The following is a 72,089-nucleotide window of genomic DNA, read 5'->3' as shown; positions in this document are numbered from 1 at the left end:
CGTAGCCTATAGCTGCTTCTGCAGGACCAATTATGTTTCCGGGCAGATTAGAGTTTCTTTCCTCAATATAATGAGTCAACGGAGAACCCCCATCCCCCTTCACCCCACCCACCTCCCCCATTCATCACTGTATTACTTGAAGCAAATAACATAATTGCAGACAGAGGACATGATAGGTTTGGGATCAGTGTTGCCAACTCTGAAACGTAAAACAAGCAACTGATGACCAAAAAACAAGCCCAAAACAAGCCCAATCTAATCCTAAAAAGCCCAAAAACAAGCCCAACTTACATTTGACTATAGATAGGTAGATATTTTACGTATTATTTTTACAATCTACATGTAATGTCTTTACAATGATATTTTATCAGCACAAAACTGGCTTTTAAAGAATACTATAACACTTCCTGCTTCGCCCCATTGATGAGGCAAAGCAGGAAGGGACATCGACAAGATGTATTAACATCTTGTCTGCCGAAGCGGGCGAACACAAACATGCGCGCTGACTCCTTTCCCATGGCCGGCTGTACTGGGCATGCGTGAGATCTCGCTACTCACGTGAGAATTTGGGTATAGGGCTTCGTCACCCTGCAGCTGTTGCAGCGGATAGCGGCAGGGGATGGAACAGTCAGCGCTGTGGACCGTTCATACATTTACCTTACATAGCGACCTGTGCACACCAGCTCCTTCTTACATGGGGGAGAAGCGGTATCAGTGCACATAACATGCGCTGATACCCCCTTCTTCCCCATAGCGCGCCTTCATACATCTGCCCCAATATGAGATATTTTACATTCATTTTTTTCTCTAAAGAAAAATCTCAAGTGAACATTGTCCTTTGTACGCACTGACCATACACGGTGCGACAGGCGTTGTACGTTTTGTACTAGATCGCATGCGTTTTGAATGCGCTGCAATGCAATCTAGTGAGCACACACTTTTGTGCTGTGCGATGTGAGCGGGATAAATTGTACCATGCGTGGACATCTTAAGAAAAGATAGAACAATCTTACTACAAGCATCATTGCTAAAATCAGATTAGCCCTACTGCATACACACAAGCCGCAACATAGATAATGGGAGTCATTACCTCTATAAGCCTAGTTCTCACCTGTGTTTGTCCCTTATCTCTGTGCTGAATAACTGAATTACAGAGAAGCCCAAAATAAAACAAGCCCAAAATAAGCTACTAAAAAAAATTATAAGCCCAAAAACAAGCAACAAGCAACCATCAAAAAAAATAAGCAACTCACGAAAAAAACAAGCCCAAATCCGCTTGTTTCAAGCTGACTTGGCAACTATGTTTGGGATCTTACATCTGTAAGGTCAGGTGAGATAAATTGGTGTCTACGTTTCCTTTGCAGGCGTATAGACATTATGCAAATGACACAGATGGGGTGATTCAGGTTGGTTTGCAAAAGCAAACTCCTTCTTTAATGGACAAAACCATGCTGCAGTGCAGGTAGGGGCAGATGTAACATGTGAAAAGAGAGAGTTACATTTGGATGGGGTGTGTTCAAACTGAAATCTAAATTGCAGTGTAAGAATAAAGCAGCCAGTATTTAATCTGCACAGAAACAATATAACTCACACAAATGTAACTCTCTCTCTCTCTCTGCACATGTTACATCAGCCCCATCTGCAGTGCAGCATGGTTTTGTCCATTAAAGAAGCTTTTGAAAACCAACCTGAATCACCCCACAGTGCACAGTGACAATAGATACATATAAGCAAATTAAACAATGTACACGCTGAATGAGGCTCAATATGACATGACAACTGGACATGAATGAAGCCCAGTGATATTATATTTTATTCACACTTTCTCTGTTCATTAGTTACAGAGAAATAGGAGAAATCCGGAACGGACCAGCTACCTGTAGTGACCTCACCGCGCGGTGCAGCTCTTTGTGCACGTCTCCTTGCACCATGTGACAGCTGTCACATACATGGGTTGGGCACACAGTGCTCCACAGTGACAAAAGTCACGGCATGGAAAGTGAATATGAATACAAATTTATTGTCATCAGCAAAAAACTGTTTTTTTTACCAACGAAATTGCAGGTCCAGTTCTGTACCCCGGAGAACGTACCGTTCCGGCTGCTCCCATTCGCTGGAGGTCAAGAGGGGGCTGCAACATCTCCTTGCACCATTTTCTGTGTGTTGCAAATGGACACACACACAGAAAGCTCCACAGTGGCACAGCTCACTGCAAGGAACCGGTCTGATTCGATATTGTGGAGTGCTGACTGTTCAAGTATTCACCCAATCCCTTAGTTGCATTGTTAGTACCCTCTGCAAGCTCCAAATACTTTCAGTGTTCAGCGCTTGATGGATAAGCCGTCTATACATTTATTTGGCTTGAACCTTAACATACACTTTAAGCTAGCTTAACTAAAGAATAACTGACGCTTACACAATAAAGACACGGACACCATAACAATTAGATTTAAAGGTCATATAGTATTTATTATGTGGCATGACCCTTCTTCGTAAAGGGCTGGCAATAAGGCGCCACGGATGACCAGCTCTAGTCACATCAAAAAATGGCGGCGACTTAAACGCCCCAACTGACTGATATTAACATGGGGACGACTGAGACGGCCCCATCCGACTAAGGCACAACCTAACGCTGGGAAGTCTCACCACCCCTTCTCTGGCTGGTGTGGACACTCCGCTGACGAAGTGCCCACAGCGCCCCCCCGCAAAGGCAGGACACCCCGCCGTCTTTCCCGGGGGTAGTGCCTCCCAGCGCCCTCTCATGCCACAAGTGACCGCTGGACCGTGACGCCCTACCGCCCCAGTTCTGGAAATGGTAAATGTACCAAAGAATGGACTATAAATTGAGATGCCGAAGGCAAGGGAGGGTGGGTGGGGCTGAAATATTTCTGCAAGAGGAAGTACTTCCTGAAAGGACCTGCCTATATACCCCTCTCCTAAGCTCACGCCCCTAAGCTCTCCCATGGGCTAACCACAAAACTGAAACTAACTTAGTCAACTAGCAGTCATTAACTCTTTCCTGCCAACCCAAAAAATGTAAGCCTCTTAAGTACGCTCTGGCTTAGGCAGCCCTCGCTTAATCTAAGCCGTCTATACATTTATTTGGCTTGAACCTTAACATACACTTTAAGCTAGCTTAACTAAAGAATAACTGACGCTTACACAATAAAGACACGGACACCATAACAATTAGATTTAAAGGTCATATAGTATTTATTATGTGGCATGACCCTTCTTCGTAAAGGGCTGGCAATAAGGCGCCACGGATGACCAGCTCTAGTCACATCAAAAAATGGCGGCGACTTAAACGCCCCAACTGACTGATATTAACATGGGGACGACTGAGACGGCCCCATCCGACTAAGGCACAACCTAACGCTGGGAAGTCTCACCACCCCTTCTCTGGCTGGTGTGGACACTCCGCTGACGAAGTGCCCACAGCGCCCCCCCGCAAAGGCAGGACACCCCGCCGTCTTTCCCGGGGGTAGTGCCTCCCAGCGCCCTCTCATGCCACAAGTGACCGCTGGACCGTGACGCCCTACCGCCACCGCCAGGCTCTAAGAGCCGCTATATAGGCTCCAAGAGCCGCCGCATGCCACCCACGAAGAACTACCTAAGTGTCCGCCTCCCTAAACTAACCCGAAAACTATCCCTCAACAATAACCTCAAACCAATAAAGGGGGATCTGAAAGAAAAGGTTCCTAACCGTCAGAAATTATACATTGCATTGATTAGTACGGCAAGGTAAGTTAGTACAATGGACCCAAGTGAAGTCGAAAACTTGATAAAAAACCTCTCATGTGTCCCGGAAGGGGGAGGTGGGCCGAATTGAAATTAATAAGGACCCACGGAGGTAAAAAATGCAAGAAAGTCCTTCACACCCCTGATTCCGGAACACTAGCTGTTCCAAAACCAGCGAGTAAACAGCGTTTTTGGGTCAGCGCCACAGGCGCACTACAACTAAATCTTATATACCTTATATAATACCTAAATGCAGCGGACTTCCATCGTCCCCATTGCCTGAATGGAAAAGTCAGGAAGCCTGCCGGCCGCTGCGCAGGTAGCTGCCCCAACAGGCAATTTCAGCACTAAATATTGCAGCAGCCGCAAGGCCTGCGGTGATGACGCCAACAGAGGATCAGCACCGAAACCCAGGATTATATCCGGGGCCTTACTGAAAAGCTGGTAATGGATGTGAATCCCTCGAGGAGGAATTGCGCATCCCGCTTATTCGCGCATCGCCAGCCAAAGCGCCTTATAGGGGAATGGGCCTTTACTTAGAGCCGGCAGAGGGCTCACTGTAGATAGCGGGGGCCGCGGCAGCCTTACAATCCTCGGCGAGGTGATATGCATCACCCACTCAGCGTGCATGTCGGAACCGACAACTAGCGCCTCGTGTGCAATCGGAGTCCATGTACGCGAAGCACTTTTCTTTTGCCGGAGGGGGCGTGGCCCCCTCCTTACCTGGAAAGGGCTTAACTAGCGACTCGGCTGTGGTAATCTGGCTGGTGACTTTGTCGCTGCTAGCGGAGCGGTCAGTAAAGGAAGGCCCTGAGGCGGAGGCAAGTGCATTATCCAGCTCACCTGTTCCTGAAGAAGGCCCCACAGTCACAGCAGAGTGGAAGTCCCTGCTTTGGCTGCAGCAGTGGCCCCCGATGCACCCGGAACGGGAACGGCAGGAGCACCCGGAGTCGAAATGTGAGCCGATGGGTCGTCCGACCCTACTGCATTCCCAGCCGCACCGTGGAGATTCGGTGGCCCCGGGCGATTCGAAAACAAAATAAATAAATAAATAATTGGGTCTGTAATCATATATTAAACTTATATAGGATAATGTCTGCCATCAAAAAATATATGTACATTAGTAGAATAAAGCAGAAAAAATACTAAAGAGGCAGTACATGTTAGCTACGACAGGTGGCAGTGCTGAGCTCAGACCTGGTCTGCACTCTGCGGATCTAGTGTTCTGATGACTCATGAGTCCTGCAAATACTTAAATAGTTCATTTAGTTAACAGAGTCATACAGATCTCTGAACGAATCACTGACTCTACAGCCATAATGAGTCTGTGTCTGTACAGTATCTCTGAGCTACCATGTGTGGCACTATGTATTGTGTGTATGGAGCAGAACTATGCACTGCCCTGCTCTCTTCTCCCAGTATATTAGGTCACAAGCTGCACTCCCAATAAGCCACAGACACAGTGCTGGCTGCTGCATGTTATATACTGTATGCTGCATGTTATATACTGTATGCTACATACTGCACACTGCATGTTACATACTGTACACTGCATGTTATATACTGTATACTGCATGTCACATACCGTACACTGCATGCCACACACTGTACACTGCCATGCTCTCTTCTCCCAGTATATTAGGTCACAAGCTGCACTCCCAATAAGCCACAGACACAGTGCTGGCTGCTGCATGTTATATACTGTATGCAGCATGTTATATGCTGTATGCTGCATGTTATATACTGTATACTGCCATGCTCTCTTCTCCCAGTATATTAGGTCACAAGCTGCACTCCCAATAAGCCACAGACACACTAGTGCTGGCTGCTGCATGTTATATACTGTATGCAGCATGTTATATGCTGTATGCTGCATGTTATATACTGTATGCAGCATGTTATATGCTGTATGCTGCATGTTATATACTGTATGCAGCATGTTATATGCTGTATGCTGCATGTTATATACTGTATGCAGCATGTTATATGCTGTATGCTGCATGTTACATACTGCATGCAGCATGTTACATGCTGCATGCTGCATGCTATATACTGCATGCAGCATGTCACATGCTGCACGCTGCACGCTACATACTGTATACTGCCATGCTCTCTTCTCCCAGTATATTAGGTCACAAGCTGCACTCCCAATAAGCCACAGACACAGTGCTGGCTGCTGCATGTTATATACTGTGGCTCTGTTTACTCCACAAAACTAAGATGTATGAAACTCATTATACATAAAGTGGAGCAGTTGCCCCTAGCAACCAATCAGCCTATGTCACATCCCAGACTGTGCAAGATAAATTACAGGAGCAGACCTGATACCCCTCAAATTCTACACCCCATCTCTCTCTCTAAGGTCAGTTACATTGGGGCACAGGGACATGTTTTCCTTCTAATTACTGTATTTGAAAAGCAGAAGAAAAAAAAAATTGAATTTGGGTATTTTACTTGCATATTATGGGAGTAAAAATAGTAACCACAATGGGATTAATAGTGCAGAGCTGAACAGGTCACTATCAGGGTGCTGTATATACTTTTGCATTTCTAAAATAGAAAATAATCTGATTTATTAAACCTGTCTGATCATTCTAACAAGGCTGTAACTGCTGCCATGAGCTGGTATTATAAATGCCTGCTCTGTGTGTAATAATCTAGTCTAGTTCATACGCTTCCATGTGCTCCTCTCAGTCTCTAAACCAGTGATGGAATAATGAACCAAATGAACTAGACAAACTAATCTTCTGAACTTATCCTTTGGTTGAACTGGTCACCAACATGAACTAGATTTCCCAACAACAACAGACAGTGCACTTAGCTACAGTAAGGCTGGTCTGGAGACTGGAGCTGCTGTACTTCTGCCAGGGAGCTGAAATATTTCTGCAAGAGGAAGTACTTCCTGAAAGGACCTGCCTATATACCCCTCTCCTAAGCTCACGCCCCTAAGCTCTCCCATGGGCTAACCACAAAACTGAAACTAACTTAGTCAACTAGCAGTCATTAACTCTTTCCTGCCAACCCAAAAAATGTAAGCCTCTTAAGTACGCTCTGGCTTAGGCAGCCCTCGCTTAATCTAATCTTCCCCATACAGTATATGAAGACTGCGCTGTATATGGGAGATACCCATGATATTTCCTGTATTGCATCATTGAAGAATAGATCCAGTACATAAAGCCAATGGGAGCTACTGTTTCTGCACTTATAACGGACCACTGGTCAGATATAAAAAGAAAAAGATAGAAACCAAGCGCTGATCCTATTTCACTGGTCAGGCTTCTGAAAATGGCCAATTCTAGAGGATATAGTATCTGTGCTATTAATAATAGGGCACCATGTTAGATATCAGAAATATTTACTGCTCTCACTCATAGCTTTCTATAGAGACTGCATACCTCCCAACTTTGAGGAGAGATGCTAGTGCGCACCCAAAAATGTTGTGGGCAGAGAAGCCCCAGCTGCCAGCTCTCTACTCCTGATGCACAGATGTGTATGAACAGCGATGATGTGAAATCCCTGGCCTGGAAATTGATCAGGGCATACACACTGAGCGATTTTCCCCCTGGCCAGCGATTTTCACAGAGAGTGAATGACTTTCCATAGCAGGAGGCTATGGAATGCCGTTCAGTCTGCTGGTAAAATCAGCAGACGAACGGCATCCGCCGGTGTTGATGCCGGAGTGCGCATCAGCGCTCACTGCTCATCACCCGGCCCTATACAATGGGAGTTATTCACTCGCAAAGGCACAATTACTCTCTAATGGACAAAAACATGTGCACTGCAGGTGGGGCAGATGTAACATTTGCAGAGAGAATTAGATTTGGGTGTTTTATTGTTTTTGTGCAGGGTAAATACTGTCTGCTTTATTTTTACACTGCAATACACTTCAAGTACAATCCCTACCCAATACACTTGAAGTACAAACCCCACCCAAATCTAACTCTCTGCCCCACCTGCAGTGCATATGGTTTTGTCCATTAGAGAGTGATTGTGCCTTTGCGAGTGAACTAGAATAACCCCCAATGGGTGGCTTTTGAGCTGAAAGCATCACAAACGGCAAAACTGAGCTGCTTTCAGCTCATAAACGCCCAGTGTGTATGGCATAGTTGCCTACCCTCCTGCATTCTGCAGGAGACTCCCTGAAATAGCAGCAATCTCCCTCTCTCCCTCATTAGTCTACCAATCTCCCTCATTTCACCTAGCCTACATTACACTATTACATTTTTGGGGTAAAAAACGTAATTAGAGACAGATATTTACATTGAATAATCAGCACCATTTCCCAGTAGCTCGTAGTAACTGCTTTGGGGCTCATCTACATTTGGATATAAGTCATTTTAAAAGATTCCTCTCAGATGTAACAGTACACAATGCTTCTAGGTGCCACATTCACAGTCTCTTTTCACAATCTCTCCTTATATGGAACTAGACACACCCTTTGGGTGGAGCAATGACACGACCCCTCAATGGGGTGCTGTGCAAAATTCTCCTGCCAACTATAATCTCCCTGAAATTAGTTTTCAAAAGTAGGAAAGTATGGTGTATGGGCCCATTACACAGTACAGTATTAAGAAAACAACAATAGACAATAACAACTACATAACATTTTTTTAAACAGATTAGTGTGACATTGTTAGAAAAAACATTTACGTTACTAAAGGGACAATTGCACAGGTAGAGCTTTAAAACTTGGGCCTGTCTTTAAAAATCAGGGACAGTTGTCAACCCACATGATAATAACGTTACAACTTAAGGAACCGAACAATGTTGGAATGTCTATTCCAGTAAACCTCTTGTGTCAACTGTTGTAGGTGTCAACTTTTCAATTCCAGCAAATTAATTTAATTATTATATTGAACAGATTTAAGAATAATTTAATGAATGGCTGTGCCAATCTGACATCTGGTCCATCCCCTCGCTAGTCACAACTGTATTCTTTTCTGTCACTCGTACTACTCATGAGGTATAATAACAGGTATAAAATACATCATTAACAATTTTCATGGTTCCGAGGTCAACACAAAATGTGCCACTGGTGAAAAAGAAAAAATATGAATGGACACCTGGGGCCTTATCTTATCATCGGTACTTTGGAATTTAATCAGCAAGGAATATATGGAACAATTAATTTGACTGTGAACTATTTTTAAATATAAAATCCCAATAAATGATTACCCATTGGTAATGCATCGCTGGGATTCCGAGATGCAACACAACGTATAGACACATTGCGATAAGCTACCTTACTGTACACATACTCACTCAGACACTTATGGGTATGTTACTTGTATTATGTACTTGTACATATAGTTTCCATTTATGTTTTTACAATTACCAATATTACCATATAAAAAAATGAAAACCTTTATGCGCTATTTTAATATTGTTTCAATCATGATATCTTCTCATACAATATGAATTTATGTACACATCTCTGAATCAGGGCCTCCACTAGAAATGTTGGGGCCCGGGACTGACCTACAGTCTGGGCCCCCAGCGGCACAGCGCTATATCCCTGTCCGCACCCAAACCCCCCCATGTACATGCACACCGGGTCTGCCAGCAGCCCTCCTCCCCCTACCCCCTCCCCATTACCATTACTTACCATCACCCGCATTGCGTCATCGCCCTCCGGCTCCTTGAGCCTCCACAGTCAGGTCCAGAGCGCACACTGCACAGTGCAGCCTGCAGAGCCCAGAGCACCTCTGCTAGGCTTTTAGCATGCACAAATATCAAATCTGTAGCAGGGCATGCTGGGATGTGTAGTTCAAAAACAGCTGGAGTGACAAAGGTTCCCTATCACGGCTATATAAATTATCTCCTCACTTCCCACTCTTCAGGTTTTTCCCAGAAGGCTCCCATCATCGGGAACCCTCACTCCTTTAGACTTTCATCCAGCCTCAATTATTGCCTAGTTTAATTATGGCCTAGTTCTAGTTTGCTGCACCTCCTCCTGTCTCTGCCCTTTCTCTACACTGTGTCACCCATAACCACATGCACCAGTGGGATCTCCGTAGGAGAGCCTGCAGTAGAGTCCAAAACTCAAATGGGGAGCCGCACCAACTGCCAGTGAGTCCCGAACGACAGGGCCGGATTAACAATGGGCCTGACGGAGCTACAGCTCCAGGCCCACTCTCCAAATAGGCCCAATGTGTAGCTGAGGGCCAGAGCTTTCAAACGAGCCCAGCCCCGCGTCGCTAGCCCCCCGGGAACCGGAGATACCGCCAGGCAAAGCTGGAGCATAGGATAACATGGGACCCACTAATTCCGACCACCACCTGGTTCCAACGGCTGCCAGTTCCCCATCCGGCATCACAGAAGCTCGAGGTTGATCTCAGTCGAACCCAAATCGCTGGGCCTTCAATCTGATACCTGGTATGGGTTCATTGGTACTAGAGATATTGCGGGTAAACTTTTTTTTTTTTTCATTTCTGAAATGTAATTTCATGGCTGTTCATGTTGTTTGAGGACAGATTTCTCTGGAACCAAACGGCCCAGTTTCACGGGTTGAAAATCATTCAAAGCAGGGGCATAACTAGAACTTGGTGGGCCCCATAGCAAAATTTTGAAAGGCCCACCCCACACACACCTGAAGAGAGTGTGTCAGGGAGAGAGAGACTGATAGAGAGAGGAAGAGTACAGGAATGAAAGAAGAAGAGAGCCGGAGAGAGTGTGAGAGCGTGTCAGGGAGAGATAGAGATTGTCACAGAGAGAGCAACATAGTCTGGGATAGAGAATGTCAGAGAGAGGAAGTGTCAGGGAGAGAGAAGGAGAGAGAGAAAGAGAAAGTGTCGGGGATATAGCAGGAAAGAAAAAGAGAGAGAGGAGTCAGAGAGAGACACACACTGTCAGAGAGATAAGCCCTGTACACACGGCAGCGATAAGGGCTGATATCGCTGGGAACATGGTCGCTGGCGACCATATTGCCAGTGATGGGAGTGTGCCCCGGTGATAAATCGCTCCCGCTTTCAGCCCCGTTCTAATCGACCAGATGATTACCTCTGTGGCACCACCGGCAGAGGTTTCTTTTACTCAGCGACCATCTCTGGTCGCAGATGAAAAGGGGGCATTGAGCGATATATCGCTTGCTGATATATCGCCCGGCAATATATCGCCGGGCAATATATCGCCCCGTGTGTACGCACCTATAGAGTGGAGCAAGAGAGCATGTTAGGGAGACAGAGGATAGAGACAATGGAGAAAGGCTGTCACTTACAGGGTAGTGTGTGTGTGTGTGTGTGGGGGGGGGTCAATAGGGCACATACATGAGAGAGCAAAGGGGAGGCAGGCATACACCGTAAAACAAAGGGGTGGCGGTCAGGCTCTAGGGGGCATCAGCAAGAAACCAAGGGGGGTCAGGCTCTGCAGGCACACGCTGGAGAGCAGGGGGCAGGCTGTGACATGCAGAGGGGGGGCAACAGCAAAACAGCACCGGGGGGGGGTCACGCTCTGCAGGCACAAGCTGGAGAGCAGGGGGGAAGGCTGGGACATGTGTGTGTGGGTGGGGGGGGGGGAATTAGCAGGGTTGGGGGGTCAGGCTCTGCAGACACATGCAGGAGACCAGGGGGCAGGCTGTGACATGCAGGGGGAGACATCAGCAAGGCAGCCAGGGGATTAGACTCTGCAGGCACACGCTGGAGACCAGGGGGGGCAGTCTGTGAAGTGCAGGGGGGGGGCATCAGTAAATCAGCAGGCACACACTGGAGAGCAGGGGAGGGGGAAGACTGTGACATGACATGCGGGAGGGGTGGAGGGGAATCAGCAAAACAGCAAGGAGGGGTCGGGCTCTGCAGATACATGCTGGAGAGCAGGGGTGGGGGCAGCCTGTGACGAGTGGGGGCCGAGGGAGACATCAGCTGAGCAGGGTAGGGTGGGAGAGTCAGGCTCTGCATACACACACAATGCAGAGTGGGGCCATCAGCAGGGCAATATGCGTGTGCCCCAACCCCCGCTCTACCCACCGCCCGCCTGCCTCTACCTGTTCGGGTGGCTGTCCCGATGCCAGGGGTCGCTTGACCTTCAGTGTCTGCCTGCTGGATGGGCCTGACACCCCCTTCTTCTCAGCCTCAGGCTGTGGCGGCTCTGCGTCTGCGGCGCCATGCTTGGAGGAGGAGGAGACTGCCAGGACTGTGTGTGCATGTGCACTGCAGGGCTGACTGTCAGAATGCCCCTGCGGCGGCTAAAAGAAAACAGAGAAGGCACCTGCAGGATTGCTTGCCGAGTGCCGATCTTCTCTCTCTCTGTATTCCAGCACCTTCCCTGCCAGCCACGAACTCGGAGTCGGCACCGCAAAGTCAGTTGGTTCCGAAGATATAGCTGGTTGTTTAAAGGGGGGCGGGGGTGGTTTTCTCTCCCCCTCACCCCAGAAAATGCAGAGACTAGGCTGGTGTAAAAGGGAATGTTCCTGCATGATCCTGGGACCATATTCCCGGGTAAGTCCCTGCATTTTCTGGTGTGAAAGGGGTATTATTTCAAATAGCCGTGCTCTGAATACAGACGGGCAGCCCCCTGCTCTCTGCCTGGTTGTCAATGGCTGTCATTTCTGCCCGGCGGTAGCTGTCCCCCAGTTACCGTGAGCATGTATTCCCCCTTGGCAATGAGCATGTAATCCCACATGGCAACGAGCATGGAACCCCTGGCAATGAGCATGGAACCCCTGGTAATAAACATGGAACCCCTGACAATGAACATGTAGGTAAGCAACACTTATGTAGCATAAATTTTAATAGGCATTATGGTGTTTGGTATAATCCGAATGGAGATTATGGTGTGTGGCTTAACATGTTATGGGCATTATGGTGTAAATTTTTAATGTGCGCCGTTGCCCCTATTTATGAAGCATATTGTGCATTATTGCTCAATCTGTTTGGTATAGTGCAGGCATGTCCAAACTATGGCCCTCCAGCTGTTGTGAAACTACAAGTCCCATCATGCATTTACACAGTTTTGCTATTAGAGAATGCTAAAACTATGTCAAGGCATGCTGGGACGTGTAGATTCACAACAGCTGGAGGGCCACTGTTTGGACATGCCTGGTATAGTGTGTATTATGGCTCAATCCATGTGGCAAAATGTGAATGTTGCCTTAATCTGTGTGGCATAACGTGAATTTTGACTCAATCTGTGTGCCATAGTGTGAAGTTTGGCTCAATCGGTGTGAATTTTGGCTCAATCAGTGTGAATTTTGGCTCATTCCATGTGGCATAATGTGCAAGAGGCAAGTACAGTATAAGGGGGTTACTATTGTGTTGCATGATTTGTACAAGGGGTATATTGTGTGGTAAATTTAGGTGACCACATAAAAGGTGCTAAAATGTTGTCTACAAAGTTTCGGCTTTCAGTATTTTTTTTATGACTGGAGTGCCGCCTCACCCCGCAAGTATGTTAGGACATCGGGGTACTGCGGTTGCACCTTTGGAGTGCACCTGCCAATATATCCCCCTGCCTTTTCCAGGCATAAATAATTAGTTGAAAGTATTTACACAAATAGAGACACACCAATGAGCAGACCACCCATACAGAACACTGGTCATGCCCCCACATTATTAGGTGCTGGCTGCAGCCCCTATTATTGCGCATAATAGGCCCTTGATCATTTTCAGCTCCAGGCCCATTTAGACCTTAATCTGGCTCTGCCGAACGACAACGTTTGGGATGGTAGTTTGTGTGTTATCCCTATTTGAATTTTGCACTATGCTGCAGTCCCATCCATAAGGAATACTGGCAGTTAGGATGCCAGCGGTAACAATACTGATACCGGGATGCCAACTGCCATAATCCCAACAAAAACAAGCATAACCCTCCCTTCCCGCAGCCTAACCCTAACCCTTCCACTTGCAGCCTGACCATAACCCTCCCTTACATACCGACGTTTGGGATGTTGGCTGTCAAGATTCGAGGGCCGGCATTATCACAAGTGTCAGGATTCTGGTGCCAGTCTTCTGACCGCTGGCATCCATTCTGTCGGAATATCAAGTACACCCCCACCTCTGAAGCCGCCACTTATATGCACTTTAGATTGTAAACTTTTGCGCACACAGGGCCCTCCCCTTTGTCATCTCTACATATTTATGATACTTAAGCATTGTAATTATGTTTTTATGTGAAACTGTTTAATTTGTTAGCTATTACTCCTGCACAGAGATCATGTATTATGAGTATATATTATTATGAGTATATACAGCCTTCTGGACTACTTAGATTTGCACTTCAAAAATGAACACCAATAAATGAGAATTAAATTATATGACCACATAATTGTAGAATAAAATTGTTTATGTAAGTAGAAGTTACAGTGCAAATAATCCACTGCAAGTGTCACAAAGCAGGCATTAATAATTACTATTTACTTAATATACAAGGAAGACCTGGTATCCCATATAACCAGGTGCCTGGTATCCAACATAACCAGCTGTTCCCATTTTATTTTATTTTTTAGCAACTACCCCTATATATAAAGGCCCTTATTCAGATCTGATCGCAGTACAAATTCTGCAGGTGGGACAGATGTAACATGGGATTCAGTATGAAATCCCAGCGGTCGGGATCCCGGCGTTAAAAATCCCGACGCCGGAATCCCGACCGCCGAAATCCCGACAAGGGGGGGACGTGGATCGCCCCCCCCTTGCGGGCTTGCTGCGCTCGCCACGCAGCAGGCCCGGTGCCTCGCTACACTCGGCGCGGTAATTTATTCTCCCTCCAGGGGTGTCGTGGACACCCACGGAGGGAGAAAGTGTCAGGATTTCGGCGGTCGGGATTCCGGCGTCGGGATTCTGAACGCCGGAACTGTGTCGACATTCGGGTAAAAAAAAGTGAAAAAAAACCCCATGTCGACCTCGCACCAGTCGACTGAAAGTCATGTAGACTGTTTCACCTGTACACACTATATGTCGGGATTTTAACCCTGTCAGGATTTTAAATGTCGTGATTTTGACCCTGTCGGAATTTTAAATGTCTGGATTTTGTCTATGTCTGGATTTTGTCCATGTCGGTATTTTGACCCATTCGGGATTTTGACCCTGTCGGGATTTTGACCGTCGGGATTTTGACTGCATCCCCTATAAATGTTACATCTGCCCCACCTGCAGTGCACATGGTTTTGCCCATTTTGAGAACAAATTTGTACTGCGATCAGATCTGAATAAGGGCCCTAGTCTGTTAAAAAACATTATTTCAAAACACCTTGATTGTTTTTTAATTCCTTCTGAGAAAGATTTCTATGTCTGTAATGTCTTTATTTAATAATATCTAGTTCACTATATATATATCCAGCTGCTCCAAACCTCGTTGTACAGTTCCCACGCGTCCATGTATTTGCAAGTATATATTAAGCATTAGTTAAAAAGGGTCCATTGGCATCTTACAGGCTAAGTAGCCATGAATACATATGAAGGAGGTCAGCCTCAAACAGTCGGCTAGGTGCCGGAGGTATAATGTCAGCAGCTGCTGCAGGCTCTCCAGAGACATCCAGACTGGAGGCTCCTCTATCACTACGAATCTACTCATCGTATTTTACATGTCTGATGGAATTAGACGGAACAAGCTTGATCATGTGCAACTGGATAGCAATTATGTAGCTAATAGGTGAATTAATTTAGTGCAATCCGAATAACATATAGGGCATGATGCTATCTGCAGGGCATATCTTGGGTGGTTTGCCCTGAGACCGTATGTAGACAAGTATATGTGATCCAGGTTTTAGGATAGTCATACTTAAGAGAAGGTGGCTTAATATGTTCCTCAGTAACCATCTGTGCTCAAGCATGGATATCATTCAAACCTGGGCTTTAAGTGTGCCTTGAGGACCGAGGTTGGGAAGGTCTGAAGTATAGACTGGCCCTGTGTGCCCTGTGGATGATGATGATGACTAGTTGTAAGCTATATGGGCAGGACATACATACCTACTCTCCCGGAACGTAGTAAGGAAAGATAGCAAGTATTCCTGATGCCCCCCTCTGTCACATAGTGCCACTCACTAAGGGTGATGCCCAGGCCACTTAATAGTGAGATTCCAGGTGAAACATATAACAACCAACCAACCTAACACACCCACACCACCAAGCTGTCCCTCTTGCCTCCAATAAGTTAAGTTTTGATAAGTTTGGAAGCAAAAAATTAAATGAAATTAACTTAAAAATCAGTTCTTCCCTCTGATCTAGCTCTTGATTAATGAAAACATTCTTTATTATTTTTTACAGGGTCATATGGCTTATAGACAAATTAATATTAATGAGGTTAATAATACAGTAGGAACATAAATAGGCCCAAATTATGTACTTTAGCTGTTTTTATAAAAACATTTATTTTTTAAGATACAGATCCAAAACCAAAACACTCAGTTAATTCAGATCCAAACACAAAACACGGGGTCAGAGCACATCTTTCATTTTAACATGAACTCAGCCATTGGAAAGAATCTATTCTATAACCATTATGCATTGAGTACATAGCAATTCAGTGCCAGTCACTGCGGTCCTAACTGTCTGAATTACTGCTCCTTGTTCAACAACAGTTACCATACCATACAATACTCCATGATACAGTGATAAAGGTGAAACAGTGACAAAAGTGAAACCCCCTAGATCCCCAAATCACACACCCTTTTTTATCAAAAGAGTGTATTTCAAAGACCATGACAGAGTATTAGAAATGAGGATCCCCCAAAATTTTTGCTCAATAAATTTTTCATCTAACAATACCGGTGACTGGAGAGCAACTATTTTCCATTCTAAAATCAATTCTCTTTATCTTCATGTTTAAAAGTAAACAATTCCTCCTACTCCACTTCAGCAGTCTAACAACCTTTTTCCTATATGCTGCCTAATCCTTATTACTTATCAACCCCACAATGTCAGTGTATCTGCAAATCTGCACTGATTGTGGCAAGACAGCAAAGCCCCGTACACACGGGGCGAATGAGCATCTGTGCTTAGAAATTCAGTTGAGCACAGATCGCTCAGCACACAGCGATGCACCAGCGATGTGTGCTGAGCGCTCTGTCATGGCCAGCATTCTATGGGTAGAGAACACGGGCGATGATTAGATTTATACCGCATGCAGTATATAACTAGTCAGGCGATCGCGATGTGCGGGACTGCACATCACCGTTGCTGGGGAGCAAACCGTACTTTTCGCAGTTCGACAGTTAGGAGCTGATTGGTTGGCACTTTATCTCTCTCCACTTTATCTCTCTCCAAGGCATAGCCCGTATGCTATGGGCTATCTCCTAATGATGTTTTTTCAAAAATAATGAATGACTCTTTATTCAAACTGTGCCGATATGTCCCGACAGGGGAACTACCGGCACTCATCTACTGTATTCAATGCTGCCGTTAATGACAGCATTGAAGGGTGTCAGATCTGACTTTTTTAAAGTCGGATCTGGTTTGTCAGAAACGGACGCGGATTGTAGTATTCACGGACGTTTTTCAACAATCCGCTGCCGTTTTAGCTGATCCATGGACATTCTGACACTTGTCAGTCAGAACATTGAGTTACTGTCGGATCGGATGAAAATGTTGGAATTCCGGATTGAATACCCCTCATAGGTCCTAATTGTGGTTGACTCGGTAAGCTGAGGGCCTGCCTTGCAGTCCGCCGCCCCTGCCCACCGCCGCTGCCCGCCACAGCTGCCGTGTCCCCTTGCAACTATGCAAGGGGATGTGTCATGAAGACATATCCCCTTGCATGTCCCGCTGGTGGAGAAATCATAGATGGTCATCGACCATTGAATGATTTCTTCAGGCCACACAAATACAAGTCAGGGGAGACTGACTTATATTTGCGGCCATTCCACAGAAGACAGGACAGGAGGATGACGTCATGTGACGTCATCCGCCCATCCCATGGGCGACACCCCCTGCCGCACTGCACCGTGCATATGGTCTGGTGACTATGTAAGTCACCGAGTCCGTTCGGCCAGTGATCCTGCACATGCTCATAAAGAAAATGTCGGTCCCCTGTGCGAACATGCGGGGGATTGTGTCAACTAGAATGACCCCCCCTAGTCTGTTAATGCAAAAATGAGTGGGTAGATAATTGTCTATAATGATGTCTCTTTTATTGGTGCAATGTACAGATCATGCATTGGCTATACAGTACATTCGAGGACTTTACTTTTTCAAGGGTAGTGTCTGAATCACGTCAATTAGCAAAGGACCTAGGACATCCCTTCTGCCCACTCCATCTGTGTTTTTTATTGCAACAAAAGCTTAAGACTGATCTCCAGATGGAAAAAACTGGATCCAAGGTTTTCCAGGAATTTGGCCAAATCATTGCAAAGCTGAAGTAAATCTTCGCTTTGATTTCTGTCTATAAAAAAAGGAAAAGATTTTTGCACACATCGACTAAAATAACTGGTGTTCGCTAAGGGCCGGCAGATCCAGCAGTTCTGGGGTTTACATTATATCTTCTTAGTTTTGAAGGCTTTAATAAAGACTTCTCTAAACTGCATTTTTTAATTGCAGTCTACAGTTCAAGCTGGAATAGCTTCTGGTCACTTCATTGGGGTTTTTATCCTTCCTATATAGGCCATTAGACCATGGCAGTGAACCACAAGCCATACTAATTGCTGTAGACCACATGCTGTATAAAGTAAGAAGACATGTGCAGTATATATTTACTAATGCCATTAGAGACACAATTACCGTAAGCTGTTGTAATGCAGATTTTCACAGTACATTGTGTATTTTATTGTGTGATTAACAACCTTTTACCCAGTAACAGGATATACGGTAAATTAGAAAAGTCTCAATCAATTCGATTACATTATTTGACATTTATTATAATAATAGAAACAGTTGTCCTGAAGTACCTTTCTTACATTGTTTGATCCGGGAAGTGTGTCCCTCCTCCTCGGCCGGCACCATGTTCCCAGTGATATTCTGGAAGCATATGACACATGCACTAGAGAGCAAAGGAACTGGTACATTGGCAGAGTCTTTGCTTTTATGAGCTGTAAACATTTTCCATCTTGATTTGGTTTACCTGAATTGTAACTCGATGGCAGTGCATAAACGCCTCCCCACCCCACCACCGCACCACCCCCACCATCCCCCCACCGCACCACCAATTTTTTTGATCCTATTCAGTTCAAATCTGACCTAAGATCCGTTCATTTGGCCACTTACCGCCCCAGCAGTGCTGGCATTGGCATCAATCACAGCCTCGTTGCTCTTACAGGATGTCCTCTTCCCAGCCTCCCTGCCTCATGATGGCAGCAATCCCAGCAGGCACTGCTGCTCCCACAGTTCCCAGAGGAGATCTTATGAGACCTTGCATGGCCCCAACTCAGCTGCACCAGGAAGCGCTCCCATCCCAGCGCAATTTTTTGTGCTGACTCTCTGAAACACCCCCTAGCGCTCCAGGCTGCAGCCTAATCAGCCTATTGTAACATCGGGCCCTGTGGATAAAACTCCTACACTAGTCATCACTGTGAAAAATGCGCTTTCCTGTTGCATTTAGTAATTGTCTCTGCCAAACTGGTGGAGGAGTGTCTGCTGTCAGTCGCAATTGCAAGTCTCTGGTCATCATTACTGTCTCATACTGTGTGCACAGCAATCTACAGCTTAGTATTTAGTGAAGGACAACACAGAGTTGATACAGCTGCAGCACAGCTGTGGAACAGCTGCAATTCATACAATTGAACATGATTCATTGTATCACAAAAACTATTACTAGTTATTACTTATTCTCACCCATCCGATTACCGTTTTCCTGCTTCCTCCCCCCCCCCACCCCCCCCACCCCCAGTACGGTGCTGCTTGATGTGTGGTTGATATTATTAGTGTTTTTTAATTTCCTGACACCGTTATGAACAATGAATGACTTCCGTAGAATAGTTTTTGCAGCCTCTGAGCGATTGCTGCAGGTGCCCAGCGATGACCGATATTAAAAACACATTACTGTGAACACCGATGCCAATATCTCGGATTAGGAGGCTCCCTAGCTGCATCCCAAAATTCAAAATGTGAAATGGTGGCATGTGCCAGGACGCAGTGTTAATATTAGCAGCATATCAGTCATATTATCAGTGGCGTATTTATAATGTGCTGCTGTTCGCGTAGTACACACGGGCTCCTTGAGTCTCAAGGTGGCCCACACCACACACACTGCACCCATTTTTCTAATATCCTGTGGAGTCCACCTTGTTGCGGCGGACATTTTTCAGACGATCGATCTGCACATGTGCACTGGAGTCTAATCACTCTAGTGCTCATACTCCACAACAATGCGGTGCTGCTGGTAGCAGTATTGATACGAAAATCACCGTAAACATGTCTGCTGCGCCATTTTTCCAGAGATTCCTGCATGTGCAGTAAGGTCTAAGCACACTAGTGCTCGGCCCCAACTACACAGTACTGCTCTTGGTAGAGAGGAGGGTTCCCAGCTAGAGGAGGCTGCACACGGACCTCCTCCTCTCTTAAAACATCCCTGCATATTAAGGTGTCCTAGCCGTCCATCCGTGATAGACAGACACAGGGTATTATTTGCAAACGTGTTTAGGACTGAAATTTTAGGTGCATAATTTTACTAGCTGCCTTTTAAGATTTTTTGTCCCGAAGGTTGATACATTCAACATGGACACCCTCTAAGTGTATCATGTCGCCTTACATGGCTCGGGCAGTACGGATGGTGTAATGGTTAGCATTACTGCCTCACAGCACTGAGATCATGGGTTCAATACCCACCATGGCCCTAACTGTGCGGAGTTTGTATATTCTCCCCGTACTTGCGTGGGGTTTCCTCCGGGTACTCCGGTTTCCTCCCACAATCCAAAAATATACTGGTAGGTTAATTGGCTCCCCCCCAAAAAAAATTAACCCTAGAATGTCTGTGTGTGCATGTACATGTGGTAGGGAATATAGATTGTAAACTCCACTGGGGCAGGGACTGATGTGAATGGTCAAAATATTCTCTGTAAAGCGCTGCGGAATCTGTGTGCGCTATATAAGAAACTGCTAATAAATAAATGGCTCGCTGCGCTCGGAACAGTATTTTATTCTCCTACCATGCCGTAGTGGATGATCGGGCATGAAATACCGCCTGTCGGCACATGTTGACTCAAATAACATGAAAAACTCATGTCAGCCTTTTGACTGCATTGGGTCGACCACTGTACCATAAACAGAAAAACATACATAGTAGTAGAATGTTATAATATTTTCATTCATTTTTTACTCCATGCAGCGGCACCTCACCCTAGGCCTTTGCTACCCTAATAATTACTTCAGTGTTCTGTCCTTTGATGCATCTGTCTTTATTTATCATGTACTGGTCTTAGTAGCCTTGTATTGTAAGTCAGTGTATTGTCAGGCGCTGCAGAACCCTTGTGCCACCATAAAAGTAAACAACAATAATATAAATAATAATAATAATATCAAAATGTTAAATTTCCAGCATTAGAATGTCTTATTATCATGCTCTAAAAATCTAGTAATTAACATTAATGACAGCTAAACATCCTGTTGTCCTTAACTGATACTATGATCCAAACATAGGAAAGATATGTTGCTCAGGAAATACTTGATAGGAAACAATACTATGGTATGCTACAGCATACAGGTTGAGTATCCTGTATCCGGTATCCCATATCCGAATTATTCCCCCAATTTTTTTTTTACACTCTTAACCCTTTTTTTATACTTACCAAGTCCCCCGGCATCCACGGTAGGCCTTCAGCATCCTCTCCGTCGTCTCCAGCGGTCCCAGGAGTGCATTGCGTGAGTGTGTGCGCGCACCGGTGACGTCACCGGCGCGCTTGGGAACTCGCGCAATGCACTCCTGGGATCTCTGGAGCTGACAGAGATGGTGCTGGATGCCTGCCGTGAACACCGGGGGACAAAGTGGACGCTGAGGGACCATCGGGGCACCACCATGGGACATGTTTTTAAAAAAATATTCCATCTCTTGCGGTTTTCTTGTTTGAGGCGGTGGGGCATTCTATCCTATCTCTATTTTTTTCAATTCTACATAGTAACATAGTAATTTAGTAACATAGTAATTTAGTTTGAAAAAAGACATCAGCCCATCGAGTCCAACTTATTTATCTACTCTGTCATGACTTGACTGTCATAACTATGGGCCTTATTCTGGTTCATTCATTTGGATATGCATCCGAGTGAACGAACTGCACACCCACACGGTGAGCGAAGACATGCCTATAAGGCCACCGCATCCGTTCAGATGGACTACCACATAAGAGGGAGTGGCGTGCTAATGCACGTACGCCACTGTGTGCGTACGGAACTCACAAAGTTCGCACGGTCTTCCTGCGTGAGGACGGCCGGACAGCCAACCAAACGCCCTCTGCTGGTGTTTAACAAGGGCCAGCACGATTCACAGGGAGCTCATGCTCAAACCCAAACCCAATTACCCAAAGTGTATGATTGTTTATTGCAAACAAATTTGTGTGTTAAAGCAGTGAAATATACAAGCGATAGGAAGGCACGCAGAGTAGTGTAAAAGGTTAAACTTGAAAAGTATGCTTCCCATGTGGTTGGCATGTAGGTAGATAATTGATTAAAGAGAGAAACCTCTATGCTGCTGGGGCATGAATTGTGTGCAGCTGAACCTCTTTTAGCCATTGTGCAGGTTGATTGCCCGGGCGAATGCGGCTCGATCATGTGGTTGTTGATCGGCTAGTCAACGAAGCTTGAGACTTGCTTTTTTCTTAAGAGTGGTTTTGATGTGAGAAGCTCCGACCGGTCGGAGATTCGTGTGAGGCGTACGCCCAGCACTTGTTGTCACCACCCAAATGCACGTCCTGGTTAACCCCCGGTTTTGATGCCGTGCCCTGTGATACACCCACATTACGCCCACTGTGTCCGACCATGCACGGCTTAGTTGTTTTTGGTTGCTTTTCATCGTCCATGCACGGTGGTGCTCGGCCGCACATGTGCATTGCGACGTTATGCATGTCCAGTGGGCTGAAAAACCAGATCCGTCCGAATTCTTATCCATCCGACTCAATCAGAATAAGGGCCTATATGTTTCTCTTTATGTCCAAGTATTTATCCAGTTTTAGTTTAAACCCATTTATTGTATTCGGTGTTACCACATTTTCTGTCAAAGAGTTCCAGAACTTAACTGCTCTTATGGTGAAGAAACAAACCCCTTCTTAATTCCGTATGTGATTTATCTTCCTCGAGCCTCAATGCATGCCTGCGCGTCCTAAGTACAGTCGTGTTACTGAATTAGTCTCCTAGTTCCTTTAATTAATGCATTTATGCGCAGTCTGTTGGCCAACCACTGTCCTTTGCATTGATAGCTGCATTGTCATTCCTAGCATACATTTATCCTCCTGGGTCCTGGCCCCTGATGCCATTCACTGACCACCAGACTGCTCTCTTCCTAGGGCTTAATGTGGTCTTGGAGAGATGTGGGCCAGTCACCCCCTGCAAAATCTAATGCTTTCTCTTAGAATTATTGTGCAGGTTACAGGTGGTGAAACTTAGTTCCACTCCGTTTCTGTCCCCCCCATTCCCTGTCTCTTCCGCTAATTTATTAGGAAATCTTAAACCTGTTTTATAGTATATAATTTTAGGATTAGGGAGAATATAAATATTTTTAATTTCTAATACACATACCTCCCCGATTTTCACAGGACAGTCACAATTTTTTGTGACTTTCCCATGTCCAACCATGGCCGGCAGTGTCCCGAATGATCTGGTATGGTCATCCTCCCAGTAGTGGCTAAACAAAGGATTTGTCAATTCATTTCCATTCCCGCATTCCCCGACCTTTTGTCAATGTTGACCTAGAGCATGTTGACCTTTTTTCATGTGTCAACCTATTGCCTGTAGACCAATAGTAGTCGTCCTATTGACAGTTGACCTAGACACTGTCCACCTAACAATCTCCACTCGATCCATTCATAGATTACACCCCGGCTGGGGTGGTTCACGGAGGGTAATGAGCCTTTACAGGCTAAATTTTCGGATGAAATCAAATGGAAATGGAGAGAGGATGGGGGTCCCACATGGAAGGGGGTGGTAGGATAGAGGGGAGATGTGGGGGAAGAGGTGAGAATGGGAGGTGAGAAGGGCACAGGGCTAGTCTCAGAGGAGGTTCAACACCCTGTAGGGGTTGGAGCTGAATGAAGAAAGGAGGAGGGCCCTGGAGCTGGACTGAGAAGGGCCATGGGGAGGGAGAAGTTGGAGCAACTGCAAAGGGTATAATCTCTGTACTTACACTGCCCATATTAACTGTAGATGGCAATTGCACTGTACTCTGCAACCCAGTACTTTGACTATTGGCCTCTCAGCGCCTATTCCAATGCCTATGCTAGTGGGATTGGTGGAAATGAGGTACTGTACCTATGTAAACCTATAAGATGCTGCTCTAGTCTAAATCAGATTTCAAACTCCAAGACCTTCACTATTTGCAGTTGAGTTAGAAAGGTTTTACTTCACGTAGAAGAGTTTTAAGACCACATCAACCACCTGGACATCTCCAGAAAAGCATGAGAAAAAGAAAGTTGGGACGACCACGGTTAATTCTTGAAGTAAATTAAGAATATGACATTTGATTGCATAAAATTGGGATCAATGGAAATGTTAATTGATAGGTTGTTAGTACTGCTGCCACATACACGGGATAGCTCTCTAGTGCATCTTATAAAGGTCGATATTGAGAGAAAGGGTTTGGTCAGAATAATGTGAATGTTCGATAGGTGGTTAAATGTATTAAAAATGTTGATTAGATGTGATAGCGACATAAGGGCATGGGGCAAATGTCTTAAGCCTGGAGAAGAGATAAACTGGTGATAAAGTCAAAGGAGACAAAGCACCAGCCAATGAACTGTGTTTGAAAATGACAGTTGGGAGTTAATTGGCTGGTGCTTTATCTCCTTTCACTTTATCTCCAATTTATCTCTTCTCCAGGCTTAATACATCTACCCCATTGTGATTTATAACTTGGTGAAAGTCACTATTTTTCTTTCCCTATCAATCAGGAACAATTTCCTATCAGGGCATTTTATAATTACAGTTCCTAAATATTGCAAAGTCATGATATTTAGAAGGGGAGAACCCATTTTAGTTCCATATTTTATGACCCATATAACATGCCATTCACTTTGGCTAAATTATATATTGCCATCATCCTTTCCTTAATGAGGTTTCATAGCCCAGTCCCCATGGATTCAGTATTGAATCCCGGCGGTCGGGATCCCGGCGTTTAGAATCCCAACGCCGGAATCCCGACAGCCGAAATGCCGACAAGGGGGGGACGTGGATCGCCCCCCCCCTTGCGGGCTCGCTGCGCTCGCCACGCAGCGGGCCCGGTGCCTCGCTACGCTCGGCACACTAATTTATTCTCCCTCCAGGGGTGTCGTGGACACCCCAGGAGGGAGAATGTGTCGGCATTTCGGCTGTCGGGATTCCGGCGTCGGGATTCTGAACGCCGGGATCCCGACCGCCGGGATTTTAACTGCATCCCGTCCCCATAAGCGTGTATCTCTTGAAAGCCCATTCTAACCTATTGTATTCTTTGCCAACACAGGTTGAGGGTCTATCTTTGAAATGATATGGCGATGAATAAAGCAGATTCCATGAATTGTTTTGGATCTGTTATATCTGGATTCATATGTAAATGTATGTGTGATACATTCGCCGGTGGGTTTTTGTATAAATTTTTACATTTAATCAACATTAAATCTACATTTAAGAGTGAACTTTCCAACTTGTTTCCGATGTTACTAATAGGACTGAAGCTTAGCAGAGATAGGTAGACCAATATTTTTCCATAAAAGGGGGAAACTATCTCTGCTGGGTGTTTTAAACAATCACTCTTTAAAACTGTGAATTTACATTTTTCATATTAATATGTTCTTTCTTTCTTTTTTTAAATTAAATCTATTTGCTGTTTTTATAGTTAATTTCACCTTTTTTTTTCCTTCCCCGGTTAAGGAAGCAATATGAGATTCAATATAGCGGTATTAATTGTGGTGCAAGTAATTAAGCAAAATTGTTTACTACTTTAACACAATGTCAACAACATCTTGATGGCTCCAGTTTATTTGCATTTTGTTACAACCGTTCAGCAACAAATTTACATATTTCCAGGAATCTTAGGAAATTAAAACGGTAAAACACGCAAGACATTACTAACTATTGGATTATTAGCCATTATTGCCTCAATTAGCAATTTAAAATTGATCCGTGATGTTCAGATGATCTGCTAATGGGTTTAAATGCTCTCAAATATTAATGGCCTTTTTTTCATAGATGAATTCAAATCCACTTTTCCTGGAACTGCTGAAGGCGGAGAAGCTGGCGATAGTTGTACATTATGTGGAAAGGCTCATGGTTAATTAAATGAATACTTAGCATTACACTATTCACTTTGGTGCCACAAAATTATTTCTCATTGATTTCTACATTTGAAGCCAATGATTCAATTTACTTCAACTGTGTGTGCGTTCTAATGTCAACAAAATAAAATACTTAAAGATGAAATCATGAAACAATAAATACTTGATGTATACAATGCTGTGCTTGTATATAATATAATAGGTTTCTGTGTGTGTGTGTGAATATATATATATATATATATATATATATATATATATATAGATATCTATATATATATATATACATAGATATATATATTCTATGCAAATAGCATTGTATACATCAATTATTTATTATATATATGTATACATTATATGAATATGTCACAATAAATATATATATATATTTATTGTGACAAGGAATCACATACACCGTTTAAAAATTAAAGATGACGTCTGTTTCTTTATTCTCAGCAGGTAGACAGCATTCCAGGATAACAGTTTGGCATTTCATAAATTACAGCATGGCAGTTCTCAGGTTACAGCAATGTCAGTTCTCATACCAATGGTAATCCAGAGAATCTCTAATGTAATCCCTGGACCCCTGCAAACCTATTACCCAGGCACTAATTGACATTGGGAACACCAACTTCTGTCCTGAACACACGTATAACAGAAAACACCAGGTGCTGCTAATCAGCCAGTGATTCTCAATACATCTTAGGAAAACCTGGGTTGGATTTTCCTAGCCCTGCTGCTGCTGTTCTAATTCCTGGACTGGATCCTCCACATCACCCTCAGTTGGAAGTATGCTGTCCCTGCCCATAATACTGTCCACAGGGGTACTTTCCTGAAATGCAACAACCCCATAACTGGGCACATACAAAGTCCAATATACTGTATAAACAGGGCACTAACCAATCGTTATACATAATATTTATTTATTTACTAACACCAAAGAAACCTTCAAACGATAATAAGAACAAGTGATTCCAGTTATCCATATGACTGTGTGACATCATCAGATGTGACTCGTGCATCAACATTTCTGTCCATTAGAGGACCATTTTCAAGACCACCAGCCGTTTTCTGGGGCTCATGGTTGGTTGAGATAGGATGGGAAGGATGTACCAAGCACTTGTGGTACATCCCACTGCTGAGTGTGCAGATGCTAATCACATATGTATTACCTTATGCTGTCAGCATGCAAAGGGCAACTCTCCCGATAAGAGTTGTCCTTTGCAAACAGAACCGGTGCCTTCACTTTTGGATCTGCTGGGAGGGTTCTGTGTCGGACCCTCACCCAATGCTGCGGTTTCGGAGCCCCACCCTTTAGTGCTTTTCCGAAGACTAGGTTTTTACCATATTTCTTCTTTAGTACATTCTGCTCCATGGGAGGCTCCAGAAGGGGAAGATGGGTGTAGGAGGGTTGCAGCACAGTTCAAAATTCAAATAGGAGTAGCACAGCAACTGCCATTCCAAAATGACTCAGTGGCAGTTGGTATTGTTCTCCTATTACAATTTTGGACTGTGCTGCATGCAGCCCCACTTCTAGCCGCCACTGGTGCAGACTAATGTAAAGGAATATAGTAATGCGGAAAAATTAAAAAAATCTTTGCCCGCAGTGAGGTCTAGGTGCACTTATGCAACACAATACGCATAGCCATGTTGCCGTTCAGGGTGGCCATTTTGCTCTCAATAAATGACCTCCTATGAATTTAAAAGCAATAAACATGCATTCAAGTGCCTAAAGATGAATGCAATTACACTTTCCAATATTCTCTTAGCAGCTAATTACCGGCAGTGCTAACAAATGAACAAAAATAATGTAAAAATCAATGTAAATATATATTATTAATGTTTTCATGTGTACCCCGTTCATTTGCCAAGAGAAATAAGACTTTATTTAATATTTGAAGAGCTCACACCGGACTAAAATCTTTTTTTTTTTTTTCATTAAAGCTGTGACATTCATAATTAGTTCTCTCTGTAACATGATAAATTCATGCAGAATGCCAGAAGCATATGAAAAGGATCAAGGCTAAAAAGAATGTGATATAATGAGATTGAATCTTAGCCCCATAAGGAATGTCCTACTCTTTGATCCTTTTTTTTTATATTTTTTTATATTTTTTATTTTATTTTAATTATTTATTTATTTATTCCTAAGACATTTTCATTATGAACCATGCATTCTGTCACACTATTCCGCACAGAAAGGGGTTTTCATCTTAACATGAAAGGAACAAAAATAGAATATTTTCCAAACAGGTGCCACACAGCTCCCTGTGTTCCTCAGCAATGAGACGATGTTCCATTAACCCTTTCAGCGACAGTCTGCGGAGGGATGAAAACAGATTTTGTAAATCACTGACTTTCTGGCATAAATCAATGCAGACAGAGGGCCTGATTCAGTGGTCATTTGCTGCTTAGCGAGCCGCTTTACGCCGCACCCCCCAGGTGAACGTATGCCCAACCTCAGCCACTCCAGTACCATGCGAGGGGATGGAGTGGCGGTGTAAACCCCACCCCACGATAGACGCCAACCCGAAGCGTGGCGAGCGCAGCGGTGCGCGTCCTCCGACCTTTTCATTCCCCTACTATCCACGTCGGCGTGGAGTTGAGAAAAGAATAGTGTGGCGAGCCACCGAGCCCGAAACGTGGCGAGCCCCGCGAGGGGACGCGTATTCCTGTGAAGTTATACCGCGGCAATCCACACCGCCGGTACCTTTATCTGAAAGGGATCTACTGTGATGCACCCCATTGAGAATAAGCGTCCGGAACCACCAGCCATGTGCAAACAAGGGCAGGTGATCACAGACGCGGCCAGCCACCACAGCACCTACAAGTTGTCGCGTCCTCCTGCCGAGACCCGGGTGGGCTCCCAGACATATGTCGCTGATCGATGTGGGAACACTACACGGGCACTAGTCTAGTGTGGAGGGTACCTGACGGTGAAGTGCAGCACCCGAGGGCCGACACATCCGCTAGCGGCTATCCTGCAAAGATCCAGGTGAGCGCTCAAACTACGGCGCTAACAAACTTAAAGGTCCATACACACTGAGCAGCTTTCCCCCAGCCCGGCGCCGACGGAGGGGGGGGGAGGACGGCGTTGCATAGCGGAGCGCTATGCTATGCCATCCTGAAAGCCGCTCATCTGCTGGTTATGAACGGTTTTCCTGGCGATGTTGCAGGAGCGCGCAGCAGCGCTCACCACTCATCGCCGGGCCATACACTCTGGGTGGCTTTGAGCTGAAAGCCGCTCAAACATGCTGTTTTGAGTGACTTTCAGCTCAAAGTCGCCCAGTGTGTATGGGCCTTAAGATCACTGCACAGATATCTACAAATTGCTGAAAATTCCAGATGGCAAAGGGCAAGGTAATAACCAGAGCCTCCTGTAAATATTTAGCTGTACCAAAAGGGACTAACAGCTAGGAGGACACATATGGGCATAACTCTGTTTTACCTGCACCTTTCTCACATGTGGTGATTACAAAAAAAAAACCCTTGCAGAAGGGAGAACTACTATCATCACTGCACGTAAGTGAGGAACCATCTCTCACCTTTTAACGGTATACAGTTGAATTAGTTTGTGGAGTCAATCTTTATGTTATTTTTGAACTGAACTTTGAGACCATAAATGTGGAGTTCACCATATTGAGGGTGCGCATAATGTTGATATATTAATGTCATCCTGAATCCATTGTCAGCCTTTTTCTAATTTTAGTTTTATCTTTTTTTTTTTATATGATGTATATGTTTTAATAAAATTATTTTTATTTACACCATTGCTTCATCTTATGCACTTAAAGCGCCAAATGGTATTGCTCGCAGTTTTTTCTGTGTATTAGAGGGTGGCATCTCTCTACCATTAAGGCTGCTAGTGTATATTTCACACAGCACTTGTCCTCAGCGCCGAGATATATTTATTAAAAAAAAAATCCACATTAGAATGTAATGCTGTGTCTACACAGGGACCTGTTTGTCAGGAAGGAGATGCACATGTAAATCTATGGCTGCGTCTACACCCCCCCCCCCCCCCAGCTCCGGCGCATCTCCCTGCCGCAGTGGTAAATTACAGAGATTCAAAGCTTTTTGGAGGGAGGGGGCGGGATAAATACACAAATCATTTTAGCCCCTCCCCCTCGAGGTCCCGCAAATAGTGGTATTTGCAGTACGGGGGGGGGGGGCTTGATGACGTCTACATCAGGCCCTGCCCCCAGAAGTGCTGCTGACAGTCTCCTCTCTGTGCATTTCCCAGAAAGGAGATTTTGAAAATAGACAACCCTCTTCCAGCTGTCTGGCAATATTAATGCCATAAATGTAAACAAAACACAAAGGGCGGGATGTTCTAACATCCGCTGCCCTCTAACGCCCCCCCCCCTTTGCTGGGTACCGCATTGTTAATGATCGCATATGCTCTAACATATGCGATCATTAATACAAGGGACAGCTCTTGCGATAAGAGCTGTCCCTTGCGCTGGACTTCCGGCGCTGGACTTCCGGGTCTGAGACCCGGGAGTCCGTCTGCGCATGTGCACAGCCCGGCGCCAGTTGCGGGGCATGCTGGGAGGGATCCGTGACGAATCCCTAACACAGCGCTGCGGTAAGAAGCCCATAGGCTTCTGCAGGTTATCGCCAGCTTTTGCTAACACTGTGGAAGGGACACAGAGAATACAGAAATGCGGTAAAAACCCAGATAACAGGGTTTTTACCGCATTTCTGCGGCCATAGAATTTTGCTATTGGCAGCAACAATAGTATACTGCTATGATTTCACATATTTCTATTTGGATTCTTCACGTTATTTTACAGCTTTGCAGCAATATACAGAATCTAACTTCCTATTTAGCCTCGTGAGATATATGTATTTCTCATTGAATAGATGCAATATTCTGCATTAAATTCACTGTACAGTCCGAATCTCTTAAGTTTAGATTTCCTGTACTCCTGCTAGACATCCTGATTAATTAACTGTTTAAAAGAATATGGTTTTGTGCGCCAAGCGTTGGTATTTCCCCATTGTTAATTTAAGCACTTATAGTAAGAGACAAGTTATTATATATGCAGACTGTACATGTTGGCAAAGATTCAGAGTCAATTAAGACTACAGTATGTTTGTTTGCAGCTATACATTATTGTATTAAATGATACCAACTGGGGAAACGCTCCCAGAAATGACTGAAGTTAATAGACTAAGCTAAAGGTTTTTATAACCCTGTTGTTTAAAGGGGCAGTCCTGCTAAGGAATGTGTATTTAGATGCAGGGAACAGTAAAAGCTATGCATTAACTGCACTGCAATTTTTAAGAGCAATGGTTTAGCATACACAGAGAGTAATTGCTTTCCCCAAGGATTTTTCTTAGACCTTGTGACAGGAATACATTACTCTGCTATGCAGATTTTCTATCCAATAATCAAGGAAAATAAAAGGATATAAGGCCTGGTATAGATTTGCCATTTTTGCAGATGGACAAATCGATGCGTCACTCCAGGTGGGGCTGATGTAACATGTGCAGAGAGAGTTAGATTTGAGGGAGTTATTTTGTTGCTTTGCAAGTTAAAGACCTTATTCGTAAAATGAATGCAATATAGATTTCAGCTTGACCACACCCCACTCAAATCTAACTCTCTCTGAACACGCTACATCAGCCCCAACTGTAGTGCAGCATGGTTTGTCCATCTGTAAAAATCAGGCCCATGGAGACAATGGACCTTATTCTGGACTGTTCGCAGACAGTGTTCGTTCGCATGGGGACCGATGTTTGGTCAAGTGACCTGTGCCTCCTGCTGCTCACAAGACAACTTGTGGTTAATCAAGCAGATGAATCATAATGAGATTTCTATCGCCTTTGCTAACTGGGCCACCATGGTGTCCTCCTCAATTATGGCACACTCGACAGCACCAATGTCCTCTGTGGCGGCAGACACAGGTTGGCCATAGTGTTCCTCATCTTCCACGGACCATCTCCAGTGCTGAAATTCTGCAAAAATCTAAAACACGGTAATTCCAGATGGTTCTTCCTCCCAAGAAGCAGCATGCAGAAGGTCAAACTTCTCCTGCTGTCAAACACCACTCTTGTAGTCATAGAAGATCATGACTCTCCAGTGGACTCTGTTGAACTCCACAATGAATTTGTTTAGGAAGTTAACATGTTGACTTCTTCAGTGTGCAGTGCTGCTTATGTACTTTTCTGTGCCTTGACATTCCACAAGAACTGTTACCAGAGAATAGAGTTCATAACCAGAATGTTAGATTGTGTCTACTCTACAAATTCTGCACATCCAGAAAGTTTTTGCACACTCCTTGTACAATTCAATAACAAAGACTAGAAAAAAAAAAACAGTTTCTTGGTTTATCGAAGTCTGGAGCTATTCAATAACTGCTGTTACCATGTGCAGTAACCCCCATTTTAAATGAAATTGCACTGAATACAATATATATATATATATATCATCTTCAGCATCCTGCACCGACGGACTTTCTTCAAAAATGACTCATACCACACAGGCTCTTGTAGACAAGCTTTCGGGCTTTATTGCCCTTCGTCAGGTCAGCAACATACAAGTTACATAGTGCAAACTTGTATGTTGCTGACCTGACGAAGGGCAATAAAGTCCGAAAGCTTGTCTACAAGAGCCTGTGTGGTATGAGTCATTTTTGAAGAAAGTCCGTGGGTGCAGGATGCTGGAGATGATATTGAATATTGTTTCCTAGCACCGCGGCAGCTATCTAAGAGGGAGGGTGCCGGTCTGCTGGACTGTATATATATATATATATATATATATATATATATATATATAGAGAGAGAGAGAGAGAGAGAGAGAGAAGAGATAATCCGGCACTCCACTAAAGAAGTAAAAAGGCAGCTTGCTCCGGTGCCTTCCCAGAACCACGCAGGTCCAACACAGGTAAATCAGGCAACAGGCGTCACTCGGAGTCTTGAAGTAAATAAAGTGCTTTATTGCATATCAGGTGACCTACCTGTAGGTCACCTGATATGCAATAAAGCACTTTATTTACTTCAAGACTCCGAGTGACGCCTGTTGCCTGATTTACCTATATATATATATATATATATATATATATATATATATATATATATATATATATATAGAGAGAGAGAGAGAGAGAGAAGAGAGATATATATATATATGCTACTGATGAAAATTCTACACTAAAGAATTGAAACGTTGAGAACACCTAGCGTGTCCGTCGTCTTTATTTGAAATCCTGGTACGAGTGCCGAGCTCTCTTGGGCTCTTTTACTGTCTTGACTGTACACAGCTTTGCTTGACTGGGCTTTCAGTTTGGGAGGTCCATTGTTGCTATGGCAAAATATACTTTTTGAGAAGGTGATATGGACAGAGCTATCAAGCACACTGGATCCGTTGACCAGGCTGCCATGAAGCCTAACCACAGAGATGTTTGACCAATTCTCCAACTAAAAATTTTGGGAGGTATGTACATTTCACTAATGGTAATGAGGTTACCTCTTGAAATCTCAGCTTCATTTGCTAGAAAATGTGCATCTGTTAATGAAGTTATGGTTTCTGCCTTAAAGATATTCCAGGAGTATTACAGGAGTATTAAGCCATGATGTCATCGAAATTCTAAAGTCAGTCACTACCCTCACACATTGCTAGTACTGAAGTAAAAAATATGTTCTTGAACGTAATCTAGTCCAATACACAATACTATCCGAGCTATAATCCCCCGGTGGTACAGTATATACAATAAGCCTCCATGTTGCACAGTACATGCTCAATTATAAAGTACATTATGTAAAAATAACGTATCTCCATGTATCTTGAATTTATTTTCTATTCAGGATAAATAATGTACTGTGAAGTCTCTTTTTTCATAAAAAATGCATTTGTTTCCGCAATGACAATAAGACCTTTCCATTAATCGACAATTAAGTTTAATTAAATGAACATGTATACCTCACAATTTTTTTTTCTGAATGAATTAATTTAGTCATTAGATTTAAAAGAATGCTTTTATTTTTTTAATGCCCATCAATAGACAATAAGTTTCCTATTGTGCAAAGTTAATAAGTATGCTTTATGATCAATGTCAATGTAGCCTCAGCGCTGCATTGTTTTGAATTTAAAAAAATAATAATGAATAGACGTATAAATGTACAGAACTTATATTGTGTTTAATGCAAGTAAATACTATAGATGCAATTTACTGGACAATGAACCTTTTAATTGGAAGCATTAACTTTCTCCTTTCATTTGTTTTCTTATATACTGTAGATGGAAAAAGGGTTAGCTTGAATGTTTATATTTGAATACGAATATAAGATGACGATGGCTGACTGCGACAGAGGTAATCATCAAAGAAGCAATAATGGTAGAGTGAAAGAGAATTGTATTGTTTTCTATTGATCATTTTTTAAGATGTTTTTTATTTTCACTTCTTAAATTTTCTCATTTCTATTTCATTTTTTAAAATGTATTTTAGTTTTGTAGTTAAGGAACATTCATTCGCGGTGATCTCAGGAAAAGACTGAATACAGCTTAGCATTACTGTGCCATGGATTACATTTGTATATGTATTTGGGGAAGTCATGTTTTTTTAACCCAACAAAATTTGTCAAAATAAATGTGGAAATGCAAACACTTTGATTCATTATAATGACCTGTAATGTGTACCGTTTATAGGAAATATAATCTTTTTAACACAAAATGCTTTATTTGAATTTATATAACAAATGGGAGCGACGCTTGAATTTTTTGCAGATATTTTGCGCATTTCTCTTACAGAGATGTAAAATATATACAATAATTATGCACATGATAGTGGTCCTGTCTCTCTCTCTCTCTCTCTATCTATATATTTACTGTATCTATACTTATTGAGAACAGCATGAGGTCTTGAGGTAATTTTTTTTTTAACTATCTAGGATCTAGGCTCCTACAATTGGGTACATAGAGCAAGAAGTATCAAACTTCAAAAAGTGCAGAGTGGTAAACGACTAGCCAATCAGCTCCTACCTGCCACGTTTCAAACTCAGCCTGTAACGTGACCGTTAGGAGCTGCTTTTTTTATCAGTCTCCATTTTATCACTTTTTAAAGCGTGATACATCTGACCTGTAGTCTGGAACCTTAAGCCTAAAAAAGAAGGTGGGCACTTGTGCACACTGGAGATTTTCCCTGAACCCCTGTGGGCCAGCTTGACCCTGGCAACACTCACATAGTATGCTCGGGTTACAGTTTCAGCTCCAACCCACGATGAAGTACTTCGGAAATATAGCGGGTTGGAGCTGAAACTGTAACCCGAGCATAACAGAGAGTAACAACATCTAACCCCCTGGTTCCACCGCAATTATTTTTAGAGTAGCCATGGCCATTTTTAATACTTGGCCAAGCCCTCTTCTCTACCATCAATGCCAGGTAAGCAGTGTGCCACTCTAAGCTTTCAACGGCGGCTTTCCACAAATCCAGGCCTGGACACCCCTGTGCGGTACTATGAGGAGGCAGTGAATTCAATCTATAGCTCAGAAATATTGTGTCGCCAGGACGTTATGTCTAAGGTAAAATATCAGGCAGTTTCTCTCTACTGTGGTTCAATGAAATCTTATCATCTTATACTCAATGAATTTGGGTTATGAGACTACATTACTTCCGTAGAGCTGTAGACCTCCTAGTTACCCAACAGCTCATTAGAGCTGTCCTTTGCAATGGCCGCACTACCGGGTTTCCAGGAGTCCATCTGCGCATGTGTAGAGGTATGCGGTGGGCACTGTGGTTGTTGGGAGGGAACTAATCTGATCCCTCTACAGCACAGATGCGGAAAGAAGCCCATAGCCATCCATAGGGTAACTGCAGTTTATGCTTGGCTTACCCTCCACAATGAAGCAATGGCGTCCAGGGCTTAGCAATACAGGAAATGCACTCAAAGCCTAAAAAAGGGCCATTGGACGCATTTTGCTCTTAGTACATCACGCCTTCAATGTCCTGACTTCTGTTCTATTATTCTGACCAACTTCCACACCTCCCCTGTAGCTCAGTTCTTTTTTGATGAACCAATTTGGGCAAAAGTACAACTTGTTCTCTAATAACATTTGTACTATTTCAGCGGTCCTCAAACTTGGTCCTCAGGATCCCACACAGGTCATGTTCTCCAGGTCACCCGACAAGTGCACTGTGTATCTCCAACTATCACATTTTAAAAATCCACAGGTCACCTGGAAAACATTAGCTGCGTGGGTCCTGAGTACCAAGTTTGAGAACCTGTGGTCTATATAATTTAGTTACACCCTTTCTCTGTCATCTTTAGATTGTTAACCTGAGTCACCACCTGCCTCAATTTTCCCTCACCAATAATAGCACAATTTCCTCAGTCGCAATGGACTTCACTCTCTGCTTTACTCTTCCCAACCAAGCTTAAATTGCAGACCTTTTTTTTTTCGCCTTCAAAATATAGTTAGAATACCTCCTATACAGATGGAGCCTGTCTCATTGTTGCCCGGCGCCTGCCACAACCTCCCCTCTAGCGAGCGCCGGCGGAGCGGGGCTCCATTAAACTGGGACGCACATGCATCTCATGTGCACGCGCGTCCCAGTCTCTCGGTGGCTGGGCAGCGGGTCCCTGCCCGTCTCCACTTCAGGGAGACGGGCAGGGTTAGGAAGGGGGTGGGGCAGGGGTGGGGACCGGCACTGACGGCGGGGGAAGCGATGGATGGCGGCGGGGAGCTCTGTCGCCACAGGCGCGCGAGCATCTCGTGTGCACGCCCCCTGGCAGGAGCTGGCGATCGTTTCGCCAGGCCCTGCAAATATGCTCCAACTGTACCTCAGGTCTCAGGGTGCTACCAAAACTCCTATCATCTCATAAATTAAGCCTTAACTTTATTCCTTGGCTGTCATCTCCAAGGTGGCCCCCCGAGTCCTGGCACCTTAGGCTGCAGCCTACTTAGCCAATTGGTTAACCAGGCATTGAATTTTCATTTTACAAGCTGACAGGAGCTGATTGGTTAGTACTTTATCTCTCACAATAAAATACCCATACCCCATACTCATACCCCCATCACAGTAAATCACAATAAAATCCCAATTTTGTGAATGTGATGCATTCCTGCTATTCTAAAAGCAAAGCCCAAAACAAAAAATCTCCATAAATGCTGTATGTATTGTAAGCACTATCATTGAATGTCTGCTTGGGAAATCCAGATGTTAAAAATATATCTATTGTCCTGTTCCTTTCAAACTGTATCTCATACTTTATATTCATAATGTGCACTTGTGTGGGAGCCATACATCCAGATGGCCACGGAGTCATTTAAGTGAAGGGAACGTGTTATTTTTCTCTGGCGCTATGCCAAGGAACGAAATCCTAATCTACATCTGTATTTTCCCCTGCTTTTCAAGTGAAAACGGCTTATAAGTGGCACTCTAATTGTACAACCTCATTTCCAATTCTTAAAAAGGGGCAAAGCAATTTGTCTTAAAAAAAAAAAAAATGGGTAATTTTCTACAACTTTCCATTTAAACCCACATCATTATACATTGACCTCATAATTAGAAATTCAAGCAGCAAATCCTATTCAATTATTTATGTTCCCACTTTTAGTTTAAATGTTAAGGCTTTTAAAACACACACACACACAAAAAATTGTGAACATTGCGGTATACGGCTTATGGGCGCCTGTCTTCAAACTGGGCCCCACAAAAGGGTCAATCCTGTTAGATGCGGATGATTCACGAGGGCGAATCATCACATCACCGGCACACTTTGCAGTGGATATAAATTGCCTAAAAGCGCTTCCATAGCAGCCCCATAGGATTGCAAGCAATTTTTTGCAAATTCGGTTAAGTGAAGGGTTTGGGACCGGCTTAAATCGGGTGCCTTTGCCGGAGTTTAAGCGCGTTGGAACAGCACATTACACCCTTCGTAGCTAATAGGATTGACCCCAAAGTTTCCATTTCTACAAAATAAGAAAAAAAACTCTCAGCAGTGTATGACCATCCGGCCCCCCTTGAGCCGCCCGGGGCCTTCCTGGGTGGCAGGTTTGCAGTGGATACGGACCGCATGCGGTCCTTTCCCATGCAATGTATTGCATGCAACCACATTTCCCGCCACCAGGAGGGGGGGCTGAGTCGGAGGTCGGACAAGCAGCAGGTTCGACCTCCGGATCTGATCCGATGCACACAGGACTGCACATCTGGTCGGATGTCATACACATGCGATTTGGACCGATTTCTTGGCCAGATCCGGCGGAATCGGGTGACATCGGGCTAATATTGTGTAGTGTATTGGGACCTTAACTGTTCTTCTATGGCTACAGTATGTCATTTATATCTTGCATTACATGAAATTGAGCACGTCATATTACCTTGCTGTATTTCCCTGTTTATAGAGCACCTGAAACATATTGTGTAGTTGGCTGGGAGCCCAGATTTTCTATTTAGGAACAACTTGACGATTCGACTTTTTAAAAACAGCAGGTGCTGCACAGTAAACAATGCCAGTCGCATTAATATTGTTCGGGTATTTATTTATTTATTTACGTACTTATTTATTTATTTTGTTTGTTTGTTTTCCTTTTTTTTTTTCTCTCTTCGCTTCTGAAAACGGCATGAGAACTTTGGCAACCATCCAAGTGGGAGGAGTTGGGCTCCTAAGCACGCGATTACTGGTTGTTATTCAGCCCCAGACAACATGTTTATCGAGAAATCCAACGGCTGCCAAACAGTTAAAGGCTCATTTCGTGTTAATGAAGTCTTTCATCTCTACATTTGGCAAATTTGCTGAATTTTCTTTCCCCCTTTAATCAAACTATTGTGAAAGCACCAGAAAATACTCCTGAAGACAGCAAGGGGTTAATTTACACCAATGAAATAACCGAAGGGAGCCAGCCAGCTCGGAAATCTGATAATCGCTCTTATTATCCAGAAGACTTTGTTATTTTTTTTTTTCTGCTATTCTCTCATACATTTGTGCAAATAAACAAGCGTTACAACACGGAGACGGGAACAAGCTTGTACATAGCAGGGAGGTATAAGGATGGCCGGCACAACAAGCAAATGGAATAATTGCAAGTTTTAAATTTTTCTTATAAAAAAAAAAAAAAAATGTATGAAGCGCAAAACTTCTTAAAATAAAGGTGGCTGTATACAACTGAAGAAGAAAAATGTGGACAAATGCAGCTTCATTTTTAAGCACACCATTATCGATGTATCGTGACAGTCAAAATAATTTGTCCAAATAAATGCCCCCATGAATGAACGCACGTACATAGAAATATAGAATGTGACGGCAACCACTTGGCCCATCTTGTCTGCCTTTTTAATCCTTTAAGCAATCTCAGCCCTTTTTATGCCATTAGATCTTTGTAAGGATATTCATATGCCTATCCCAAGCATGTTTTTAAATAGGCCTTATAAATTAGGAACTTGTTAGATATATCAGTATACACAATGGTGCAGGTTCAGCTAGATAAAATCGGTCACCGGCACCAACAGGGGACCAGGTAAGTATGAAAAAAAAATGTGGGTACTTGTGCATCATAGGGCATCTCATCGCATCGCATGCCATATAGCGGCATATGATGCATGCGATGCGATGCGTTTTTTTAATTGTACAAGCATCGCAGACCATCGTATACCTTATTTAGTGTAATGGTATACGATGCAATGGGCCAAAAATAGTTTTTCGAAAATCTGTAACAAAAACTCTTATCCAAAATGCTCGTAGTCCTGACCATTTTGGATAATGGATTTTTTTACAGATTTTCGAAAAACTATTTTTGGTACTTGTGTATTATCACGGTGCCCATCACATCGTATACCATTACACTAAATAAGGTATACGATGGTCTGCGATGCGATGCAACGTGATATAGTACAATAAAATATCACATCGTATGTCATTAAATGGCATGCGATGAGATGGTATACGATTTTTAATTGTACAATTGGCGTTGATACTGGGGGTGGCGTTGACAATGGGGGGGGGGGGGGGGGGGGGGCATTTCACATTGTAAGCACCCATCAGGACCACGAGCCTTTTGGATAAGAGTTTTTGTACAGATTTTCGGGATACTCAACCTGGATAGATAGATAGATAGATAGATAGATAGATAGATAACAGTACAATTCATATCATAACATTCTAGAGTTTTTTCAATTATTAGATAATTTCCATTGCTAATTTCAATATTTATGTTACTTATATAGCGCACACATATCCCAGAGAATATTTGAACATTCACATCAGTCCCTGCCTCAGTGGAGCTTACAATCTATATTCCCTACCACATGTACACGCACACACAGACATTCTAGGGTTCATTTTTGTTGGCAGTCAATTGACCTACCAGTATATTTTTGGATTGCGGGAGGAAACAGGAGTACCCGGAGGAAACCCACGCAAGCACGGGGATAATATACAAACTCTGCACAGTTAGAGCCATGGTGAGAATCGAACCCATGACCTCAGTGCTGTGAGGCAATAATGCTAACCATTACACCACGCGTACTTCCCAATAACAGATAGAATTTAATTAAATATACAAAGCTATCATACAGAACGTGGCAAGCACACAGCACAGCATGCCTGCAATGTAGCAAGCCCACAATGCAGTGAACACACACACAACAGAGCATGTGCAGAACACAGCAGGCACATAACACAGCATGTACACAATAAAGCTGTTATGCCTTTAAACTCTTGTTTTTCCCTACTATTGCAATAGAGAGAGAGAGAGAGAGAGAGAGAGAGAGAGAGAGAGAGAGAGAGAGAGAGAGAGAGAGAGAGAGAGAGAGAGAGCATAACAGCAATAGGAAAGGGGGTGAGAAAATGCTTTGTTCTCCCTACAGTACAACCTTAAATCTATTAGCCGTATTTTTCTTTCTTCTCTTATTTTGTATCCCAAGCTTGATCTCAAGTTCTCTGAAGCAATCCTTAATCAAGCTCCCAAAGGCCTACGACGGCATGCAGCAATTTCTCCCCTGCGCTCAGCACAGATGTTTCAAGCACATTCCATTACACCTACATGCCATTACAGCTAATAGCTTATTCTGATGAAGGAAGCTGCTCTCAGCTCAGTGCAGCAAAGGGGAAAATATCCTCCTGTACACTTTATCCATTGCAAAACAATGAAATCTGGGGGGCAGGTGGTAAAACAGAACTATCTAATGTTAATTACATACAGTATTACCCCCAAATACGGCGAGTCATTAATTATGCTAATTTACTTCCTTGAAAATGAATACCATGCATATGAGCATTTTAACCGTTACTCCAGGGGAAATGAAGAAATTGGATAGTCTGTTTTCTCTCTCCTGGTGTACAGATCAAAGGTTTCATTTCTATCAACTTCTGCTGCTTCAGATCTGAATTTGCAACTGACTAACCTTAGCTAACACAATTATGCTTTAAAGGATTCCCTTTCCGAAGGATTACATTAGAGGAGAATAGCAGAATTAATAGGTGTGCAGTAAGCCGGGAGAATCTGCTTTAAATCTGAATGTTTGAACATTTTGGCTATTAGACTGTGGCTATTTTGTATATGTATCTCAGTTAGCATAGGGGCGGCTGCATTGTGCTGTACCTGTGGTGGATAATTCCTCACCATGTGGGTGGCAGTTTGTCAACATGGTCAAAAGGTCGGCAGGTGAAAGGTGAACTATGTCTAAGGTCGACAGGTACAAAAGCTTAACACGAGAATGGTCGACATGTGTTTTTTTGTTTGTGAGGCACTCTTTGTAGTGCCTCACATAAAGGGTTTTATTATTATTATTATTATTTTTTAATTAATATTTTTAATATTAATAATATTAATGAGTATTATTAATATTATTATTTATTATTTATTAACAGTTTCTTATATAGCGCATACATATTCCGCAGCGCTGTACAATTTTTTTTTACATTGACATCAGTCCCTGCCCCAGTGGAGCTTACAATCTATATTCCCTACCACATGTACACGCACACACAGGGGTTACATTTTGTTGAGAGCCAATTAAACTACTGTACCTGTATATTTTTGGATTGTGGGAATAATTATTAGTAAATATAGTAATAAAAATATGAATATTACCTTTCATAATAGGCAATTACTAAACTGTTTACAATGTATTTGTGTATCAATTGACATTGAGGGGGGTATGCAATCTGGGATCACGGCTGTCGATCCCCGCCGACAGCCGTGATCCTGGCCCGTTTGCGGTCAGATCGACCGCATAACGACAGACGGAATTCAATGTCCCACCTGCCGATTAGTGCAAAGGGGGCGTGGCCACGTAAATGGCCGTGGATTGTCGATCTGCGGCCCAGATAACGACAATCCATGGCCGTTATCGGCAGAACGGGCCCGTCAGCTTCTGAAGTCGGACCCGTTCTGCCGTGATCCCGCATCAATGCTGTTGTTAATGACAGCATTGAATAGGGAGCCGCCGCTATTCCCCATATCGGAAACAGTGGCGGCACATTGCATACCCAGCTCAAACTAAATAAGAGAAAAAACAAACAAATATATTTTTTAAATAATATTTAATTGGTCCAATATTTAAAGACCTGCCAAATAATGGAGATCATTAGTCAGAATTGGACTGGATGACAGTTGTTCATAATTTTAGCACAGCCCCGCTTCCTAATGCAGATATGTAGGTAAAAGGCTAGAGACTTATTTTCACCATTGTGTTTACTTAAGAGGCAACTGATAGTGAATATTTTTGGAAGTGGAGTGCTCTTGTATGCACTTTCCAGAGAGGCTTCATTCCCTGTACCAATATGGCCACGGAGGTTACTACTGTGCATGCAGAGCGCCATTATGTTCACTGTGCTAGAGCACCACAATATGCGTACACTTATCTCAAGTGAGACCTGCAATTTACCTACTCGTACGGTGTCCTGTCTTGCACCTCTACCCACAACCTTGATATAAAATTCCAGTTATGGAGCGGTATGACACTTTGCTCCGCTCAAGCTCCTCTCCTTCCAACCAGTGTGTATTGGAGTTAGTGTGGCTGTACCCTCCACTTGTCTAATACACCACATACAGTAGTTATGCAACTGGGCTGATTTCATTTTTTAGGTATCCACTAGTGTGTACATTTACTCATAAGCTTCTCTATGAGGTTGCGTTGATCTGAAAGCATTTGTATGTTTATATACTGTGGGTGACATATAATAGGATGAGATTTTTAGACTTTTGCGATTTTTGGTAAAAAAAGGGAACTGGACACAATTCCTCCTCTGACTCTGTTAATCCCTCCAGAGGCTATAGGCACCTACAGTACTAAGGCTTCACCTATAATAGTCACGTTTGTGGGGCCAAATTAGGTCCGGCCCCAGTCTGGTGCCACCAGGTCTTACAGGGAACAAGGTGCCTAATACCTCTAAAGTGGACAAGATGAGGACTAACTAAAAACCCAGTACAAGTGGAAAACAAAACATAAAGTGGCACAGCTGTCCCTAACGACTAATGGTTCCCCCAGCAGTCCAACATACACACTAATAACAGAAAGGGCCCTTACCGACCCAAAGACCTCATCTAATTAGAGGCACCATGTACCCATTAGTGGTGGGGACAAATGCAACAATGCATGAATATGTTATTTAAAGAATATATAAACCTGTGCGGTGCTTACCAATTCAACCATATATGAAGATGTTAATGCAGGGATAAATGCACCTGAGAGCACTTCCAAATGCATGAAGGTGCTAGTAAAAACTCCACACAGATATACTGAGAAGTACCAGGGGAATGAATGCACTTATCTGAATCTTGACAAACAAGGCTGAACCAGGCAGGGTACTCAGGGTTTTCACAGGACCCAAGAACTCCAGGAGCTAACTGACAGGGTACAAGACACTGGAACCATAGGCGAATCTAGAATTATGGTAATGGGTGGTCCCAGATCTAGATATAAAAGTAGGGGGTCCTTTGCGCGGCGCAGCCGCGCGTCAAAAAGAGGGCGTGGCCTCACGTGAAGGAGGCGTGGCATCACAAAAGGGGTGTGGTATTACACTTTAGACCATACACAGTAATGCCCATTACACATTTTAGCAAACTCCGTAATACCCATTACACATAAAGCCACACCGTAATGCCAATTACACATAAGGCCACACACCATAATGCCCATTACACATTGTGCCACACATCATAATGCCCATTACATATTTGCCACATAAGTGCAGCTTACCTACGTGCTCATTGCTAGGGGGTTCTTGCTTGATGGCACCATAGTACCGATTACACATGATGCCGCACACCATAGTAACCATTACACATGATGCCAAACACCATAGTACCCATTACACATGATGCTGCACACGTAATGTCCCTTACACATGATGCTGCTCACATAATGTCCCTTACACATGATGCTGCACACATAATGCCCCTTGTACATGATGCTGCTCACATAATGCCCCTTACACATGATGCTGCACACCGTAATGCCCCTTACATATTAAGCCACACATTATGCATAATGCCCCCACATACTGCCACTTGTAGCGTCCCTTAAGCAATGCCCCCTCAAAGTGCCACTTACTGTAAATTTTTAGCCTTCGCAGCTGCTGCAGGGAGAGATGGAGAGCGGTGCAGCTGCTTCTATGGGGAGAGGAGCAGAGCGCAGCACAGAGCACGCTCCCACTCCCCTCCTGGTGTCCCCTCTAGCCGAGTGGACATTTGAAATATTGTGCGCGCTATTGTTGTGCGTGACGTCGGGGGAGCACGCCGGGTGCCGGCACCACATGATTAAAGGGGGGCGGGCTGAGGTGAAAGTGGGGAGAAGAATTGGAGCAGAAGCTGCAGGGGTGACAGTCATTGACAGCTGGGCAGGGGGCTGCCCGGCTGTATTCAGAGCACTGCAGGTCACGGCTATTTGAAATAATACCCCTTTCACAAAAGAAAATGCAGGGATTTACCCGGGAATATGGTCCCAGGATCATGCAGGGACATTCCCAGGCTGAACCCTTATACACCAACCTGCATTTTCTGGTGTGAGGGGGAGAGACAACCACTCCCTACCCCCCTTTAACCAACCAGCTATATATTTGGAACCAACTGACCCATTTACATGACACCAGTATCATATTGAAGAACTTTTGAGTTGGTCCCGTGAAACTGTGCTGTTTGGTTCCAGAGAAATCTGCCCTTTAAAGAACATAAACAGTCATGAAATTACATTTAAGAAATAAACAAAAAATGGTTTAACTTCAATATCCCTGGAACCAATTAACCCATATGGATCCAGCCTGGTATCAGATTGAAGGCCCAGCGATTTGGGTTTGACTGAGATCAACCTCAAGCTTCAGTGATGCCGAAGGAGGAACTGGCAGCCGTTGAACTGGGTGGGGGTCGGAATTAGCGGGTCCCATGTTATCCTATAGGGAAAACGTTCCAGCTTTGCCTGGCAGTATCTCCGGTTCCCAGGGGGCTAGAGACACGGGGCTGGGCTCGTTGGAAAGCCCCAGCCCTCAGCTATAAAATGGGCTAATGGGTGGTCCTGTGCACCCCCGGACCATCCCCTAGATTCGCCTATGACTGGAACAACAGGAGCAAACAAACCAGGGACACAGGGGCTAGCTAAATAGCTTACAATCTGCTATCACCGGCATCTGGGTGAAAGGCAGCATGGGAGATAAAGGGACCATTCCCAATCAGAATAGCTAAGGCTGACAAGCCCCCTTAATGAGGAGACTTACTACAGGTGAGCAGCCTGACACACAAGGCCCAGAGCTAATTGTCTAATTATACAGCAGCAGCACTGCACATTGAGGAGACAGGAGTCAGGCTGCAGCTACACAATGCCAAAACCATATACCAAAAAACATGGACAGACAGAAATATGTAACAGGAATGAGCCACTGTTGGCTTATGACAGTTTTGTCCTAATCGGTAATATAATTGGAGCTGAATTGCGGTTTAATTTGCACATTTTGCCAGTGAAATCAAACATTTTGGCCTGTTGGAAAATTTGCACACTTCAATTGGAATCCAGATGTTTTCCCATTATTGGGAAAAAATATTACCAAAAATCGCAAACATAATATAACAGATTCAGACTGACGCAGTTACAGATTACATTTGCAAGTTTGGCAAAATATTAGCGATTTCTAAATATGTGATAAGGTGCGATTTTGGAACCTTACCAAAATCACATATTACATGTCACCCTGTGTATCTAATACTGTGGACCGTAGATTTTTTCATTTACATTTGTATTACATCTGTACAGAAAATAGCACAAATTTGTTATTTCATTGAGAAAATAAAATAAAGTTAAGTATATGGATTTGTCAACCAAAAAAAGGCAAAACCTACAGGGATGCAGTTTCCCTCTTCCTATCGGAGGAGTTTGCTGACCGCAGCGCTTGTCACTAAAGGCAGAAACATGTGCTGTTATTGCACCAACATGCAGGAATTCATTTCTTTTCTAGAGCAAGGCATTTAATCGAGATGCAAAAAGGTTGAAATTGGCCTTTATACATCCTGGGAGTTGGCAGAGATTGGTCGACAGCGTAGATTTTAAAAAGGATTCCATATTTCCTTACAGGTACCCTTAACCCTTTGAGTGCCAAGTGAATTTGTCAAAATTGGTGTGAAAATTGCCAAGAAAACATTTTTAATTATCATAATGACCTGTAATGTTACCTTACATAAGAAATATAATCTTTTTTTTTTTTTGCACAACATTTTTTGTTTTCATTAATATAACAAATGTGGCATTTTTAGTGGATATTTTGAAAATGTCTTACAGAGATGTTGGCACTCAAAGTTTTAATATGAAAATTGTATTTCTATTCACATTTTTTATGTGTTATTACACAATCCACTGTATAATAATACACTGCTGTTGTATGGTCATTTATGTGACTCAGTTAATATACATTTGAGTCTGGAACAAAAAGCATTTTAAAATAAACTGAAACTGAAGGGCGCTGATAACATTACAGCACTGTATGTAGGACAATCAGATCCACAATGCTGCAATAGTGCAGAAGGCACAGAGTGCTTTCCAGAGACCAGTTCCAAACACGTAAGTAGGAGTGAGGCGGATAAATAGGTTCATTTGTACAAAATGAAATGGGCCATGCAAACACTTATATCCAAACTTGTAACTAAGACCCAGTATGTCAGGATCTGATCCAAGAGACAGCTGTGTCAGGAAGCAGCTTCTCATTACGTTGTCTGGGACGCTGGACAGCTCCTTCCGTAGTTGCACTCTATTGTATTTCAGGCTTCCCCAATGCCTGAGTCATTGTGGAATTCTGCATCCTACTGTACGTTTCTCTAGGTCCCGTTATGTCCTTATAAGCACTACACACCATATTTACCTGGTTAATGGGTCTCTACCTTGCTGCTACTGTCAGTTATCCTGTCTGTAATATTTCTCATTCTCTGCAATGTTTGCTTGCTGTGCTGTGCACGGGGCTTGGACTGCTTATTACTGACTACCCTTCTGCCTTACTCCCATTATACTGACTTGTATCCTGGATCCAACCATTATACTGATCTGTATCCTGGATACAACCATTTTACTGACCTGTATCCTGGATACAACCATTATACTGACCTGTATCCTGGATCAAAGGCGTAACTCTGTGAGACAATGGAGTCATCTGCCACCGGGCTCCTGCTCCCAAGGGGGCACCTCACCTCCCCTGCAAGTTTGAATCAGTTAATTGAAAGCTGTCGATATCGCTTCTGTGGCTGTCTTCCCCTCCTATCAGGACCCTAGGTGTCACAGTCTCTTTATTTTAAACATAATATAAATAACATACTGTACATACATACATATACACATGCACACATATAGATACTCAGTTCCAATATATTATATTAATAATAATTTGTATTTATTTATTTTAATTAAAAATGATAATTCCATTTTAGCGCAGGGTCTAGTGTTTTCTTTAGTAAAAGAGCAAGCTGAGGTAGCAAAGTGATGGAAATTAATTTATAGATTTTTATTACCTTGTTTCAAATGTATAAATGATGATATTTATTTATCTATGTATTACCAGTTATTTATATTGCACACACATATTCTGCAGCAGCGCTGTACAGACAATATTTGACCATTCACAGTCCCTGCCCCAGTGGAGCTTACAATCTACATATTTCCTAACTGAGGCGTAACTCCGGGAGGCAATAGAGTTATCTGCCGCCGGGCTCTTACTCCCAAGGGGGCACCTCTTCTCCCTGCGAGTTTGAATCCAGATAATTGAAAGCTGTTGATATCTCTTCTGAGGCTGACTCCCCCTCCTAGCAGAACAATAGACGTCACACTATCTTTAATCTAACCAGAAAAATCTACCAAGATTTGTAAAAATATTAAATTTATATAAGCTTGTGTGTGTGTACTGTGACAAGGATCACAAACATGGGGACTCAGATGAAGACTTTGGGGTGACATTTTATAGGATGCAAATTTTTTTTTTTCCCCTGCAAAAAACATCCCGAAATCGCCAGCTTAATGAGCCGCAAATTCGCACATTCTGAAGTGGCGATTTTTCAATTCGCATCCAGATGTTTTCTCATTAAAAAGTATACACATCACAAATTTTAGTTTTACCACACAAACAGACCAGGTTGTGATGGGGGCGATTTTGACAGAACCTTGCACAGATCGGTGCTGTCCCCAAAAATTTATTAAATAAAATAGATAAAAAAACGGCGTTGGGGCGCCCCTCCTGAACATAACCAGCCCTGGGTTTAAAGAGCCAGCTCTGGTTTCATAAAATCAGGGGGCAAACCGAATAGGGGTCACCTAGATTTTATAAAGCCAGCACCAGGCTCAAGGGCCGGACCTGATACCCAAAATACAGGGGACAAAACAAGTAGGGGTCCCCCGTATTTCAAGAACCAGCACTGGGCCCAACCAGCCACCAAGGTAAGGCCACAGCCAGGGGGAGACTTTTTATACAAGTCCCCCATCCCCCCGGCTAAAGCAGTAACCCCCTGACCAGTCAGGGAAGTTGTGTTTACATCTGTGGCTCCGCCCACAGACTGGAAGTTAGGCCCGCCGACCAGCCAATCATGTTCAGCCATCAGAATTTCTCCTAACATATTTGGTTTGTGGGCGGGCTTAACTCCCATCTGTGGGCGGAGCCACAGTCCTAAACACAACTCCGTCTTGTGTCTAGAGCGTTCCAGGGGTCCAGGCAGTGGCGTAACTATAGCGCCGCAGCCCTCACAATGGTGGGGAGGCGCTAACTAAGTGTTGGCGCCGGGGGTATGCAGGCACTATTGTTCTTACCCTAAGCTCCACCCCCTTGTGGGTGCAGCATCGCAGAGCTAGCATTGGGTTGAACTTATGCCACTGTTCCATACCACATGTACATGCGCACACACATTCTTTCTTGGGTTAATTTTGTTGTGAGCCGATTAACCCACCAGTAAATTTTTGGATTGTGGGAGTAAACCTGAGTACCCAGTGGAAACACACGCAAGTACGGGGAGAATATACAAACTCCACACAGTTAGGGCCATGGTGGGAATCGAACCCATGACATCAGTGCTGTGAGGCAGTAATGCTAAGTGTTACACCATAAATGCTACCCATGCACAATATCACTTTTCATGGTGGTTTATATACAGTATTGGCAAAATTGTCTAGATTGGAATCAAGGAACACAGCTGCACCCATTGCAAATGCTCGAGAGATTGTATACCAGCAATGTCTTCAGAAATATAGAGCTGGCTTTTTCACTATTCTGCACTATTTGCACTGTATATTTATAGAGGCGAAGGGGTATACAGTATGTACACCACTCCCACTGTATTCATATGCCTATGTTCGGACAAGAAGTGGCTACTTGTGTTACCAACTCAACTCAACAGAATCCCTAAATGTACCATTATAATAAGATGCTATATCTGATGGGGGTGTATATTAGATATTATGGATTGCATATGTTTATGTACTAAGCCATACACCAGTCAGCATTATTGTAGTAAATATTTGTAACCTAAAGTGCTAATATACACTTATATATAAACTCCTGGCTAATAAATGCACATAATGTGCACTTGTTGGAAAAAAAAAGATGGCGGCGCGTGCATACGCTGCGGCTGTACATATTACCTTTGCTGGTAATGTCCGCGGACTGCTCCTGATGTGTCTGTTTGTGTGTGCGGCCGGCGCCCATTGTGCAGGCAGCAGTGATCACAGAATTTCATACTCGCGGGGAGCGCTGCTGAGCCTCTGGCCGCCTGGAGGCCCCGGGACTAGAGGAGGGCTGGCCGAGGCATTGCCGGAGACGCCGGCGTATGTGACGGAGACGCCGTCCGCAGCCGACCTGTGCATACAGCGGTCGGCTGTGTCTTCTGGTCCTTCATGGGAGCCTGCAGGAGTGAGCCCCTTGCTTGGAAGTGCCGGCGCATGGCGGGGTGCGAGTCTGTCCGGCAAGCCTGGAGACAGGCCTGGAGAGGGTCCTGTAGGGGTCCTTGCGGGGACCCGGCTGCCCACTGGTGCTGCCTGTATGGATATGGAAGCCGATCATCATGCTTCCCCAGGTGCTGCTGGTGCAGTGAGAGCTGCGGGCAACTCAGACTCAAGCCTGCATATGGAGTCCACTGCCTGTCCTAATTCTGCTGATGCTGCTGCCGATACTACTGGGACTGTGCCTGACCCTGTGAGTGTTACTGCTGTTATGGAGGTACAACAGCATGGATGGAATGGAGGTGGGGGGCAGCAATATAGAAATGGTCATTATTGTGATCACAGGTTCTTCTGGTGTAGACATGGTTGGAACAGACACCGTAGGAGGGAAAGAAAGCAAAAGAGGGGTAAGAGGGCTGGCATTAAAATCAGGCTGAGCCTTTGCTCTATAAATCCCCCTTTGCCCAGCTTATTTTTAGCAAATGTTCAGTCTCTGGCCGGCAAATTGGATGACATACAGGCTGAACTGGCACATAAACTGCACCTGAGACTATGTTCCATCTTTATCTTCACTGAGACTTGGCTAAATGAGCTTGTGCCTGACTCTGCTGTGTGTCTTGGGGACAGAACCCTATTCAGAGCAGACAGAACTTCTGCCACAGGGAAAAGCAGAGGGGGGGGGGGGGTCTGCATTTATGTCCAACGTCTGTGGTGTGTAGATTCCACTCTTCTTACATCCCACTGTTCAGCTGAAATCGAATTTTTGATAATCAAGTGTAGGCCGTTCTATCTGCCTAGAGAAATTTCAGTAGTAATTGCCATAGCCGTGTACATTCCACCACAAGCCAATGAGGAGAGGGCTTTAGCAATCCTTTATGATGAAATAATGAATCTGGAAACCTCATATGTGGATGCAGCCTTCATTGTAGCGGGTGATTTTAATCAAGTAGACTTAAAGAAGGTCATGACTAAATTTTCTAAAAATGTCTTTTTTCCTACCCGGGGAAAGAACATCCTCGATCAGGTGTATACTAACTTTAAATCAGCCTATGAAACGGTCGTCTGTCCCCATATCGGTAGATCAGACCATATGTCTGTGTTTTCAATACCAACCTACAAACACCTGGTAAAACGTATTAAACCTACAAATAAGTCTGTTACCATTTGGCGGGAGGGGGCTATGGTCAGATTACAGGACAGCTTAGAATTCACGGACTGGGACATGTTGATTGAGGAAAGTAAGGTAGATGGTGAAGTTGACGTTAATCACCTAGCATCACTGGTTTTAGGCTACTTAAATTGTATTGAAAGTGTCACAGTGAAAAAGAATATTAGAATATTCTCCAATGAGAAACCCTGGGTTAACGGTAAGGTTCACTCTCTATTAAAGGCCCGGAACAGGGCTTTTAAATCTGGAGATCTGTCATTGTACAAATCCGCAAAAACTGAATTACGACAGGGAATTAGGCAAGCAAAGATTGACTACACTGTAAAAATAGAGGCTCAGAGTAGCCAAATCAAAAATCCTAGATGTATGTGGCAGTTGATCCAAGAAATCACTGGTTACAAAGAGAGGAAAGTAGAGATGGGGGGTGATAACAGTCTGTTAGTTAGCGACTTAAACTCCTTTTACTCTAGATTCGACAAAAATAACAATGTACCCATTGTGCCCAGAAACATTCGGGAGGGTGAATCCCCCATTATGTTTGATGTTAGTACAGTGGTTCACTGCTTGCGTCAGACAGACCCGAAAAAATCAGCTGGTCCTGATGGGATCTGTGGTAGTGTTCTGGCAAACTGTGCAGTCCAATTGGGTGGGATTTTAACTTTTTTATTTAACCAATCCCTCTTGGACTGTATAGTCCCAAAATGCCTAAAAACCTCGACCATCATCCCAGTTCCCAAAAAGAAAGGCCTCCCCAAATGTTTGAATGACTACCGCCCTATTGCGTTAACGTCATTAGTAACCAAATGTATTGAGAAACTGCTCGTAAGACAGATTCAGTCATTCTTGCCGGTAGAATTTGATCCCTTCCAATTTGCATATAGGAAAAACCGTTGTTCTGACGATGCTGTAGCTTCTGTCATGCACTCCACCCTAACGCACTTGGAGCGTAAATCAACCTATGTTAGGATTCTTCTGGTTGACTATAGTTCCGCATTTAACACAGTGATCCCAATGTCACTAGTGTCTAAACTATTTGACTTGGGCTTGAGCGGATCTACTTGCAACTGGATCCTGAATTTCCTAACTAACAGACCCCAGGTGGTCAAAATGGGGAACACCGTATCTGAGGAGACCATAATTCAGACTGGAGTGCTGCAGGGATGTGTCCTCAGTCCCCTACTATACTCGCTGTTTACCCACGACTGCATATCGTCCTCTGACTCTGTCAAGATTGTGAAATTTGCTGACGATATAGCAGTTGTGGGGTTGATTAGTGAGGATGATGAAACCCACTACAGAAATGAAATAGCGAGACTAGTAGCCTGGAGTGAGGGAAACAACTTAGTGTTAAATGAGGGAAAAACTAAAGAATTAGTGATCGATTTCAGGAGAAAGTTAGTGGTGCCGAAGAAACCAGTGTGTATAAACGAGGCAGATGTTGAAATTTTGGAGACAGTTAAGTTTCTGGGACTTCAGGTCTCAGCCAATTTGTCATGGTCTGGCAATGTTCTCACTCAGATAAAGAAATCCCAACAGCGTCTCTTTTTTCTGAGGCGTTTAAAAGCGGCCGGTGTGAGCAAGCCCACCATGACAAACTTCTATAGATGCTCGATAGAAAGTATTCTGACCTTTGGCATCATCGTCTGGTTTGGCAATTGCACGGTTAGGGATCGTTCAAAATTAGAACGTATTGTAAAGGCCGCAGGCAAAATTATAGGAGTGCAACTGCCAACCATACTGGAGCTCTATAATTCTAGAATTTTAAAACGTACCAAAAATATTTTAGCCGATTCCAGTCACCCGTTTTTTAGTTCATTCGAGCAATTACCTTCGCTAAAAAGGTTCAGAACCATGAGGGCACGAACTAGCCGCTTGCACAATAGTTTCCTTCCATCAGCAGTGCGTATGTTGAATGCTTGAAGTGATGTTTGATTTTATGTATCCCTTATGTATTTTTCTCCCCTTTTTTTTTATATGTATAATGCGGATATTGCTTTTACTGTACTGGTATTTATGTACTACACAATTTCGTCTGCAGTGAAGGTTTTCTCCCGCTGCTGATGACAATAAAAGTTGACTTGACTTGACTAAATGGAATATACTGTACATTTATATAGTACAAAATATGTTCAATGATTTAATACACTGTGATGGAAGTTTTTTTTTTTTAAATCATTTGAATATATGAATAATTGAAATCTATTACAGCAAATTATAAATACACCATGGTGATTACATAGAAATCAACAACATTGGGGTAAAAGGAGCTAAATGAACACACATTGGGGCAGATGTATTAAGCCTTAACAAGAGATAAATACAAGGGTGAAAAGGAGAGATAAACATCCAGCCAACCAGCTCCTTACTGACTTTTTTCGAACACAGCCTGTAACATGGCAGTTAGCAGGTGATTGGCTGGGCGTTTATCTCTCCTTATCACCCTTGGATTTATCTCTTGTTAAAGCTTAATACATCTGCCCCATTGTATTAAAATGTCCTCCCGAGTGGCGTCCACGTCTTTTAAGATTACACAGTGCAGTAAAGTGCAGTGCGCATGGCACAAATGGGAGCAAAGCTTGGAGGGTAGGGGCATGGCCATGCGGGCAAACCCCCCATTTTTATTACTGCTGCGTGTCTCCTACACAGTGATGGGACCTTGTGCATGTAATGTTACAGAGCCACTTAGGGGAGTCAGCTTTTTGGTGAAACCTCCCGAACCTACCTTTCCCTGCACATCAACAAGCGATACCAATCGATCATGAGGGGTCCGTGGACGAGGCTCCTTGCTCAAGTTGAAGGGCCCCCTACACTGTTCTCAGTAAGTCAGAATTGACAGGTACATTAAAATAGACTTTTAAAAAACATTTGAACTTTACGGACTTCATTTTTATGCTTGAAAGAGAATTAAACATTTAAGGCTGAACTGGTCTAATCACAAGATCAATTAAAGGGGCACCATCTTACAATTGTTTTCCATGTTTTGTCCATCCCCCATCCAACAGGAAATCTTGTAAGTAAGGCAGCCCCCCACAGCAAATATTCATACAATTGGGAGCTCCCACCTGTCATTTTTCAAACCCAGCCTGTGACATGGCAGGTGAAGCTGATTGGCTGGCAATTTATCACTCTCCATTTTATCACATTTAAAGCTTAGTACATCTGGTCTAGTATGTACCGATGATTGCTTGTTCATGACATCGTCCGATGTTCAGATTGTCAAATTCATTGATCACATGGGTAATAGCATACAGTCAACCGTGAGTACTGATTGTATTGTGCCAACATACAATATATCATGCAGTGTGTACGGCGGCACAGTATATATTGGTATATCGCATCTGCCTCTCACTGGGACGCACTATTGTTTAGCTTCTAGCTGGAGCATTGGGGAAAGTTCCAAGTAGCCACATTTTCAATTCTATATTAAGTCCATTTTAACACGTTGGAGGTATTGTTGAGCAGGAGAACCCATTACAACCAACAATCAAGAGATTATTGTTTCTCCTGCTTACACCGCTGCAGGCTTATGGCCCAGGCTGGGAGAACAAGTTAAGGTGCCCCGTAAATCAGGGCCTACTGTAACTAGAGTCATGTGACGCTATGCAAAATTTACATAGGTATGAGCATTGTAGCTCTAATAACCCCCCCCACACATCTCAGATGCCTGGTATATAAAGGTGAGTACTGTATATTGCACTATTTACAAGTCTATAGAGTATTGCAGAGGCAGATCTCTGAGAGGCAATGGAGTCAACTGCCGCCGGACTCCTGCTACCAAGGGGGCACCTCTCCTCCCCTACAAGTTTGAATCAATATTTCTTCTGTGGCTGAATCCCCCTCCTAGCAGGACCATATATGTCACAGTCTTAAATATAATATACATAACATTCATATATACACACATGCATACATATATTTATACAAGGTGCTTTGTGTGTGTGTGTGTGGGGGGGAACCAGTATTTATCTTGCCTCCGGGCAACTGGGATGAACTTACACCACTGGAGCATTGTACATAATAGAGGTAACAAATTGATCCTGGGATCAGAAGCTGATGAAAGTGCTGTAATAATGCAATGTAGTGTGCATGGTACAAAGCCCAATATGCAATGGTTAAATTAAGATCTATATCAATAGTCACATCACACTCTGTGTTAAGTCAAGTGCTACAGCTATCTGATAAGGTATTCTCTCCTATACACATAGGCAAGGCATAGAGTAAAGCTAATGAGCTGTAGAAATATACAGAAGTTTTGTTCTAGAATATGCATATGTACAATGACATGACCTGTACGTTAATCAGCTTTTGCTTTGGAAGGGGCAGTAATCTACAGGGGCATCGTGATTAGAAAAATGTATTAAATACTATTTTATCTTCTACTCAGCTCATCGCCTCTATGGGTGGAATTCAAATGTTTTGCGCTTCAGTGGGCACTAACAGACAAATTCAAGTGTGTATTTTTCGTCATGCCTTGAATAAAATTTTGTTGGATCATTAAATTTGGAGTGCCCGTTCTTCAACTTCTCTTTGTACAAGAGGGTGAGTGTGAGTATTGGTTTTCTATGGACTGTGCACTGCAAACAAATGCCCATTATTGCATTATTTACCACATGCTTTAACTGAGTGCTGTCTTCAGCGACCATATATATATATCTATATATATATATAGTTGTCAGTTGTCCTGAGGAAGGGGCGTCAGCTCCGAAACTGTAGACAATGAATACTGAAGTTTTTTGCACTGTTATGATTTAATACAGTTATTCACCGTTTTTTTGAGTGCCGCCTCCTGTTTTCATTTACTTGGAAATCGCAGCTATATATATATATATATATATATATATATATATATATATATATATATATATATATACATATATATATATATATATATATATATATATATATATATATGAGAAGACGAAGGGTATAGAGGTGCGCTAGCCAGAATTTCACCAGAGAAAAGTATACAGTGGTAAAAAATAAAAAATATTTATTTCAATATTTGATACAACATTTGGCCAACATTGCCAGAAATAACCCTACGCGTTTCGTCCCATAGGGACTTCTTCAGGGGTAACCAAGGATCTGGAAGGTGAAAAAATGCCGTATATGAGTTTACTTATTATAACCAATCTCATAAATAAATAGTGTGTTAGAAGGGAACTTGGGTAAGTGAAAAGATTTATGAATCCCACCTAGACCAGAATTTTTTGGCTGTTGCAGGCTACATATATGAACCCTTAAAAACCGGGACATTAACCCTGATGACTTCACTTGAATGAAGTCTGTTGAGTGCTGCTTTCCCTTTGGGGAGTTCTCTGTATTGATATATATATATATATATATATATATATATATATATATATATATATATAAAACAAGAAGCCAGCACATTACCTTTATGTGGCCTGGGCACTCCAAGAATGCCTTCTTAAGTGTGCAGTTTGCTTTGGCTACATATTTATATATATATATATATATATATATATATATATATATATATATATATATTTATTTTTTTTGGGGGGGGGGAGAAAGACTAGTGGATTAGTTACGGAAGGGCGCGTGACCGCCCAAGATGCTCGCGTGCCCCAATCTATCAGAGCCCTCTGGCTCCCTGCAGCTCCCCTGACACCCCCCAAGCGTCGTGCCCATCTCCCTGAAGCGGAGACAGGCAGGTAAGCCACAAGCCACTCCCTGCCGCCATGCTGATAGGGAAGCGCAAGTGTCATACACGCTCGTGCGTCCCCGTCAGACGGAGCTCCTGTCTACCAGCCTTAGCCAGCTCAGTACATCTGGCTACCCTGCAGGCGCTTCATATATATGTAGGAATGGCGAGTGTGTTGGTACTTCTGTATCTATCTATCTATCTATCTATCTATATGTATATATATATGTATATTATACAGTATTGGTCTATATGTAGTAGTTATTTTGAACTTCTAGACTGTACAGTACAGAATAATACAGAACTCTTTTTGTTCCATCTATGACTCATTTATCACGTTGTTACATTATTACAGTCTTATCCCTTTCATTTTAATTGACTTCACCTACAGTGATGGAATTAGATTGTAGATGATACATAAACCGTGCATTCAAGGGGTGATGCATCTCTTCCTCGCGGCTTCTGTTTTATTCTGTATCCATCTCCAAAAAACCATCATCATATTAACATAGATGACAATCTGGCAAGGAGGCTCTGATCAAAGATCAATTTCACACTCACTGTTCGCATTTTCTAATTACACCATCTGTGTCAGACTCCTTTGTGGCAGCTTTCTCCAATCTGTCAAATGCTGCATGCCTATGGGAATGCAGAGGAGTCGGGCAAATTGCCTCAGTCTTCGCCACAAGCCGATCCATCACCCCAATCGAAAGTGAGTGGATGTATTGATCTAATTGGACCCAGAATTAAGAGTCTGTGCTGTATATAATGAATAGTTTGGAGTGATAAGAAATAATGGAAATTTATATATATATATATATATATATATATATATATATATACACATACAGAATCCCATCTACTTTATCTGACTGAGAGGCAGCCTCATGCCCAGAGTTGCACTGCGCAATGGAACGGCGAAACAAGAAACTTTAAATAGAATAATGTATGAAGGGGGAGTTGTTTTTTTTTTTTTCGCTTGTCTCTGATTCCTTCCTCCATAACATTAACTATGAATGATTGTGGACAGACTGTGGAGAAGAAATCATGCATGCTACCACAGCTTATAAAATGTAAATTAGACAGCAGCTCAAGAATCCATGAAAATAATCCCGGTTAAGGTGTACATCTGCCTATTCAGAACGGCTGCTGGACTATTGCAGAAACATTCGAGCTGTACGGTGCGAATTGTGCACCCATCATTTCATAATAAAGTCATCTGAGGCATAAACCCTTCTGCAGATAAAGGCTGCACGGCCACATGATAGAAAGCAAATGATGAAGTAACAACCACTTCTGCTTACAAAACAAGTCACTTATCATATATATGTATATTTATATATATATATATATATATATATATTTGTGATACACAATACAATATGCAAAATTAAACATGTGTTCCCTGAGAGGGTTACCTACAGTATATAGAAAAAGAAACGCAATGTTTTGGAAAAATAGACCAAACAAGGGAAGAGTTGTCACCAGTGGCAGCTGCTGTCCCTGGGCTGCAGCCCCGAGAAAAGACTGCAGGGGGAGCCGGTGAGTGAATATCAACATACATGTAAAGTTGTATGCAAGGTACAGTATGTGCTAGCTGCCTTACCTGGGAATCAGCAGCACAGGACACAGTACACAGGCTTACAGTGTTCAGCCTGTCTATCATCAATAGGGTGCCGGATGACTCAACGACAGTCAGGATTTCAACGGTCATTGCTCCGACATCGGAATCCCGACTGTCAGGAGTTTAGCATTTGGAATCCCAACTTACATGGACTATTTTCCCTTGTCCACAACCCCCGTAGAGGGAGAATAGGCTAGGTGGCGAGTGCAGCGAGCCTGCAAGGGGCATGAATACGTTTGCCTCCCTGTCGAGCTCCTGGCAGTTGGGATTCTGATATTGGAGAAACGACCATCAGAATCCGGACTGTCGGTAAGTTATACCGTACCCCGTCAATAACCTTGCCGCAGAATCCTGTCAAACTAGCCAATGGGAGTCGGGGACAGGCTTTATGATGATAGACAGGCTGAGCGCTATAAGCCTGTGCTGCAGTGGTGACTTCTGATCTCCAGGTAAGGCAGTCAACACATATCTTACATACAACTTTACATGTACATTGATATGTGTCGGCTAACTCATCTTCTCCCCAGTGTCAAGCTCTTAGCTAGTTCCGCCTCCTCAGTGCATTTTATGCCAGACATTGAGCGAGAAGGGTCAGCCTGCTGAGAACTTGCCCCTGGGGAGGAGATGAGGCACTTGGGTGCCTATGAAGGGGTGCTGGGTGACTCACCAACAGTCGGATTCCAATGGTCATTTCTCTGACATAGGAATCCTGACTCTCAAAAGTAGTACAATCAGAATCCCGACTTGGGCTATTTTCCCTCGTGGGGGTCCATGACCCCCATGGAGGGAGAATAGAATAGGTGGCAGAGAAATGACCATCAAAATCCCGACTGTCAGAGAGTTATACCATACCCCTCCGGAGAGGGTGTGTGTGTTACATGTTGGTGATCCCCACTGAAAACTCAATTTATACGGTAATGGTACTCTCTCGTACCATTACCGTATAAACTGAGTTTTCCGGGGGAATGGGACAGAGACTGTGCCCAATAGATAACTCTTATAAAACATAATTTTGAGATGCAAGTAAATATACTGCAAGTGTAATGGATGCATGTATTTGGCATAGTCTGCAAGATAAACAAGATGATAATGGGTTGAGAGTGGCTGATGTTGTTGTGTCCTTAATGGATTCATAGGCGTTGCCATTTAATGAGTAATTGGTAAAAAAAAAAAAATAATAATTATACTTTCCATATTTAAACAGCATGGTGAGAAATGTAATAAATTATGTAATAATTATACACACTGTAACTGGAAGCAAGCTGTGAAACCACTTGACCACAAGCACGTTGGTCTGTGGATCTTAATTATGAACATTGATAAGTCTGAGGGGACAGTTTTGTTTGCTAATACGAAACCACCTGTAATCAGGAGAGGATGGGAAAATAGGATGATGGGTAAGGAAGGATGATATAGAAGAAAATATATAGAAAGAAGGAAGATATGGATGAGAGGATAGGAGGAAGCAGAAGAGAGGTAGGAGGATATAAAATAGAGTCAAGACTGAGAAGAGAGGAGAATATGGATGATAGAAAGGGCAAAGGAGGAGGATATAAAAAAGATGAAGGTGAAGTGAAAAGTATTTGAAAGAGGTCAGGTGGATAGGTGTGGAGGATGGAGAAGCGAGGAAGGGAAAGTGAGGTGGATAGGTGTGGAGGATGGAGAAGAGAAGAAGGGAAAGTGAGGTGGATAGGTGTGGAGGATGGAGAAGAGAGAAATGGAAAGTAAAGTGGTTATGGGTGTGGAGGATGGAGAAGAGAGGAAGGGAAAGTGAGGTGGATAGGTGTGGAGGATGGAGAAGAGAGGAAGGGAAAGTGCAGTGGATAGGTGTGGAGGATGGAGAAGAGAGGAAGGGAAAGTGCAGTGGATAGATGTGGAGGATGGAGAAGAGAGGAAGGGAAAGTAAAGTGGTTATGGGTGTGGAGGATGGAGAAGAGAGGAAGGGAAAGTGAGGTGGATAGGTGTTGAGGATGGAAGATAGAGTAACCTAAAGTGAAGTGGATAGGTGAGGAAAAAGTAGAATAAAGAAAAGGTGAAGAGGATAGGGAAGAGAGGATGGGATGGTGAGTTGGATGGAGAAAAGAGAAAGATAGGGATGTGAGAAGTATAGGAACGAGAGAAAGTGGAAATGAGAAGGGTAAGAAGTGAGAATTTGAAGAGGAGAAGGGAAATGTGAATAATGTGACTGAGAGTCAGAGAAGGGAGAAGGATGGGTCGATGAGGAGGATTTACTTGAAAGGAAAAAGGGGAAGGGGAGGGTGGATCAGTGCACAGGTTGTAACAATGGTTTGCGAATTGGATGATTGAATCCATTAGTCCACAATAAATTGGCGGTATGGAAGACCAGAGGATCTTCACAAAATCAGTAACGTGAAGGTGCACCCTAGAGAGTAAATGTAGGTAGAAAGAAAAGGAGGAACGACGATGAGGAGGATGTTGGAAAGGAATCAGAGAAATAAGTGGATAGGTGAGGAGGATGGGGAAGAAGGGAAAGATAGATGGAGGGAATGGAGAAGTGAGAATAATAATGATATGATAATGATATGAGCGGATGAGAAAAAGAAGTTGGGCAAGTGAGGAGGATGGGAATAGAGTATTAAGAAATTAGCTGGATCTGTGTTCTAGACAGGGTAACAGAGGAAATTAAAACACTACTCACCAGCTCTTCTCCAGTACCAAAATAACCCTCAACATTACAGATGTAGACGTAGAAAAATATGTCTAAAATGTGAACTTTTTATAGCAGTTGATTTGGAAAAGATTACAGCTCATGAAGACTTCTGTGTAAAAATTATATTTTAAAAAGCCCCTGGGGACATCTCTAAAATATTTTTTGGAAAGGAAGAGGATGGTGTTGGCCATCACCAGATTAATTAATCAGATGACTTTCATTTTCTGAAGTGCACTAAAAAAAAGAATGGATTCCTTCAATAAAACATTTCTCCATTGCACCATTTTCCATAAAAGCTTTAAAATTTTGGTAAAGATTTCATAGATGGTCCACAACAAGTCCTTTGTAACAGCATTACCTGATTATAAAACACTGACACAGAATCATATTAAAACTCACAGAAAAGCTGTGCTCATCTCCATACATTGCTTTACTTGCGGAGCTGTAAAATTCGAGAGCACCTCCGTCTGAAGGTAAATCATTTCTTTCCCCTGTACGATCCCTTTACGAACCTGTATGAACGGGATCGGCCGTGAATTGTCTGACAATACAAGTCCGTGCGATGCTTCTCAGCGTGAAAATAAATAAATAAACAATTTAAATAAATGGCATGCGGTCCATATTTAGCTGGTCCTGGTTGCAGATATACAGGGGGGGGGGGGGGGGGGGGGCTGGGAACCTCCCATAGACGCCCATGTTTATTTATTTTTCTATTTTTTACACTTGCACGTTTCTAACGGACCCATGCAGGCTTCAGCCATATACACCGCAAAAACATGGTCTACTTGTCATTCGTATTTTCTGCTGAATTCGTATCCGAATTCAGTAGTACGAATGATTGTAAATTTGCAGATCACATAGAACACTATGGTCATAAACGGACGTGTTCTATCATTGGTGTATTCGGCTTTACCTTGCTTTATATAAATACGGCAAATCAATTGGTACAAATGGGTGCTAACCAATGAGAAGCTGCAGTCATGGACAGACCCATTCGGCAGTCAGGCTAAAGTGTCAATAAAAGTGTTCCCTTTTAGATGGTCATGGGACGTTAATAAGTCAATACACAGAGAGACAAAGGGGGTGTGAGGGCATGTGTTCCTTTTATGTGACACACTTTCCATACTGCTGCACCCTATGGAAGTTATGATGACTGCCGTTATTATATCCATTCTGCTTCTTCTAGTTAATAACATTGTAATATATACATTAAATACTCATTATACTCATTAGCTATATATATATATATAGTGTCCGAAACACTGCCATCTGCTGGCAGAGAGTGAAACTACTTCACTTTCTCGCACATGCACAAACACAGAAGGTAACAGACTAGCTTTCGAAGCTTTTGCTCCGAGCGGGCTTACTAGTGTTAGATATTTGCCTGTAAGGTCTCTTTTTCCACATTTCTAGGCTTTGTAAGGAAAAAGTTGATGTGCCAGAAATATTTGGCAGTAAAAGTGTCTCATGCTTCACCATTTACACAACAAATATACAATCCTCTAACACGGGGTCATGTGAAATTGTGCTGCACATTGCTTAAGTATTACATAGGGCTTATTGTATATAAACAAATACAATTATTGTGATGTACAAAATCCTGTATCTCATTATGTTTTATACTTATGGCAGTTTTCCACTTTCAGATAACGGCTTCATTTGCCTATGGAAATAAGCATGCAGATAAGGGAGGACTGTCCTCAAAGATACATCCGTACAACTGGGCAGTGGGCAAATATTCACAGTGAGATTCATGCTCAGTGCCAGGAATGGCTTGCAATCAACTCTGATCCAGTGACCTCTGTTGGGATTGGCAGCAAATAGGATGTATATAGGTTTTATACTTCTCCTAAGCCTGCCCCCAGACTCCCATTGGCTAGTTTCACAGGAGGGAGCCTTCTACTATGTGTGGAGCTTTATTCTATGTTCTGGGTGCAGCCTCTTACACTCAGTGCAATCGACCCCCTGGGAAATGAAATACTGATTGACAGAATCCAATACCAGGGAACGGGGGGAGGGAGGAGTCAGTCGCACAGGAAAATAAGATTTTAATGTTAATAGGACCCTCAGTATGGTATTATTGATTTCCAATAATAATTTCGGGAGGGTGTGCTACCACTGGACACGGCGGAGAATTCAAACAAGAAAAAGAGAAGAATGTCTTCTATGTGGTGCACCTAATAGGCAAAATTATAGACATAAAATTTAGCCTTTATTTGATTTATTAATTAAAAGACAAAGCGGCGAAATATTGACAAACAGTGAAAACATATAACACAGACAGTGTTTTTAAAAGAGGATAAAGAATCTATCCTCATTCAGTGTGGCCCAATTCCCTTGGAATCCCCTCAGTAAAGTAAACAGGCAAAGAACAATGCGGTATATGTAGTGTTAATGTTTCACTTTATTGCCTGTTGGTAGTTTGAGATGTGTACACTTGGCTTATGTAGCCTACAATCTAAGGCTCTTTTATATTATGCCCTTAACACAGTGTGGTATATTCCCCACTGAGTAAGCGACTATACAGATCTGCCACTATCTGTGTCGCTACCTCTGCCTGGGGAAGAGAAGGCTAGACTGCTGTAGCCCAGGTTGATGGTTAATCAAGGGTTAATAACACCCGTGAGTGTGGTGAATTAGGTGTATATTCTTACAGTCACAATTTAACTGAGGGCTTGTGCCTATACAGTAGGTGGCAACTAGTGAGAACTGCCACTTCTCCTCTAGCTCCACGCTGCTGTCAAAGGCAGAATTAGTCGCGGCTGGATAGTAAAAGGCTAGATGGGTTGTGGCATGTGAATATTTAGTGCCGCTTGTCCCCTATCTGCCTAGGAATATCACACGCTAACTAGACTTGTAATTAGGCTGTGCAGAGTCAGACGAGCGGCGGCGAGTCTCATACAACGCCGTCCGTCTCACCGTCTGCTCTAAAAGTAAGCGCACTGTCAGTGACAGTCAAGTCGGGCGGAGCTGGACGGACTGCGGCGTGTTCGATGCAGCGCCGTTCGTCCCCTGTCTGCTAAGGAGTTTAGTCCGCTACGGTGTAGACGTCACACACCGTGCGGCTAAGGAGCGTGAGAGCAAGCCCAGTGGAAACTGGCGTTCGCTCTATCCTAACCGCAGCACTGGTACACATTCAAAATACAATAATCATGGGGAAGGGAAGAGGGAGTCACACACTGACATTCGGTCAGTGTACACTTCGCAGAGTGAGCTTCATCAGGACCAACCTGGTAAGCCTCCGGAAGCTCATTATATACCTGCTATCTGATTGCTTATTCAGACAAGGTGTTGCAGGTGGGTGTTTTCACATGTCCATTCTTAGATCACTCACCCTGAGGGTGTGGGTGTGGTCACTCACACTCTATAATAGCTGGATTGTTTCTCAGGTAGCATACACACTACAATTTAGCAGGAAATTGGGCAGATGTAAAGTGTTGCCATAAATTTGTATATAGCTCAGAAGAGAGAAAATGTATATCGAGACAAGAGACTGTGCCTTGATGGGCTGATGTTTTAAGTCCTGCACCTGTATTGAAAAAATGTGTGTTGCGAAAAAATAAAAGAGTAAAACAATTTTAATAATGAAGATATGCTCATTGTCAGTGGGGTATCCCTGATTATATAGATGTTCCTTGCCATCCTGGTGGCATTGTCTTACTGCTTACTGAGCAGTAAGACAATGCCACCAGGATGGCAAGGAACATCTATATAATCAGGGATACCCCACTGACAATGAGCATATCTTCATTATTAAAATTGTTTTACTCTTTTATTTTTTCGCAGCACACATTTTTTCAATACAGGTGCAGGACTTAAAACATCAGCCCATCAAGGCACAGTCTCTTGTCTCGATATACATTTTCTCTCTTCTGAGCTATATACAAATTTATGGCAACATTTTACATCTGCCCAATTTCCTGCTAAATTGTAGTGTGTATGCTACCTGAGAAACAATCCAGCTATTATAGAGTGTGAGTGACCACACCCACACCCTCAGGGTGAGTGATCTAAGAATGGACATGTGAAAACACCCACCTGCAACACCTTGTCTGAATAAGCAATCAGATAGCAGGTATATAATGAGCTTCCGGGAGGCTTACCAGGTTGGTCCTGATGAAGCTCACTCTGCGAAGTGTACACTGACCGAATGTCAGTGTGTGACTCCCTCTTCCCTTCCCCATGATTATTGTATTTTGAATGTGTAACAGTGCTGCGGTTAGGATAGAGCGAACGCCAGTTTCCACTGGGCTTGCTCTCACGCTCCTTAGCCGCACGGTGTGTGACGTCTACACCGTAGCGGACTAAACTCCTTAGCAGACAGGGGACGAACGGCGCTGTATCGAACACGCCGCAGTCCGTCCAGCTCTGCCCGACTTGACTGTCACTGACAGTGCGCTTACTTTTAGAGCAGACGGTGAGACGGACGGCGTTGTATGAGACTCGCCGCCGCTCGTCTGACTCTGCACAGCCTAATTACAAGTCTAGTTAGCGTGTGATATTCCTAGGCAAATAGGGGACAAGCGGCACTAAATATTCACATGCCACAACCCATCTAGCCTTTTACTATCCAGCCGCGACTAACTCTGCCTTTGACAGCAGCGTGGAGCTAGAGGAGAAGTGGCAGTTCTCACTAGTTGCCACCTACTGTATAGGCACAAGCCCTCAGTTAAATTGTGACTGTAAGAATATACACCTAATTCACCACACTCACGGGTGTTATTAACCCTTGATTAACCATCAACCTGGGCTACAGCAGTCTAGCCTTCTCTTCCCCAGGCAGAGGTAGCGACACAGATAGTGGCAGATCTGTATAGTCGCTTACTCAGTGGGGAATATACCACACTGTGTTAAGGGCATAATATAAAAGAGCCTTAGATTGTAGGCTACATAAGCCAAGTGTACACATCTCAAACTACCAACAGGCAATAAAGTGAAACATTAACACTACATATACCGCATTGTTCTTTGCCTGTTTACTTTACTGAGGGGATTCCAAGGGAATTGGGCCACACTGAATGAGGATAGATTATTTATCCTCTTTTAAAAACACTGTCTGTGTTATATGTTTTCACTGTTTGTCAATATTTCGCCGCTTTGTCTTTTAATTAATAAATCAAATAAAGGCTAAATTTTATGTCTATAATTTTGCCTATTAGGTGCACCACATAGAAGACATTCTTCTCTTTTTCTTGTTTGATTGACAGAATCCCCACAACCACATACCAACGGACAAAATACCAACAGGTACAGAACATGACAATCGAAATACCGTACCAACAGCATCAAAATACAACAATCAAAACTTCGAGAGGTGCAAAACATAAACAAACTACAATGCCGACAGGCAAAATATTGACACAAATACTGAATATAGTTTTTTATGATCTTTTCACAAACACCAACTTTTTAGTTTACCATCCCAGTGGGCATAGAGGGATAATATAATAGTGTGCTGAGTGCAGTGAGCCATTAGAGGGAACGTGGTATAGAAATACAGGGTGAGATTTAATAGGATGAGAGATTCAGAACGTGAGAGATTTGGTAAGAAAACTCCATTTTTTTTAAAAGTGGCAATCATTTACACTGCAAAACCAGTTTGATTTTGCAGTGTAAATTATTGCCGCTTTAAAAAAAAATGGAGATTTCTTACCAAATCTCTCACGTTCTGAATCTCTTATCCTATTAAATCTCACCCATTGTGTCCATGGCAACATTACAAATGTGTCATAATTTTAACAGGTTTCTACAATATGATCATGTCGTATATGTGTCAGCATTTCAACTGTCAGTATTAAGTACTGTACCTGTCAAGATATTGACCATCGGTATTTATACAGTCAAGTGATTGTTGGTATTTCACATGTCGGTAAATCATACTGAGCATATACTTTATAACATGTATGTTTATATGTTGCAAGCGGTTCTCCCCGGCAGTTTATGGTTGGCAGGGCCGCCGACAGGGGGGTTCCAGGGGGTACAGCTGTCCTGGGCCCCGGCCTCTGGAGGGGCCCGGGCAGCTGCCCACAGTGGCACGGCACCCCCCCCCCCCCCCGCACAATGCCACCCGGCGCCGGCAGCAGGCACGCACAATACACAGTGCAGCCTGCAGAGCGCAGAGCCTAGGATACAGATGGGGTCGGCGATCTGCAGGCTGCACTGTGCAGTGAGTGCTCTGTCTGAGTCCTGACGCCTGAAAGGAGAAGATGCTGTGCTGCGATGCTGCGCTGCCACCGCCGCAGGTAAGTAATAGTAATTGGCGTGGTGCCGCTCGCGAGGGGGGGTGCGGCTCGCGAGGGGGGGGGGAGCCGCCGGCGTGCGCGCGGGGGGTGTATGTGTGTGTGTGCCGCTGGGGGCCCAGGCTTTAGCCCGGGCCCCAACATTACTAGCGGCGGCCCTGATGGTTGGCGCAACAACCAGTTACAAATATTTATTTGTCACATTAAATGCACTATTGGTGGTGCCCCTTTTCCTTACAGTTGCTTTTGTTTTATATACTTTTGACACTGAACAGGTGTCTAATAAAAGGAGACAGCCATCCAGTTTCATGGTTTTATTATACTTAATAAAAGTTTAAGATTACCAGACCAATTTTAACTCTTATTTCTATCAATCAATCAATCTATCTATCTATCTATCTATCTATCTATCTATCTATCTATCTATCTATCTAAACCTAATGGTGTGTATACACAGTGCGATTCAGGCTAATGGCCGATTTTGCACACAGCTTAGCTCTATCTATCTATCTATCTATCTATCTATCTATCTATCTATCTATCTGTCTGTCTGTCTGTCTGTCTGTCTGTCTGTCTGACTGTCTGCCTCTCTTTCTATTACTCCTTTCACATTGCACAACCCGGGTTGTTGCCAGTTCGGCCCGGGTCAATGTGCAGAGTGAAAGGGCCTTTTCAAATTACCCGGGTTCAGCAACTCAGTATTCCAACCCGGGTTAAAAGAAGGGTTAAACGCATGTCGTACCTGTGTTGCTTTGCAGTGTGACCAGGTAACATGGGTCAAGTTCATGCTGTAGGGAGGAGGCAGCATCAGCTCCAAGTGCTGCCTCCTCCCCCCCCCCCCCCCCCCCCCCCCCGCCGCTCCACCCCGCACCTTTCTGGCAGCTTATTGCCAGGTCGCTGTGGAGGACAATAAAAGCTGGGTCACTCCCGGGTAGGACCCGTGTCCAAATCGCGTATGCGACCCAGCATTTGCGATGTGAAAGTGGTATATGTGTTACTTGTAGCGATTTTATGAGTAACGTACTGTTACCAAACTTCACAGCACATTTTCTTCTAGACCTTGTTTTCCTTATGAACCAAGAACTAAAAATAAAGCAATTATGTTGCGATCATATAACCCAGTCCCTGTAATCACGCTCTGCTTTTAGTGATGTGTCTGACATATAAATATTTCATGAGAAAGGATTATTTTTTTAACTGTTTTCCTGCACAGAATGAGGCGCAGCAGTGCTGTAATGCTGCAATGATATTCCGAGGAATGCTGTAATAAAATCCATCCACTTCAAAGTGCAATGTATCATTTTCTCTCCCTCGTTCTAACAGTGACAACAACCTCCTTCTGTGCCTTACAGCATTGTCACAACAGGAAATGATATAGATTTATGTCATACACACTGATATGCTCAGGTGGGGAATGGATGATCTTTCTAATGTATAATAAACAAGAGGTACATTAACTGGACAGTCTCCTTCTCTATTTGGTATCTATCAATAACTTCTGCATTTAGTTATTTTGAGTTCGATATTGGAGCTTGACTATTTGATAAGCACAGAGCACCACAACAGTATATGGCCGCTGTTATACAGAAGATCAGCTCAGCAAATGTGAGAGTGTGTTATGTTATGGCAGGGTTGCCGACTAAGAATCTCCTCTCCGGGAGAAGCAGCAGTTCTGGGGGTGGGGCTTGAGCATGGCGTCATTAAGCCCCACCCCCAGGATGCAAAAAAAGGCGAATTCACGGATCTCTGTGGAGGGGGCGGGGCTAAAATGACTCCATTGTGACATTTTACACCTGCCCCCTCCTCTGAGACCAGCAGATTGCGGCATTTAAATGCCGACGTTGGGGGGAAGATGGCTGTGATCAGGGGGCGCAGTAGGGATCCCCCTGAATCCGGGAGGGTTGCCCACCTTTCCAGGGGGGCGGGAGGAATACTCGATTTTCGGGAGACTCCTGGCCATTCCGGGAGGGTAGGCAACCCTGTGTTATGGCAGCTGCCAATCAGGAGTCCTGGCAATAATATTCTAATTCTCCAGGATATACAAATGAAAGGATGCACTGAGCATAGGAGCCAAGCAGAGCTGTAACGAGAATTAGAAATAAATCAATGGAGAACAGAAAAGGAAGAAAGAAAAAGAGAAATGAAGAGCCAGTCAGGGGCAGGGCCGGCAACAGAAACTTTAGGACTAGCACACTCATGATTTTGGTACCCTCTCTAGTAGGTACAACACAATCCCTTAGTCTCTTAGCCTCGCCCCATTCCCTTGTATTTCTCAGCCTGCCTCACCTCCATCCCCTTTATCTCTCATCCTCACCCCATCCCCTGTATCTCTCAGCCTCACCCCATCCCCTGTATCTCTCATCCTCACCCCATCCCCTGTATCTCTCATCCTCACCCCATCCCCTGTATCTCTCAGCCTCACCCCCATCCCCTGTATCTCTCATCCTCACCCCATCCCCTGTATCTCTCATCCTCACCCACATCCCCTGTATCTCTCATCCTCACCTCATGCCCTGTATCTCTCATCCTCACCCACATCCCCTGTATCTCTCATTCTCACCCCCACCCCCTGTATCTCTCATCCTAACCCACATCCCCTGTATCTCTCATCCTCACCCCCATCCCCTGTATCTCTCATCCTCACCCCCACCCCTGTATCTCTCAGCCTCACCTCCATCCTCTGTATCACTCAGCCTCACCCCATCCCCTGAATCTCTCATCCTCACCCACATCCCCTGTATCTCTCATCCTCACCCCCATCCCCTGTATCTCTTATCCTCACCCCCACCCCCTGTATCTCTCAGCCTCACCTCCATCCTCTGTATCACTCAGCCTCACCCCATCCCCTGTATCTCTCATCCTCACCCCATCCCCTGTATCGCTCAGCCTCACCCCATCCCCTGTATCTCTCAGCCTCACCCCCATCCCCTGTATCTCTCATCCTCACCCCATCCCCTGTATCTCTCAGCCTCACCCCCATCCCCTGTATCTCTCATGCTCACCCCATACCCTGTATCTCTCATCCTCACCCCATCCCCTGTATCTCTCATCCTCACCCCATCCCCTGTATCTCTCATCCTCACCCACATCCCCTGTATCTCTCATCCTCACCTCATCCCCTGTATCTCTCAGCCTCACCCCCATCCCCTGTATCTCTCATCCTCACCCCATCCCCTGTATCTCTCAGCCTAACCCCCATCCCCTGTATCTCTCATTCTCACCCCATCCCCTGTATCTCTCATCCTCACCCCATCCCCTGTATCTCTCATCCTCACTCCATCCCCTGTATCTCTCATCCTCACCCACATCCCCTGTATCTCTCATCCTCACCTCATCCCCTGTATCTCTCATCCTCACCCACATCCCCTGTATCTCTCATTCTCACCCCCACCCCCTGTATCTCTCATCCTCACCCACATCCCTTGTATCTCTCATCCTCACCCCCACCCCCTGTATCACTCAGCCTCACCCCATCCTCTGTATCACTCAGCCTCACCCCATCCCCTGTACCTCTCAGCCTCACCCCCATCCCCTGTATCTCTCAGCCCCCCCATCCCCGAATATCTCTGCCTGACCTCCACCACCTGTATGTCTCACCCCCACCCCCTGTATCTCTCAGCCTCACCTCCATCCTCTGTATCACTCAGCCTCACCCCATCCCCTGTATCTCTCATCCTCATCCCCTGTATCTCTCAACCTCACCCCCATCCCCTGTATCTCTCATCTTCACCCCCACCCCCTGTATCTCTCAGCCTCACCTCCATCCACTGTATCACTCAGCCTCACCCCATCCCCTGTATCGCTCAGCCTCACCCCATCCCCTGTATCTCTCAGCCTCACCCCCATCCCCTGTATCTCTCATCCTCACCCCATCCCCTGTATCTCTCAGCCTCACCCCATACCCTGTATCTCTCATCCTCACCCCATCCCCTGTATCTCTCATACTCACCCCATCCCCTGTATCTCTCATCCTCACCCACATCCCCTGTATCTCTCATCCTCATCCCCTGTATGTCTCAGCCTCACCCCCATCCCCTGTATCTCTCATCCTCACCCCATCCCCTGTATCTCTCAGCCTAACCCCCATCCCCTGTATCTATCATTCTCACCCCATCCCCTGTATCTCTCATCCTCACCCCATCCCCTGTATCTCTCATCCTCACTCCATCCCCTGTATCTCTCATCCTCACCCACATCCCCTGTATCTCTCATCCTCACCTCATCCCCTGTATCTCTCATCCTCACCAACATCCCCTGTATCTCTCATTCTCACCCCCACCCCCTGTATCTCTCATCCTCACCCACATCCCCTGTATCTCTCATCCTCACCC

Source organism: Crinia signifera, chromosome 5 (assembly GCF_055691185.1).
Source record: "Crinia signifera chromosome 5, ASM5569118v1, whole genome shotgun sequence".
In the NCBI taxonomy this organism is placed as follows: domain Eukaryota; kingdom Metazoa; phylum Chordata; class Amphibia; order Anura; family Myobatrachidae; genus Crinia; species Crinia signifera.
The sequence above is the reverse complement of the archived record's forward strand: the minus strand, read 5'-3'. Positions refer to the sequence as shown.